Source organism: Pinus tabuliformis, chromosome 9, assembly GCF_031772625.1.
Source record: "Pinus tabuliformis cultivar Carrire ecotype Pingquan chromosome 9, CPIR1, whole genome shotgun sequence".
NCBI lineage: Eukaryota > Viridiplantae > Streptophyta > Pinopsida > Pinales > Pinaceae > Pinus > Pinus tabuliformis.
The window spans coordinates 1066131215-1066203303 of record NC_142307.1 but is presented as its reverse complement, the minus strand read 5'-3'; positions in this window follow the sequence as shown (position 1 = coordinate 1066203303).

The window sequence follows — 72089 nt, the reverse complement described above, 5'->3', positions numbered from 1 at the left end:
TAAAATAACCCAGTGGAACTTGGCATGATGATGAAAACCCTCTAAATGATGGTACACTCCATCGAATGGTGACATGAAGGTCTTGGGACAACCATTAGGGTTTGGGAATTTTTAACTAGGGTTTGGGATAATTAGGACTAGGGATTTGGGAAAATGGGAATTGGGGATAGGTATGACTAAATATGGGAGTTAGGAAAAGGGTGATAAGCTGAAAAAATAAATGGGGGAATGAAAAGTGAAGGAGTGCTAGTAGGTAGTAAAATGAAAAGTACAAAACCCTAGGCAATGGCTTTGAGAGATTGCAAGATATCAGGGTTTGGATTTTCTTTTACAAAACCATCATAAACTTTAAGAAAAACTCCTTCACTAGCAAGGAAAAGAGCTTAGCTTACTTGCACATTAGAAGGTTTGAGAAATTTTGGAAATCTGAGGAAGTTTTGACAGTTTTGGGACCCTTTGGCTGTATGCGCCGCGCAGCTCGCCTAATGCACCGTGCCTGTGTAAAAATTCACTGAATGGTCGCGCCCAGTGCGTCGCGCCTCCTGCTCAGTTCACCGCGCCTACAACTTGCAACGATTTTTTGCCCAAGATTCTCACTTGCTCACCAAATTTGCTCAATCTTGTTTCTCCTTTGCAAATGAGCTTATGACATGAAGGAATAGCTTATAGACCAAGAGCTTTTGAAATCTTGGCTCATGAAACCCACTTTTGTAATGTTGCAGACTTTGGCACTTTCACATAACTCTGTTTTTGCTTCCACTTTGATTTTTGGCTGAATGATGAAACTCTGTCTATTTTTGCAGGGATGATTGGCATGTAATTTGAACAAAGGATGACCAGGGCTGCGGCTGAAGCACCTCATGACTGAAAAACTTTAGAAATTACATATTTATTACAAACCATAAATTTGATGATTTCTTCTTCAAAACAGAGTTTTGAATAAGAATCATGATCAAACATATAGACGATGAAATTTTGCAATGAAAACTGATTTTGAAACTCCCTCATGTGCCTGTGGACATTATTAGACCTTTTGAAGATGAAACCCTAGACCTAATGACTAAAATGACCCTTTTGCTGACCAAGAGGCCAAATAGGACTGTGAATGACTTTAAAATTGATTTTGATGTATAGACACCGAGCAGCAGATATATGACATGAGGGAGATGAGTGACAAGACCTTTCCGTCAGAAAATCGATGCTCCTAATGGAATGCAAATGATTGGATTGAATGAGACACCTAAAAATGAAATGCAACAAAAGAGATTTTGATCATTGACGGAGGGCTGAACAGACCGACTCTAACATTGGCTCCAATGGGGATGGTAGCTCCTTGGAGGTGCCAAGAACTACAGATCTTTGGGTGAGCAGACAGTGCCTTCGTCCATTGGGATATGGAGTCGATGACTTGACAAAACCACACAAGATTTGTTAACTCATTTATTGACTGAAAATTGGACTCAAAACTAAAATTGAAAACCATAGTAAAACAAAACATGACTAAAACATAACTAACAAACCTAATCTAAGTGTTCCTTTCACCCTTGATCAAGTGAAATGGAACAACCAATGCAACCATGTAAGCATGCTGGCTGCTATTCGAATTCTTCGCAAGTGCTCGCTTAGGAACAAGAAGAGAAAACTACTGAACGACAACTCCCATGGAAATCGGAATCAAGTTGACTGCTGATAAACTTGCAAAGCATGAATTGACTGGATGACTTCAAGAATACTGTGAAAGGATCTTCATAAGCATCGCTATTGATTTCCATTAACACATTACTGTTCTTGTCCAAGTAATCTTCATAGCTGGATATTAAAATTTTCCTCACCTTTGTGCTGTCTTTCTTTGATGATTGCAACAAGCTGTCAAAAGGATCCTGAATTTCATGAATAGCCAAACTCTGTTGCTGATTCCAAACAAAACAAAAATATCCTATATCAATCTCCTCATATGATTGCAAACTTTGATCTGAGCTTTGTAATGAAAAATCTATTAAACAAGACAATGAAGGTGACTTTTGAATAAAATTATTATCAACATTCTTATCTGGCACATGGTTAGCAGATGGGGAAGCACTTTTACAACAAACATCATCCAACACACGAGCAATAGGATCATCAAAAATTTGTGAAGACTGCTGCGATGTATCTATTGAAATTGTATGACATCATACTGGCTGTTCATCTTTTTCTTTAGAGATATTACGAAGATTCTGCCTTATAAACTGAAATGCTTCGAAACAAAAGGGTACAGAATCCTCTTGCATCATTAAATCATGTATTTTGGCTGCCAAACCTTCATCTGTAATCTGACCTTCATCCTCAACATTAAAACTGAGAGATTGTTGATTTCCTATAGGCCGCTCATTTGAAGATTTACTATGCAATTTACCCTTCAAAAACTGAAATGATTCAAAACAGAAAGGTAGGGAATCATCCTGTATCGTTTGATCATATGTGCCAGCTTCCATGTCTTCATGTGCAACTTGACAAGCAATGGATTTCGGGGACTGCAAACCTGAATATGAGAATTCTGGAACAAGGTTTTCATTGCCCTCAAGATGGTCCAAATCAGGATTTGTTGACAGCTGATTTCTGATTGCATGAATGTTGCCTCTGATGAATTGAAACGAGGCAAAACAAAAAGGCAAAGATCCTTCACTTACTTCAAAATTTGCTTCACTTTCCTCCTCACTGTCATCGCTGATATGCATCATTTGATCATTGTACTCGAGCTGCTGTAAGTGAACTTCCTCCTCCCACAAACTAGCTGCTGATTTGTCTGCAAGATTAGCTTCTGTTTGGAGAACATAATCATAAACTTACTGATCAAACTGAGGCAAATCATCAGTATACAACATATAATCAAGCATACATGTCATATCAATAGATCTCTCTTCTCCAAGATGATCTACAAAACAATCATTATGACAACTAGGATAAGAAAAAAAATGTTTTGGAGCAGCCATTTGTTCTTCTTCAGTCAGCGAACCATGGTCTTGAACATCATAATCATTCCTTGCGGTGATATTTTGCATCATCTCTTCCACTGCACTTACCAAAATGTCAATTTTTACATCTAGAGATGTCGATTTCTCTGGATCTATGTTTTTCGTCTCTTCTTCTTTTAACCTTGCCCTTCGGATCAACATATGAACCTCTACATTTACTACACCGTTCTGCATCTCTTCAAGTGTTGGAACATTCCTTTCTCTCAGCTGAAACTCCATTTCTGGATCAAAGGCACCCAGATAGTGCAAGAGAGCAGATCTAGGAGGAGGCCTTATATCAACCGGCATTGAATAATAAACTTGATTAAATCTGGCAGAAAATTGTTGTACTATCTCCCCTGGCAATCTTTTCAGCTGGTTATACTCTTCTATAATCAAGAAAGGGTTTTGTCTGATCACCCACCTGTCGAGGAAAACTTTGACGAATTGCTGGAAACCTGAGATGTTTGCATCAAGCAGGGTTTTGAACCAACTCTTGACTTTGCCTTGCAAAGAAAGAGCAAAAAGCCTTATACTGACATCCTCTTCATCAACTTCAAAAAGGTCAATAAAAGTCTCAACATTCTGCACATGTTGCTGAGCATTGACATTCTTACAATCACCATCAAATCTCGGCGAATATAGGTAATAATTTGCAGGGAAAGCATGGAGAACAGGAGGTAAAACAAGAGGTTTATACCTATCCGGGACTATAAAAGGTGTAGGAGTATATACAAGAGCTACAGGATCAGGTTTGTTTTCTTTAGGCTCATCACTTTGAAGAGAGTCATCATAAGATGTGGGAAAAGTAAGGAGGCCAGGATCAAAGGGAAACTCAGTATTTACACTTTTTGAATAGGTCGATTGAAGATTTTGATCACCTTCATCATACAAAAAATTCTTAAAAACTTTCAGGACAACTTCAAGAATAGCAAAGAAGTAATTTACAAGAAAGTAGACTAGATCCTGTTTACCATTCCACTTTGGATACCCGAACTTTGTGTAAGATCCTTCCATTTTCTCAGAGAAAGAGTTAGTCCTCCAGTTGAGTCTCTACATTGAGTTGGAGTCACCAGGTGAATGATTTCAGCCTTCTTATGTCTGATTGTTGTCCACCATCAACCATCACATCTAACTTGATACATGTACTAGGGTGATCGTTTAGATCAGATGTTCAGTTTATAAACTAGACCAGAGATTGACTGAAGCAGCTTTTATCTACTTGCGCTAATGCAAAGCAAGAGTGTTTCGAAGGCTACCTGGCTAACTTCAGGCACCGTCTGTAGTCTACAAAGCCAAAAAATGAAAATAAACTTTCTTCCCCAGCAGAGTCGCCACTATGTTAGAGCCTAGATTTGCCTCAGGCTGAAAAGGCAAGGTTCTAGGTCCACATCAAACCACGCTCAACCTCGTAGCTAGACCTACGAGGACAGGAGAGGGCTCTCTCCAGGTCAATCTCAGCGAAAGATAATCGAAGGGGTTTGAGATGACTGAAATATAAACTAATTTTAGGCTAGGTATGAAGTACAAGGATTTGTTTTGAGTTTTTTGGGGGTTTTGTTGGAAAAGGGAAAGGCAAATTTTGGGTCCGGGGATGAGGCCAGATTTTTGCAGAGGTAAGATAGGGGCAAGATAGGTAGTAGTTTTGATGCTTTGGATTGAATGACTGGGTGGATCAGACTGGTGAGGAGCTAAGGAGGGCAAGAGGGTCTCAAGAGTCCTCCTCAAACAGATGAAAGCATGTAGAATTAAACAAAATTTCAAGGCAGAGCATAACAGTCTGAATTCTACCTTAATCACTCATTTGTTTAATTGGAGAAAAACACTATCAAAACACAGAGCCACATGGATCCCAACAAGTGCTGCAAAACCCTGGTCTTTCCTTAGCCAAAAATGCAGAAATCAAATGTACAATGGAGTGCCAAGCAATCCCAAGTATCCAACCATGAAAATGACTGAGAAATTACATAACATAGACAAGGCAAATCCATTCCCTTGCCTATAGTGGTCGAGATCATCATTCTAGGAGCTATTTCAACCATATCTAAACAAGGAACTGAAAAATAGGCAATGAAACAATTTGCCTCTATATGTTAGGAAACTAATTCATTCACTCACATTTCACCTTTTGGTGAATGAATCTTCTAGAACAAGTAAAAATGTGCCAATATTACATCATGGTCATCAAATTACATCATGGTAGATCAATAGTTACATCAAAAAGTAAAACTAGTCAAAACTGGGCGAATTTCTGAGCTAAAGAGTGAAAATGAGGCCAAAATTCTCTATGCGCCGCGCCTGATTCTCTTGTGTTGCGCCACTTTGGAGCTGATTTTGAGGCACTTCCTGACGTCCAAATTGAGCCCAAGTGTTCTTGTTGGAAATTTCTGCTTGTCTACTTTCCAATCCAAGTGGAATTTTTCAATTTGGCCTCCATTTTCTCATCCAAAAGTTAGTCTCCCAACACTGCTTCCTGTGTGTCAAAATAGGGGCAGTGAGGTCATTTTTTGAGTGTTTTTGAGCTCTTGAGGGCCAAAAACCTGCCCAAATTTCTTGGCCATGCACAAGAAACCATAATGTTTCATGAAAAATCCAAAAATGTAAATTTTTTGAGATTTTGAGCCCTCTAGCAAAAGCGAGCGCCACATGGCGCGACGCATAGGGAGGAAAACTCCGTGTTAAAAATTTCTGTGCGTAGTGCCTTTCTGCAGACCCGTTTTGAGTTCCTTCCCGGTGTCCAAATTGGGTTCAGGAAATCTCGTTGGAAATCTATTTGAGTCTAATTTACTTACCAACTTTAATTTTTCAGTTTGGAGTTCATTTTCCCTGTCAAAAGTCAAATCTCCCAAGACTGGTCAAAATGTGCCAAATGAGGCTGCCTCAGGGCAGAGTGCTATTGCAGTCAATGTTTGAAGGTCTTCCTCAACTCCAAATTGATCTCATGATATCCCATTTGAAATATATTTGTGTCTAGTTATTATTTGACTCATCAAGCAAGTAATTTGGCTAACCAAGCTAGGAGAAAACTTGATTTTCCCAAGGTCACTTTAGAGGTGCATCAATTCTCCCGAGGCAACTATATTTTTGACATTTCTCTAAAAACATGACACCTGTGTAAAATGTGAAGGAGGTTTTTCTTCCTTGGAATATTTCAGACAAAAAAATCTCTCATTTTTTCCAAATTCACCTTTTCTTGCTCAAAAACATCATTTGAGAAAAACCTACCCCGATGTGTGGAACAAGGGATTTGTCGAAATGAATCGAAATGAAGGGGATAAGGGGCTTCTAAATTCTTGAGAAAATTTTTGGAAGTAGGGAGGGATGTTAGGAAGTAGGGGAAGGTGGAATTTCAGAGATTGATTGAGGGGAAGGGGTCAAAAAGGGCTAAACACAAGCCCAACCTAGGAAATTGTCAAGTTGTAGCAAGAAACTAGGGTTTGAGTAAAAATGAGTTATTTGAGGGATATTAGTGATGGGAAGTGTTTAATAAGGTACATTATGGATAGGGAAAGGTATATGAACATAAGGATACAAGCTTTACCGGTGATTTGACCATCCAAGAGAAATTGCCTTCAAAACCCTAGGAGAGGGAAATGACCTTACCTAGGCGCAATTGAAGCATGAAAAAGGCATAAAATAACCCAGTGGAACTTGGCATGATGATGACAACCCTCTGAATGATGGTACACTCCGTCAAATGGTGACATGAAGCTCTTGGGACAACCATTAGGGTTTGGGAATTTTTAACTAGGGTTTGGGATAATTAGGACTAGGGATTTGGGAAAATGGGAATTGGGGATAGGTATGACTAAATATGGGAGTTAGGAAATGGGTGATAAGGTGAAAAAATAAATGGAGGAATGAAAAGTGAAGGAGTGGTAGAAGGAAGCAAAATGACAAGTACAAAACCCTAGGCAATGGATTTTGAGAGATTGCAAGATATTAGGGTTTGGATTTTCTTTTACACAACCATCATAAACTTTAAGAAAAACTCCTTCACTAGTAAGGAAAAGTGCTTAGCTTACTTGCACATTAGAAGGTTTGAGAAATTTTGGAAATTTGAGGAAGTTTTGACAGTTTTGGGACCATCTAGCTGTATGCGCCGCGACTGTGTAAAAATGCACTGAATGGTCGCGCCCAGTGCTCCGCGCCTCCTGCTCAGTGCGCCGTGCCTACAAATTGCAACGATTTTTTGCCCAAGATTCTCACTTTCTCACCAAATTTTCTCAATCTTGTTTCTCCTTTGCAAATGAGCTTATGACATGAAGGAATAGCTTATAGACGAAGAGCTTTTGAGATCTTGGCTCATGAAACCCACTTTTGTAATGTTGCAGACTTTGGCACTTTCACATAACTCTGTTTTTGCTTCCACTTTGATTTTTGGCTGAATGATGAAACTATTTCTATTTTTGCAGGGATGATTGGCATGTAATTTCGGTAAAGGATGACCAGGGCTGCGCCTGAAGCACCTCATGACTGAAAAACTTTAAAAATTACATATTTATTACAAACCATAAATTTGATGATTTCTTCTTCAAAACAGAGTTTTGAAGAAGAATCATGATCAAACATATGGACGATGAAATTTTGCAATGAAAACTGATTTTGAACCTCCCTCATGTGCCTGTGGACATTATTAGACCTTTTGAAGACGAAACCGTAGACCTAATGACTTAAATGACCCTTTTACTGACCAAGAGACCAAATAGGACTGTGAATGACTTTAAAATTGATTTTGATGTATAGAGACGGAGCAACAGATATATGACATGAGGGAGATGAGTGACAAGACCATTCCGTCAGAAAATTGATTCTCCTAATGGAATGCAAATGACTGGACTGAATGAGACACCTAAAAATGAGATGCAACAAAAGAGATTTTGATCACTGATGGAGGGCTGAACAGACCGACTCTAACATTGGCTCCAATGGTGATGGTAGCTCCTTGGAGGTGCCAAGAACTACAGATCTTTGGGTGAGTAGACAGTGCCTTCGTCCATTGGGCTATGGAGTCGATGACTTGACAAAACCACACAAGATTTGTTAACTCATTTATTGACTGAAAATTGGACTCAAAACTAAAATTGAAAACCATAATAAAACCAAACATGACTAAAACATAACTAACAAACCTACTCTAAGTGTTCTTTCACCCTCGATCAAGTGAAATGGAACAACCAATGCAACCATGTAAGCATCCTGGCTGCTATTCGAATTCTCCGCAAGTGCTCGCTTAGGAACAATAAGAGAAAACTACTAAACGACAACTCCCATGGAAAATCAGAATCAAGTTGACTGCTGATAAGCTTGCAAAGCATGAATTGACTGGATGACTTCAAGAATACTGTGAAAGGATCTTCATAAGCATCGCTATTGATTTCCATTAACACATTATTTCTCTTGTCCAAGTAATCTTCATAGCTGGATATTAAAATTTTCCTCACATCTGTGCTGTCTTTCTTTGATGATTGCAGCAAGCTGTCAAAAGGATCCTGAATTTTGTGAATAGCCAAACTCTGTTGCTGATTCCAAATAGAACAAAAATATTCTATATCAATCTCCTCATATGACTGCAAACTTTGATATGAGCTTTGTAATGCAAATTCTATTAAACAAGACAATGAAGGCAACTTTTGAATAAGATTATTATCAACATTCTTATCTGGAACATGGTTAGCAGATGGGGAAGCACTTTTACAACAAACATCATCCAACACACGAGCAATAGGATCATCAAAAATTTGTGAATACTTCTGCGATGTATCTAGAAACTGTATGACATCCTACTGGCTGTTCATCTTTTTCTTCAGAGATATTACGAAGATTCTGCCTTATAAACTGAAATGCTTAAAAAAAAAAGGGTACAAAATCCTCTTGCATCATTAAATCATGTATTTCGGCTGCCACACCTTCCTCTATAATCTGACCTTCATCCTCAAAATTAAAACTAAGAGATTGTTGATTTCCTACAGGCTGCTCACTTGAAGATTTACTATGCAATTTACCCTTCAAAAATTGAAATGATTCAAAACAGAAAGGTAGGGAATCATCCTGTATCGTTTGATCATATGTGCCATCTTCCATGTGTTCATGTGCAACTTGACAAGCAATGGATTTCGGGGACTACAAAGCTGAATATGAGAAGTCTGGAACAAGGTTTTCATTGCCCTCAAGATGGTCCAAATCAGGACTTGTTGACAACTGATTTCCGATTGCATGAACGTTGTCTTTGATGAATTGAAACAAAGCAAAACAAAAAGGCGAAGATCCTTCACTTACTTAAAAATTTGCTTCACTTTCCTCCACACTGTCATCGCTGATATGCATCATTTGATCATTGTACTCGAGCTGCTGTAAGTGAACTTCCTCCTCCCACAAACTAGCTGCTGATTTGTCTGCAAGATTAGCTTCTGTTTGGAGAACATAATCATCAGCATACTGATCAAACTGAGGCAAATCATCAGTATACAACACATCATCAAGCATACATGTCATATCAATAGATCTCTCTTCTCCAAGATGATCTACAAAACAATCATTATGACAACTAGGATAAGAAAGAAATTTTTTTGGAGCAGCCATTTGTTCTTCTTCAGTCAGCGAGCCATGGTCTTGAACATCATAATCATTCCTTACGGTGATCTTTTGCATCATCTCTTCCACTGCACTTACCAAAATGTCAAGTTTTACTTCTAGAGATGTCGATTTCTGCGGATCTATGTTTTTCGTCTCTTCTTCTTTCAACCTTGCCCTTCGGATCAGCAGATGAGCCTCTACATTTACTGCACTGTTCTGCATCTCTTCAACTGTTGCAACATTCCTTTCTCTCAGTTGAAACTCCATTTCTGGATCAAAGGCACCCGGATAGTGCAAGAGAGCAGATCTAGGAGGAGGCCTTATATCAACCGACATTGAATAATAAACTTGATTAAATCTGGCAGAAAATTGTTGTACTATCTCCCCTGGCAATCTTTTCTGCTGGTTATACTCTTCTATAATCAAGAAAGGGTTTTGTCTGATCACCCACCTGTCGAGGAAAACTTTGACGAACTGCTGGAAACCTGAGATGCTTGCATCAGGCAGGGTTTTGAACCAACTCTTGACTTTGCCTTGCAAAGAAAGAGCAAAAAGCCTTATACTGACATGCTCTTCATCAACTTTAAAAAGGTTAAGAAAAGTCTCAACATTCTGCACATGTTGCTCAACGTTGACATTCTTACATTCACCGTCAAATCTCGGCAAATATAGGTAATAATTTGCAGGGAAAGCATGGAGAACAGAAGGTAAAACAAGAGGTTTATACCTATCCGGGACTATAAAAGGTGTAGGAGTATATACAAGAGCTACAGGATCAGGTTTGTTTTCTTTAGGCTCATCACTCTGAAGAGAGTCATCATAAGATGTGGGAAAAGTAAGGAGGCCAGGATCAAAGGGAAACTCAGTATTTACACTTTTTGAATAGGTCGATTGAAGATTTTGATCACCTTCATCATACAACAAATTCTGAAAAACTTTCAGGACAACTTCAAGAACAACAAAGAAGTAATTTACAAGAAAGCAGACTAGATCCTGAATACCATTCCACTTTGGATACTTGAACTTTGTGTAAGATCCTTCCAATTTCTCAGAGAAAGAGTTAGTCCTCCAGTGGAGTCTCCACATTGAGTTGGAGTCACTAGGTGAATGATTTTAGCCTTCTTATGTCTGATTGTTGTCCACCATAAACCATCAGATCTAAATTGATACATGTACTAGGGTGATCGTTTAGATCAGATGTTCAGTTTATAAACTAGACCGGAGATTGACTGAAGCAACTTTTATCTACTTGTGCTAATGCAAAGCAAGAGCGTTTCGAAGGCTACTTGGCTAAATTCAGGCTCCGTCTGTAGTCTACAAAGCCAAACAATGAAAATAAACTTTCTTCCCCAGCGGAGTCGCCACTATGTAAGAGCCTAGATTTGCCTCGGGCTGAAAAGGAAAGTTTCTAGGTCCACATCAAACCACTCTCAGCCTCATAGCTAGCCCTACGAGGATAGGAGAGGGCTCTCTCTGGGTCAATCTCAACGAAAGATAATCGATGGGGCTTGAGATGACTGAAATATAAACTAATTTTAGGCTAGGTATGAAGTACAAGGATTTGTTTTGAGTTTTTTGGGGGTTTTGTTGGAAAAAGGGAAAGGCAAAATTTGGGTTCATGGATGAGGTTAGATTTTTGCAGAGGTCAGGTAGGGGCAAGATAGGTAGTAGTTTTGATGCTTTGGATTGAATGAATGGGTGGATCAAACTGTTGAGGAGCTAAGGAGGGCAAGAGGATCTCAAGAGTCCTCCTCAAACAAATGAAAACATGTAGAATTAAACAAAATTTCAAGGCAGAGCATAGCAGTCCAATGAATTCTACCTTAATCACTCATTTGTTTAATTGCAGAAGACAAGAGAAGGGAAAATGATACACATAAACATCAGTGAACTTAAAATTACTTAGAGAAAAACACCATCAAAACACAGAGCCACATGGATCCCAACAAGTGCTGCAAAACCCTAATCTTTCCTTAGCCAAAAATGCAGAAATCAAATGTACAATGGAGTGCCAAGCAATCCCAAGTATCAAACCATGAAAATGACTGAGAAATTACATAATATAGACAAGCCAAACCCATTCCCTTTCCTCTAGGGGTCGAGCTCATCATTCTAGGAGCTGTTTCAACCATATCTAAAAAAGGAACTGAAAAATAGGCAATGAAACAACTTGCCTCTATATGTTAGGAAACTGATTCATTCACTCACATTTCACCTTTTGGTGAATGAATATTCTAGAACAAGTAAAAATGTGACAATATTACATCATGGTAGATCAATAGTTACATCAAAAAGTAAAACTAGTCAAAACTGGGCGAATTTCTGAGCTGAAGAGTGAAAATGAGGACAAAATTCTCTATGCGCCGCGCCTGATTCTCTATCCATTGTGCCACTTTGGAGCTGATTTTGAGGCACTTCCCGAAGTCTAAATTGAGCCCAAGTGTCCTTTTTGGAAAGGTATACCTGTATAATTTCCAATACAAATGGAATTTTTCAATTTTGCCTCCATTTTCCCCTCGAAAAGTTAGTTCTCCCAACACTGCTTCCTATGTGTCAAAATAGGGGCAGTGAGGTCATTTTTTAGTGTTTTTGACCTCTTGAGGGCTCAAAACCTGCCCAAATTTCTGGCCATGCACAAGAAACCATAATGTTTCATGAAAAATCCAAAAATGTAATTTTTTGAGATTTTGAGCCCCCCAGCAAAAGCGAGCGCCACGTGGTGCGATGCATAGGGAGGAAAACCTTGTGTTAAAAATTTCTGTGTGTAGCGCCTTTTTTCAGACCCGTTTTGAGGGCCTTACCGGTGTCCAAATTGGGTGAAAGATGGCTTGTTGGAAAGGTATTTGAGTATAATTTCCAAAACAACTTTAATTTTTCAATTTTGAGTTCATTTTCCCTGTCAAAAGTCAAATCGACCAAGACTGGTTAAAATGTGCCAAATGAGGTTGCCTTAGGGCAGAGTGCTGTTGTAGTCAATTTTTGAAGGTCTTTCTCAACTAAAAATTGAGCTCATGATAGCTCATTGGAAAGATATTTGTGTCTAGTTATCGTTTGACTCATCAATCAAGTCATTTGGCCAACTAGGCTAGGAGAAAACGTTATTTTTCCAAGGTCACTTCAAAGGTGCATCAATTCTCCTGAGGCAACTGTATTTTTGACATTTATCTAAAACCATGACACCTGTGTAAAAAGTGAAGGATTTTTTCCTTCCTTGGCATATTGGGGACAAAAAACTCTCTCATTTTTTCCACGTTCATCTTTTCTTGCTCAGAAACATCATTTGAGAAAAACCTACCCCGATGTGTGGAACATGGGATTTGTCGAAATGAATCGAAATGAAGGGGATAAGGGGCTTCTAAATTCTTGAGAAAATTTTTGAAAGTAGGAGGGATGTTAGGAAGTAGGGGAAAGTGGAATTTCAGAGATTGAGTGAGGGGAAGGGGTCCAAAAGGGCTAAACACAGGCCTAACCTAGGAAATGTCAAGTTGTAGCAAGAAACTAGGGTTTGTGCAAAAATGAGGAATTTGAGGGATCTCCGTGATGGGAAGTGTTTAATAAGGTACATTATGGATATGGGAAGGTATATGAACATCAGGATACAAGTTTTACCGGTGATTTTACCATCCAAGAGAAATTGCCTTCAAAACCCTAGGAGAGGGGAATGACCTTACCTAGGCGCAATTGAAGCATGAAAAAGGCATAAAATAACCCAGTGGAACTTGGCATGATGATGAAAACCCTTTGAATTATGGTAAACTCCGTCGAATGGTGACATGAAGCTCTTGGGACAACCATTAGGGTTTGGGAATTTTTAACAAGGGTTTGCGATAATTAGGACTAGGGATTTGGGAAAATGGGAATTGGGGATAGGTATGACTAAATATGGGAGTTAGGAAATGGGTGATAAGCTAAAAAAATAAATGGAGGAATGAAAAGTGAAGGAGTGGTAGAAGGCAGCAAAATGACAAGTACAAAACCCTAGGCAATGGATTTTGAGAGATTGCAAGATATTAGGGTTTGGATTTTCTTTTACACAACCATCATAAACTTTAAGAAAAACTCCTTCACTAGCAAGGAAAAGAGATTAGCTTACTTTCACATTAGAAGATTTGAGCAATTTTTGAAATTTGAGGAAGTTTTGACAGTTTTGGGACCCTCTGGCTGTATGCGCTGCGCAGCTCGCCCAATGTGCCGTGCCTCACCAATGTGCCGCCTGTGTAAAAATGCACTGAATGGCCGTGCCCAGTGCACCGTGCCTCCTGCTCAGTGCGCCATGCCTCACCAGTGCGCCGCGCCTCCTGCTCAGTGCGCCGCGCCTACAACTTGCAACGATTTTTAGCCCAATATTCTCACTTGCTCACCAAATTTGCTCAATCTTGGTTCTCCTTTGAAAATGAGCTTATGACATGAAGGAATAGCTTATAGACCAAGATCTTTTGAAATCTTGGCTCATGAAACCCACTTTTTTAATGTTGCAGACTTTGGCACTTTCAAATAACTCTGTTTTTGCTTCCACTTTGATTTTTGGCTGAATGATGAAACTTTGTCTATTTTTGCAGGGATGATTGGCATGTAATTTCGGCAAAGGATGACTAGGGCTACGCCTGAAGCACCTCATGACTGAAAAACTTTAAAAATTACATATTTATTACAAACCATAAATTCTGTTTTGAAGAAGAATCATGATCAAACATATGGACGATGAAATTTTGCAATGAAAACTGATTTTGAACCTCCCTCATGTTCCTGTGGACATTATTAGACCTTTTGAAGACGAAACCCTAGACCTAATGACTAAAATGACCCTTTTGCTGACCAAGAGACCAAATAGGACTGTGAATGACTTTAAAATTGATTTTGATGTATAGACACAGAGCAACAGATACATGACATGAGGGAGATGAGTGACAAGACCGTTCCATCGGAAAATCGATGCTCCTAATGGAATACAAATGACTGGACTGAATGAGACACCTAAAAATGAAATGCAACCAAAGAGATTTTGATCACTAACGGAGGGTTGAACAGACCGAATCTAACAGGTTGCATTTATGATTTCCTAGCTATTTTTGGCATGCATGGTATGTGCATGTGTGTATTTGGTTCTCTTGTTGTCATTGGCATGGGTTTTTATAGGTTTTGGCAGTGGTTTTTAGCAATGCCTTTCCATTTCCAGATAGCCATGGTGTGATGGGATTCTTTCTTGGTTGAGCTCTGGATTGTCGGAAAGTTTTGGATCTGGGTGAGGTGGTCTTAGGAAAATCCCAAGGGTTGGGGGAAGAAATGGTCTTCTCCGAGAAGCCCTCAACAGGTGGGTGGAGACAGGAAAATTCCTCAAGGGATGGTGAAGGAATTCTAATGCATCCAAGCTCGGTTTGGTTTTGTGATCTCAGAGCCAATTTAGGTGAGACCACAGTAGTGTGAGGGTGGAAGTGGTTTAAACTCTAGATTCCCTTTGTTTTTTATGGATTGGTTTATCCCATGAGATCCCACATTCATGCTTGGAATATGTTACAAGGTGATTAGCTGAAAGACATATTTGGTTTAGCCCAATCTATGGTTGGGTGGTGCATGGAAGTCCCTGACTTCGTTGGCCTTCACATATGTCAATAAGAGCTAAGTTCCTATTTTATTTCATGAGTAAATGTACTTGTTATTATGTGGCTTTAATGGTTGTTCTATCATTGTTATTTATTTGGTTATATGTTGGTTATAAGCATGGTTATATGAAAAATCTAAGTATGGATCTTATCACATTTCATTCAATGAATTTCTGGTTAATGAATGCATGACCTAATTGGTGTTATGACAACTATTGTGAGAAGGCATAAATCCTTCTTGTTAAACCTCAGATAATTTTTCAGATCCTTATGTTCAGATATGCACTCATGATCTGTAGGTTTCATGTTCCTCATGTGTTTGAAAAAATGTCAATCCTAATTGGGAGAGATCAGGTCAAGTCCTGGTTTAGGTTTTGGTTTGGAAGCCTTGTTTCTATGTGATTCATTATTTCTAGAAATTTCACTGAGTTCTAGGTAGGGGCCTGAGTCCTATCCCTAAAAAAGTGGCTCAGAATTTAGGGTTCCTAGCATAGAATTGACTGAAAAAGTCCATTGTCATTAGGAAGCAAGCCTATGGGAGTGATTGGAAGGTTACAGTCACTTGGAGGCCTTGGAAAGGGAGTGAATGAGGCTCTAGGTCAGTGAAAAAGAGATTTTGATTAGGGGTTGGACACCTAGAGGAGTTGGGTTGCTCCTAGAGGTCCTGTGGCACATGAGGGAGGTTAGTGAAGTCTTAAGTTATCGAATCCATTTCCTTAAGGTCATATAAGAGGTTGAGTCTTATCATAGTAACCCTAAGCTCATGTTTGCCCTGGGAAAATCGATGAAAGTGGGTAAATGTGGGAATAGGTGGTTACACGAAGGCTTTTCCTCTCTCTACGATTGGTCCTAATTTCAGATTGTCTTTTCCTTTGCCAATTTGAGAGATTTTGTAAGATGACTGCATTGATCTTAGCTTGCCTTTCCCAGGCTCTTACCAACCTCTCATTATCGGCCTTAAAGCTCCTCACCTCATCCTGAAGGCTTCTCAAGGTGTCCATCCAATCTGGGGACTGGTTCTCTTCCCCTTGCCCAACTGATCTCTCTTATTCGTTGGTTTTGACTCCATCACTACCATGTTGGGATTGATCGAAACTATACTTGATCATTCCGGTTCTCATCGCTGTAACTTTTCTCTGTTATTTTACTTGTGATGTGTCTTTAATCACACACATTGTTAGACATTTTAAAACAACATTAAGACACAAAATCAGGATCATGAGCTTGCATTCATGGATTTATCACGGGGAATCTTGTGGTAACAAAACAACCATGTTAATATAGAAGCAATTTACAAATCATATGAAACAGAAATTAAATCATGCAATTGTTAAATAATTAATAATAACAATGTATTCACAACCGTAATCTTGCTCCCATCGAAGTGTTAGTCATACGCAAACTTATCTTAGTACAATTTTATTAACAAGCAGTAGGTACAAAACTTCCATGTTGGAACTTTTCGGAACTATACTTGATCATTCCAGTTCTCATCACTGTAACTTTTCTATGTTATTCTTCTTGTGATGTGTCTTCAATCACACACATTGTTAGAGATTTTAAAATAACATTAAGACACAAAATCAGGATCATGAGCTTGCATTCATGGATTTGTCATGGGGATTCCGGTGGTAACAAAACAACCATGTTAATGTACAAATGATTTACAAATCATATGCAACAAACATTAAATCATACATTTGTTAAATAATTAATAATAAAAACGTATTCACATCTGTAATATTGCTCCCATCAAGGTGTTATCATCCACTAACTTATCTTAGCACAATTCTATTAAGAAGCAGCAGGTACAGACTAGACTGACTCAGTACCATAATTACTGACTAAAACTTCCTCTATTTCTCATGATGAATCCCATCTAGTCCAAGTAAAACCTGGATGCTCTAATACCACTTTGTAATGTACTTTATCCCTTCGTTTCACATTGAGGAATGGGGTAATAGGTTTTTTTTCCCGACTGTCCTATGAGCTGCGGTTTAGGACCCTCTAGACACCTCGACTCTTAACTTGAGACTCACCCACCTGAATCTGATTTCCTGGATGATGTTTCATGTTTTTGAGACCCTCAAAACATATTGAGATTTCAATTTAAGGTTCCCCCTATAATCCAATCTGCCTAGCTGACGCGTCACGACTCTGTGACAATGGACAACTCTCTCACTAATGGCCTGTCATGTTGGTGTGGTTCATTCCACCTATATTCCATCCATCCTGATACCTGGATCTCCCGATATTGCTTCTACTGTTGTTACGGGCTTTTGGTGTTCTGGGATGCCATGTAATCCTCCATGTGCTATCCAAAAGTGTCCCTATGGCCCCACCACCCCGACACCTGTATGTCACTATGATTGGGTAACAACCCAAGTGATAGAGACATTCTTCGTCAACCAGTGTACCATCAACTGACAATCCCTGGTGCCTGTGATTTCCCAAGTATTCAACTTGCTGATTTTATGGGGTTTTTGACCTCCAGGGTCTAACTGTTGCCCAAGTGATGGCATGCCAATGTCATCCAACCACATGTTGACCTACGAGAGGTTCATGTGTCATCCATATGTGGCTCTTGTAGTCACCCAAGTCTCTGAATTTCTTGCCACGTGCCCTTCAAGATGTCATGCTAACATCATCTCCACTCTAACGATGGGATGCCACGTATCCAGGCTATGAAGAATGAATGATCCCTTAGTGATAGGGCTCACATAATGAATGCGAACCCTCAAACCTAAAACTATTTAAAACATCATTTTCCCAATTCCCCGAGGTTTTGACCTACTGGGCTTCCAAGGTGGACACCTCTGGAAAGTTGCTCGCCCGACAGATTTGGGTGACGGAGAAATCATTGTCATCATCTCCCGAGAGAATCTCAACCCTAATTTTAAATTATCCTCTGGATTTAGACTCTACAACTTTTATGCCCCATCCATTTGACCAATCACGTGAGGGGAATATGGTTCCAACAATCAGAAGCCTCGCTTAACTAAGGTTTTAACTGTTCAAAGGATAAGGTTAGCCCAACTTCCCCTATAAGTTCATGGCATCACTCCTCTGTGTTGCAACAATGCTATCCTCCTAATTCCTGCCATGACTCGGTCAAAGGATATCGACTCTGCTTCATGAAGTGTCTTAGATGGGGAGCTCTACAGCCTTCCCAGTTACAAACTTAGACATCGCATTGGCTTCCTTGAACTAGCCTTACCGGTTATGGATCTTTCTCAGGGGTTTGGTAGACTCCAAGACATGCTTCATAGTTTCATAACAATGCCCTTGATTATGTAGGGTGATTTATGACATTATCCCTCTTGAGCTTGAGTAACATATTCTCTAGCGAGTTCCTAAACCACGACTATTCCCTTCCCACTGCGAGGGAATGCCACCCAGGATGGCATAGGTGCCCCTACATGGTCTGTGTACCATATGTTTGGTGTAGACTCCTGAGAGGTTCCTATCTCGCCTGCCATGCCTCAACAGTACCAGACCATATGCAGGGCATGCAGACAACTCCATGTTGATATATAGAGCCATCAGGTGCCTTAGTAGCCACCCTAAGACGCCAACAACAACTATCCAACCTACTAAAAATGCAAGGTTGAAGGACATTCATGTAAAGTTGGTGGCTCAATTGATACCAGGGAAAAACTCTCTTTGACATTAATTCAGTGCTTGTCATGCAACACAATAAATTGTAACTTAACAACAAAGGATGCACAACGAGTACAAACCCTACTATAAAAATGGTCTTCCGTGTAATATTCATATTAATAAAAAAAAGTCTTAGAACCAACTATTCTTCAAGTGTTAATATAAGTTCTCATGGCTCAGTCGTGATTTGTAAAGAGTTCTGTCTCTTTCTTAATATGTTATTTATATACTATTTACATACCATTAAACATGTATGTAGATCCATGCTCATCATATAATTATGGCTTAATATTTTATTACCATGCAATATGTTATGCTTCTCATACATTAGATGTTCTATGTCTATCATTAGCACTCATTACACACATGTCAGCCTTCAACTTTCACACACATGCATCTGTATATTTATTGCACACACACACGCGCGCGCACACGCACATGCACACACACACACACACACGCACACAAGCGTGCGCGCACACACACACACACATATATCACATTAACATATCCCCATAGGGATGAAACACATAGGCAAGTAAAACCGACACAATGCAGTTCCTGAATCTAGAAAACAACACCATGATTCATCAAAAGATAAAAAACATACACAAATACTTATCTTTATTAACATATCTCCACAGGGATGAAACACATATCCAAGTAAAATCAACACAATGTAGTTCCTAAATCTAGAACACAACAATATGATTCATCAAAAGATAAAAAACATACACAAATACTTATCTTTAAGCGTACATGGAAACTAAGTATGGGACAAGGAATCTTCACCCAACCGTAGACAATTGCAGCCACACTTACTTGCAGTTGTCACCCCTATGTTAGATTCCAAAGTCTGGGGTGAATGCTTGCTTTTGGGACTAGCACACCAACTATCACTGATTTCCAGGACCCCAGAGGACTTCCTTCCTCAATCCCACCAACTGAAAACTACTTGCTTGGTCAACACCGGGAATCTAGAGGTGCCCAACCTCACCTCCAAGTGCTCACATAGTGATTCACCCCCTTTTAGGGAGTCCAAAATCCACTGTACCATTAGGGAAGTAACCACATGCCTTCATTCTTGTCTTCCTCAACTTTTGCTTCAGGATGGTCTCTACCAAAGCTATTACAGGGCTCCAAAGTTTTCTATCTCAACCCACAACCTCAAGGGGACCCAAAATATTACAGGGCTCTAGAGACCTCTGTCTCAACCCACAACCTCAAGGGACCCAAGTTGTTACAGGGCTCCAGGGATTCTATCTCAGCCCACATCCTCTAAAGTCCCCAAGCTGCTATTAGGCTCCAAAGTCTAGAAAATCAACCCATAGCCTCCAAGGATCAAGATTCAATCCCCTTCTCTTCTCTTCTCTTCAGCGCTGCCTGCTGGAAGCTTGGGCTGAATCCTCCTTTTGTTACCACTCTTCATCTTTCTCCCTATCTTATTCTATCCTCTTATGTGTCTCTTTTTTCTTCTGAACCTCCCTTTTGATCCCGTGTCTCCAAATTTTCTTGGCCTTTCCCTCGGTCACCATTACTGCTATGTCCTTTCTGGTCTATAGTGAGCAGTCCCTCCATATAAGTCTTGTCCTTTTTTCTTATGGTTACTTCTCAAGCAATATGGCCCTGCATACTTCCTATTGCAGTTCATTTAATTTTAGGATCTCCTTCAATAATTCATGCTCCAACCAACCTTTAATGGCTTTCCTTCATTTCAGGTTTCTTCTTTGGACAATAAACCACAACGTCCTAAGTGAGATTCCTCCTCCCCAGCTTTAGAATATGTGTTCCTTGAATGAGTATCCCCCTTCTTTTATTATAATTGTTGCAAAATATTTTATGATATATTTAAAATGCAGCGTGTACGAGGAATTTAGGTGGGGGCTTTATCAGTCCCCTCCCCCTTGAGGGAACACCACCCTTAGTGTTCAATTTCCCATATACAACATTGGATCACAATGCAACACATATTGTTTTATGGAGCTTTATACCCACAACTCTATATAGTATTTACAATTATACATACTTGCTTTAACCGTCAAACAAGAAAGGATAATCAACTTTCATGGCATCAACCATTTCTGACATGGCCTCCTCTGGCCCAAATTTTTTCCACTACACCTTGACTTGCTCTATGGCTCCAGTCTAGAAGGCACATTGGATCTGGTTGGAACCCTCCTTTTGGTTCCATATGTAGCACAAACCAAAAAAATCACATTATTAGAATCATGTACATAACTTTTAAATAAATAAACATGAAAAACATAACGAATTCTAATTGATGGAGGTAAGGCCAGTTTATATGCTACTGGTCCTATCCTTTCAAGGATTTAAAATGGCCCACAATATCATGGTGCGAGCTTGGCACATGCCCCCATCCTTAGGGAACTATTTTTGGGTTTAATTCTTACATAAATGTGTTCTCCAACTTGGAACTCCCTGTGAACCTTATTCTTATCTACATATATTTTATGTATATCCTATACCACTTTTAGATTTTGCCTTATGATCCAAACTTGTTGCTCCATATCTTTAAGCATATCAGGTCCTACATGGACCCTAATAATTGGATCACTCTAGGTAATAGGAGTATTACATCTCTTTCCATGTAATGCTTCAAAGGCGATCGTCTTTATGGATTCTCAGTACCCATTGTTGTATTCAAATTCGACAATTGGAAGATAGTCTTCCCATTTATTGGGTTGATGCATCATGTACATCCTCAACATGTCCTCAAGGATCCGACTGGTCCTCTTTGTTTGCCCTGCCTATTTTTGGATGATAGGCAGTACTGGATGCTAACTACGTTCCCAAACTTGTAAACAGTTCCTTACAAAACATGGAAGTAAATATAGCATATTTGTATAACACCACCTTCTTGGGGATGCCATGTAGCCTTACAACCTCTTTTATGAAAATTTGTGCTATATCACTAACAAAATTGGTGGATTTGATGCCACAAAATGAGCTACCTTGCTAAGCTTTTCAAACACTACCATGATTGCGTCATGCTACTTTGCTGTTTTGGGCAATCCCGTAATAAAATCCATAGAGATCACCTCCTACTCCCATTCTAGAATAGAGATAGGTTATAACAACCCCACTGGGTGCTTGCATTCGACCTTTACTTGTTGGCATTCCATGCATTTTTTCACGAAGTATGCTTTTTCGTTCTTCAACTTCGGCCAGTAATAATATCTTTTGATGGATGTAAGGGTATTTTGATACCCTGATATCCTAAATAGGGTTTTGCATGTAATTCTCTCATTATCCATCTTTTTACCTCATCATTGTTAGGCACATAGATTATGCCTTTAAATATGACTAAGTCATCCTTAGCGAGGTGGTATTCCCCTTCCTCACCACCTTGTTGCAACCTTTCCTTGATTCATTTGTAGGTTTCATCCTACTGTCTAGTGATTTTGTTCCTTTCTTCCATATTTGTTGCATATGAGCTTATTGTTTCCAACTGATTCACTTGGATTCTCCTTCTCAAGGCATAAAAAAAATTGTTTTCCTTGCCTTTTATGTACCAATTTGGCTTGCCTATCATTCAACTTCGAACGTCCAAATAAATATTTGAGCCCACTATGGTTTGACATGAATGTGATCTTTCAACCAAGGAGATAGTGCCTCCGCATTTTTAAATCGTGAATGATGGAAGCCAATTCCAAATCACGCGTCACATTATTTTCCTCATGTTTATTTAATTTTTTGGACTCATAGCACACAACTTTCCCTTCCTGCATTAATTCTCCACCAAGTCCCTCCTTGTAGGCATCGATAGTTACCACAAAATCCTTGCCAGGATCCAAGATTCTCAACACTAGTGTTGGCGAGAATTTGCTTTAACTGCTCAAAGCTTTTCGTACATTGTGCAGTCACTTAAATCTTTTACCTTTTCGCTGTAAGGCTATAATGGGGTGTCCTATTTTGGATAAGTTCTGAATGAACCTCCTATATTATCCTGCAAATCCCATGAAGGATATCATTTCATCGACGTTCTTTGGAGTTGGTCACTCCCTTATGGATTTGACCTTATTAGGATCAACTAATACACCTTCCTTGGAGATGATGTGCCCTAAGTAGTGTACCTATGGATGGAAGAAGTCACACTTACCAAGCTTTGCATAGAGATTATTTTCTCTCAACAGTTACAACACAACCACCAAGTGTTGTTCACGTTCTTCTTCCATTTTTTAATAAACCATTTGTCATCCACAAATACAATGAAAAACTTGTCCAAGTACAGTCATAACACCCTGTTCATCAGGCACATGAATGTGGTAGAGGCGTTACTAAGCCCAAAGAGTACCACTACGAATTCATAGTGCCCATGTATTGTTCTAAAAGAATTATGAATTTCCTCCTCCTTGATTCTTACTTGATGGTAGCGTGAACTCAAGTCAATTTTGGAGAATATTTATGCTCCCCTTAACTGGTCAAAGAGATCATCAATTCTTGGTAATGTGTAATTTCTCTTGATGGTGTTGTGGCCAGCAACAACCCCCCTTTTTATTTAGTATTAGTAATAACACCAAATAAATGGGGACCCTTCTAAAAATAAAAAACTAGCACTTAGAATTCCATTTTAATAAAACACACTATCATAAACTTAAGATTCTTATCTTTCCTCGCTTTTTGCGCATTTAAATTTAAGTATTAAAGCTTCCCTATAAAGAATTGCAATGTTACCATAAAATCTAGGAAAAACATCTGCAAACGTAAAGTCTTAAGTATTATGAAAAGTCTCAAATAAAATCGTTCTCTTAATGATGAACATCGCATCGCAAAAGGGTAATGGAGGGCATCATATATAAAGAAATTGTCAGAATTGCGAAAACGAGATGATGCGAGATCGCGAGCCACACAGATTCATCGCATATCGCAGATCCATATATCGCAGCGCCACCTGAGATAAAACGTCCCGATATTGCAAAATGCGATAAAGCATCTCGCAAATCGCATCTCGCAGTCGCATAATGGAACAAATGATTGTTAACGAAAAAGGATTAGCGATATTGCGAAGCAAATCGCAAAATCACTTTATCGCAAATGAAAAGGGCTCATAGTTCGATGAAATATTTCTCGTCATCAGATATTGAGTTATGGGCATTAATGTCAACTTAGTGGTTTATTGATGGTTATTTATGAGAAATGATTTAGATCTGACCAAAAGGGTTATTTCACGCAATGTGATATATTTGATGTGATTTTAAAATTAAGAGCTTTCCCGTCACCTTATTGTTTACCATCATTCATTATCTTTCTTATTGTATCTTAGTTCTCTACTTGTGAACTTACAGGAGCGGTACGCAGAACAATACACAAAGCAGTGCAGAGAACGTGATGGGGAAGAAAGGAAAAGCTGCGGTATCTGAAAAATCAGAGATGACTCCATTATTCACGGACACCACCTGTACCAGTGAAGCAGGGATATCTACTTGGTAAGGCATGTATAGACTACTGGAGGAAGAAAACCCAAGAGTCATGGAGGTTACAGCTACGGTAGATGGACGCGGGTCATCCGAAGCATCACTTACAGAGCTTGCATGCTCATTCCTGCACCGTATCGCAGCAAGGCCAAAATTAATTCCCTATACAGATATGGTTAAATGGGTGATATACCATTCTGAGATAATAGATAGGAAATTCAAGGCGCGAAACCAAAAGTTATAGGGTCATTTACCCCACAGAATTTAAGATGCATGTATCATTTGCCAGAGCCACAGGATAGCTATAACAAACAGTTCGTGGAGTAATTCGCCAAAGAGAACGAAGATTTGGTGGTATGCACCTAAAGCTGGTCAGTGAAGGAAGAGTCGTTAAAGAAGGACAAAAATGGTATGTATAGCACTAGTTCCCTCTCTTCTCCGTATTGTTTCGCTGCTGCAATGTTATGTAGGCTATTCGGAAAACCTGATATCAATAAGTTTTCATCCGAGTGGCTACCCCTACTGGATGCGGCCACCAACGCCACTATAATGGACTAGGACCAAATATTGTCTGATAACTTAGCCTCTGCTATTTGGAAATATCAGACTAAAAGGAGTTTTTCTCAGAGGTTTTATCCTCCCTTCTTTCTAGCTTCCTATGTCATGGATGCTATTTGTTTTGTTTCTAAATTTCCTCTCATGGGTTGGAAATGGAGGGTAAAAATTCTCTTACCCATTCAAGTCTACCATAAGGAACTGTGGGATTCTAAGTTCACCCCATATTTTTATAAAATCTGCCATGGAGTTATGCTACCCATTCACAAGATGTTGTATAATACAGAAGCCCCAAGATTTTCTCCTGAAGCCGAAGTTGATATTCTCCCTGTGGGAAGATGGTTCAAAGAAGAAATTTTCACTTATATCAGGGTATTCAGAAGCATTGCCTCTCCTCATATGCTTCCCTTGTATGTTTTTGACAAATTGATGGCCCGGGAAATAGCCTACCAAACCTGTGGGGTTGGGGGAATGAGCAGAGAACTTAAGGACAAGAAAAAGAACATCTGGTCGAAAGTCCCTGTAGTCTATGGAGCTTTTGCATTGTTTGATCTAGGTCATGCTTTCAGGGAAGTAGACAACATGTTGAGTCTACGATTGCCTAAGTTCCCAGGGAGACAGTTTGATCCCTTTGATGTGACAAAGAATTTTACCACGACGGTTAAAATAAAGGTGTTCACTAAGGAAGATGATCTCTTCGACGACATTTTCTAGAAGAAGAGCACACTCAAAGACATCTTACACATGGCCCAAATCCAGTTTGGCCCAATAGAACTCCAAGAGTTTAAACTCTCTAGAGAACGAAGATTGATAAATGTCCCATTGGACTAATTGCGTGTAGAACCAATGAGGGAACCCACTCCCAGCATTAGCATGAGTGGAAGCTCGTGGCAAGACAAGTCTAAATATAAGTCTGAAAGAGAATTGCCAGAAAGGTCTAGATGGTCATAGAGTGATCACAACAAGAGTGAAGGATCAGTCAGGGATACTGCCCAATCCAAGGATAATCCTAAGCAGCAAGTGCTGTCACCAAAATAGGTGGAAATTCCTGCTCCCCTCATCCAGCCAACAAATCCATTAAGAACAGAGCTGGAGAAAGAATGGGAAAAAGTTCATGAATTGATCAACATGGAGGAGGAAAACATAGAGACACCAAAGAATCCAACACATACAACCACAAAAATGGTGATTGAAATAGTTGTTAATGCTCAAGAAACTGAGCACATTCCCATAGCTCCGTCATTTGAAATTATACTAAAGATAGAGGAAATCCCTCCTCTAGATGTGTTTTATAGTCCGCAGCACAAAGCTGTGGTCAGGAGACAGAGAAAGAAGTGAAAACTAGACAACATGCTCTCACCTGAAGCAGAGCCGCTGGATGTCCTTTGGAAAGACCCTACCACTAATCCGACAGAGAATCTCACTAGATTATCCCAAACCGCAGGAGGTTATTCTTCTGCTACTATTGACAAAGTATCCGAAGTTCAACTATTGCTTAAAGATAAAGAGGATAAAATCCTATTTTTGCAGCAACAGTTACAACAGGCCAACGTTAGCCGGGAAGCAGAAGAAAAATTGGTGAAGTTACAACAAGACTTCCAGCAAATGCAGCTGGGTTATCAAAGCAATCTGGTCGAAAAAGAACAACATTTACAGGCCACGTTAGAAATTCACAAAGATGACCCTAAAGTCGCAAAATTTGTCACAAAAGCCCTTGTCCTGAATGATCAACTCTTGCAACAACAGGAAATGCTTTGCCAAAGAATATCGCAATGAAACTCTCACTGCGAAATGAGTGACAAAATCACAAGTCAAGTCGTAGATTTGCGACTTGATTATGATTTAATTTATAAGAAAGTTTTTGACTATTTGAATTGGCAGGAATCAGAGGAAGAAATAGGGTTGCCCAAGATCAATGAATCCCACAAAGAAATGTTGTTTAATAAATGGGATGCACAGATCAAAAAAGCAGAACAGGCAGTGAAAGAAGCAGTGACAGCAGAAAGCAATATCATTGACTGTGTCAATGAAAATATGCACAAAGTCAACCTAATATCGGAAACCACTCCAGGATTTCTCCCAAAAACACAGTGACTACAAACGAGTTGGAGACATAAAGCTGAAGAAAAGGCAAAGTCAATCAACAAGTTAACTAAGTTAAAATGGGACACTTACTGGCAATATTTGGTGAAACCACACAGTCAGTATATGACTCTGAAGTTCCTTGCAAATTCCGCCAAGAAGATACCGCCAATGCTTGCTGATTACGTTTTCATAGGACAATTAAAATCGGAGGTCGTCCAATCGACACTCCTGAAGCTGATGCTGGATGCTTGCGACTTAAGAGAACAGATGCATAGTTGATCTTTAGATATAGTTTTAGTTTAATTTCAATTTATTTTTTCTTTAGATGAGGATGGTCATTTAAACCTCCTCCTATATTTTTGTAATAACTATTTTTAGTCTTTATTTAGTAGTATTTAAACCCCTCTCATGTATTTAGAGAAGGGTCCAAAAATTGATCAAAAATAGTTCTTCAGAACATGCACTTTTGCCCTGCTGAGGAGGTTTTGATAAATAAACAGAACGAGATTTATTTATATCCGTGTTTAATGTCTGCTAATGAAATGCACTTCTGTACTCTTAGTAGATATTGAATTATGAGAAGATAAATCTATATCGCTGAAGCTCATGAGTAGGACTTATTATCAATGGTACTTTTATCTCTTAATGATTTCTGCTTATGCGTCAAGTGATATGTTATTTTCAGTTATTTATATATAAAGGCCTGAATGTTTAGTTATCATTTTTGCACTATTGTACGGTGGTAACTATTCTTTTTATGCTGAGTGTATGAATAAATTATTATTCGATATGCTTATCATAATTGTTTCAGATAATTTGTTATACGAAACAATTTACTTTTAATGGATTCTTTTCTCGTAGCAATTGAATAATCTTTATTACCGATTTTTGTTGGAAACTATTTTAGATCGCATAAGTGAAGATTTAATCCCGGGATAGTTTTTTAGAATTAGATGTTTCTGTTCATTAGAATAAAATTTCAAGTGTTAGATTAGATTTAGATTAAAATCATTCTCTTTAGAAACTTTTAGGAAGGAAAACATCATCCCTTAGCATCATCACAAACAAATTGAGAAATTGGTCCCATTACCCCTAATTGGAGCCACTATCCCAAACGGAAAAGGAGTTGCTTTCAAGGTCCGGACTGGGTGGTTATCCCCCTTGTTGTAGACCTGATTTTCGGGGCTTCAACATATTTGGCGCTAGAAGGAGGGCCCGAACTGTGAATGGCTAGTAAATCTAAATCCAAAACCCATTCTAAGAGTAAATCACCCTCAACATCTCCCCCGACTTCTCCATCGCATTCTGAGTCTTTAAACCTTAAGTGAGAATTTGAGAAAACAACAATCACTGCCGCAAACCTGAACATTTCAGATAAATCTACTATCAAACCCCCTGAAGTTCAGTCTTTGATCCATAAACTTCAAGGATTTTCCATATCACTGCAAAAATATTAATTATCTCAAGGTAGTGTGACTTCGCAATATATTCCTTCTCATCCTCTTACCGGATTACAGATTGAAAAGATTGGTATTGAACCAATCGAATTACCTCTGCCTAAAAGGAAAAGAGCAAGGAATACACCTCAAGGGTCTGATAGTGAGACTCTTTCATCTTATCCATTGCAAAGTCAACCATCCACTCCTCCACTTCATATTGTTGTTCAACGGAGTGCTGGAACTTCGACATCTTTGTCCCAACCACAAGGAACTTCATCTGTGCTTTCCTCTGTCAGTTAGTTCAACAATGGCTCAAAACCCATGGAACAATCCAGGGGCAGTCGCAATGCCTGCGCCCTTGAGTCAATTACTGGCCCATCCTGAGAAATGGCTGCCCAAGTTTAATCCTGAAACATGAATGCTAGCAGAAGAACACATAAATAACTTTATGTTATCAATAAATTTAAATGGAGTTACAAATGAAGACGTTGTTGTTAGACTTTTTCCATATACTTTACAAGGAGCGGTTGGGTCCTAGTATTTTTCATTACCATCAGGATCCATTACTAGTTGGAACATTTTCTAAGAGCAATTCTTGATAAAGTTCGGCAATGATAGGTCTACGACAACATTGATCAATGATATATCAAATCTTAAGACCAAATCGAGAGAACCTATCAAATATTTCAACTCGCGTTTCAACAAACTCTTGAATAAAATCCCTGCTACTTCCAAGCCTAGTGAAGAAGTTCTAAGTGAATGGTACATATCTGCTTTACCATCGAATATAGCAATCTTTGTTGATAGGGCCGCCAAGCCAACATTGGCTGAAAACATGAAGGAAGCGATAGCGGTAGAAAAGCATATCTTAGCTTTAGAAAAGAAAAATGCTATTGATGAAAGAAAATCTAAGAAGGTTGCCTTTAGAGATGATCCTAAGAAAAAGAAATTAAAGGACCCATTTGATTTGGAAGGATTATAGAAAGTTTTAAAAACCATGTCTAACGAAATGGTTGACATTAAAAAACAAGTAGCAGAGACTTCTTCTAAGAAACCCTACAAGCCTTTTAGGAGAAACCCTTCAACTGATCCAAAGACTCCCAGTGCTATAAAAAATGTAGAATCTGAAGGAGAAGAAGAAGAAGTTTCCAATGAAGAACCTTTTGATGAAGATGAGGTTGTAGAACTAGAGGGAATGCGGGACTTCATTATTCCAAATGAAGAGGATCAAGGGGCATCACTAGTCAGTACCAGAAGTAGAAATCAACTCGATCCTCCACAACCCAGTTCTAAACAAAAGAACGCAAGCTCGGTTCCCAAGGATAAAGTCGCAGGTAAGAAATCATCACCAAAAGCGACTCAAACAAACCCAGTCCAATCCGAGTCATCAAATCCATCTAAAACACTGATCTTTTCCAATGAGATTGAGTATAATATTGTTGAAGACATGAAGAAGACTAGGGCCAACATTACTTTTCATGAATTGAGTAAATTAAAGCATGAACAGAAACTACTTTTGAAAGAGCTGCATGCAGTACTCGTTGCACCTCTTCCTGCCACTGTAATTTCGCAAGCTTCTCATGAAATGGGAAGACCTCCAACTAGTATGGAAAATAAAGTTGACTCGAATGATATTGCTTTAATTGTAGGTAGGTCAAAATCCCATACTCCTCCATTCCTCCTTACTTTTGAAATTTTCAATAAAAATTTGCATAATTGTTTGGTAGATTCAGGTGCTTCATCTAATATTTTGCCTAAAACAATTTGTGCAAAGTTAATTGTCCAACCTCAAAAATATGCAGTACGCATAGTTTAGCTGGACCGATCACAAGTTGAAGTAATTGGTGAACTAAATCAAGTGACCATAAGGCTCTCATTGAATCCAAAGGTATGTCAAGTCATTGATATTTTAGTTGCAGACATTCCTGAATTTTATGGTTTAATTCTTAGCAAAGATTGGTCTGAAAAGCTTCATGGATACTTTGCGACCGACTAGTCACATATGTGGCTCCCTTACAATGGTAAAACAAATCAGATAAAGGTTGAGCGAGAAAGACACCAAAAATACATAGTGACAAAACTGGAAGGAGAAAATGAACCTATAGCGTACAAAAACAATATAATTGGGAACTATTCTATTGACTATTTCTTAGGAAATTTTAATGCTCATAATTCGCCTTATTTAGAACATTATGTTTTGTCTCAAGTAGAAAACTTTTCTCAAATAGACAGTTCTAAATGTGTTAATTTTGTAGATAGTCATGTAAATAACTCTTTGTTTTGGAAATTATTTTTTGACGGTTCTAAGTCTAATGATGGAGAATGAGCAGGATGTGTATTAATTAGTCTAGAAGAGAATAAAACCATGCTAACATGTAGACTCGAGTTCGATTGCACAAACAACACTGCAGAATACGAACTTTTAGTGAAAGGGATGTACAAAGAAATCAGACTGGACATCAAGTATCTACAAGTCTTTGGAGATTCTGAGATTGTTATTAAACAGGTACGAAATACTATACATTGTCTATCAGGTCATTTAAAGCATTATCAATCTTTAGTACAAGATCTCACTGCACATTTTATAACATTCAATATTTCATCCATCCCCAGACTCCAAAATGCTAGTGCTGACCTCCTGGCTAATGTAGCTTCCAAGCTCATTCCCTTAGAAGACTATAGCCCAGACAGATTCTCAATCGAATTGATCTTAGGCCCTCCATCCCTGATAATGTTACTAACTGGAGAATTTCTAACGATGACCCTGATATTGTAAGTTTCCTGACTTCAGAAGGATCTTACAGTAATAAGATAATTAACGAGGACCAATATGACAAGCAGTTACAACAAGAGAGCACCAATAATGCCATACCAAAATCTGTAGTCAAGTTAGAAGACCCATACGATTTAAAAGACAAATTCAAAAGGTCTACCAATTCAAAACTTCAAAGTTCAACTCTGAAATATGAATTAGTAAATCTAGGAATGGATACTAAGCCGCAAAATATCAACTTAGGTCTTGGTCTAGCCCCAGAAGAAAAATTAGCCTTTGTTCGACTCTTGAAGCAGTATAAAAATGTCTTTGCCTGGAATTACGATGACCTTAAGACTTATGACACTTCAATCATTCAACATACTATCCCGATGATAGCTGATGAAAGACTAGTCCAGCAAAAGCTGAGGAAGATCCATCCTAATCTGGAAAGTCAGATTAAGTCTGAGCTCAATAAATTGTTGAAAGCCAAAATTATTTTTCCCGTTCGACATTCTAGATGGGTTTCCAATATGGTTCCAGTCAGAAAGAAAAACGGAGACATTCGAATTTGTATTGAATTTCGAAATCTTAACAAAGCCTACCAAAAGGATAATTTTCCCCTGCCTCCTATGGAACAAATATTACAAGTAGTTGCGGGATCAGAATTGATGTCCTTTTTAGATGGTTTCTCCGGCTACAACCAAGTCTTAGTCCATCTGGATGATCAGCTAAAAACCACATTTAGAACCAAATGGGGTACATATGCATATCAAAAGATGCCTTTTGGACTGATTAACACTGTCGCCACATTTCAAAGAGCCATGGATATTGCGTTTAAGGGATTAGTAAACAAATCAGTGGTGATTTACTTAGATGACATAACAATATATTCTAAAAAACGTAGTAATCGCCTCAGATATTTAAAGCAGATCTTTCAACGTTGTCAAAGGTATGGGATTTCACTTAATCCAAAAAAGTCCTTTTTTGCATTAAGTGAAGGAAAACTTCTTGAATTTATAGTGTTTAAATCTGGAATCCATATTGATCCAGATATGATTAAGGAAATTTCTGAAATATCCTTACCACATAATAAGAAAGCAATCCAATCCTTCCTTGGTAAAATTAATTTTGTTAAAAGATTTGTCCCAGACTTCTCAAGAATTGTGTCACCATTACAAGCAATGATCAAGAAAAATTCACTCTTTAAATGGGGTCAGGCAGAATATGAAGCGTTCAATCTGATTAAACAAGCGATTGTTAATGCCCCATCCCTAGCGACTCCAAACTTCTCCGATCCTTTAATTTTGTATACATTTGCCTCTGAGAAGTCATATGCTCTAATACTCACATAAGCCAATCAAGACAAAGCAGAAGCCCCAATTGCCTTCCTTAGTTCAAATTTGCAAGGGGCTGAATTAAATTATTCTAACATTGAGAAACAAGCTTATGTTGTTTTCAAAGCAATCAAACGCTTTAGACCCTTTCTTCTTAAGACCCATACAAAGATAATAGTGCCATTTCCAGCAGTAAGAAATCTCTTGGTACAGAAAGACGTGGGTGAAAAGAGAGCAAATTGGGTCACTGCCCTACAAGAATACGACGCTGAGATCAAGCCAACAAATATTGTAAAAGGTCAAGGCTTTTGTAGAATGTTGGCTGGAGCATCACTTATATCAGAAATACCATCTCCTAATCAAGAGGTACAAATGTATGAGGTAAGCCTAAACGATATTGAATCAAGATATGCTGATATCATGTTTTATTTAAAAAATGGATATGCTCCTTCAAATCTGAATCATACAAAGAAAAGAGCCCTAAGATTGAAAGCTAAGCAATATCAACTTGTAAATGATGTACTTTTTAGGATGAATTATGATTCTGTTCTTCTTCGATGTCTTGAGAAATCTGAAGCTGAAAAAGTGTTGCAGGAACTCCATGATGGACCAGCAGGTGGACATTACGCAGGAGATGCAACAACACACAAAATTTTGCGTGCAGGATACTATTGGCCTACTTTATTTAAAGATGCACATAGCTATGTAAGGAAATGTCAAGTTTGTCAAACTGCTGCTGGAAGACAGAAGAAACCATCATTGCCATTGCAACCAGTTAATATTGACCAACCATTTGAGCAATGGGGATTGGATATAATAGGTGAGATCGTTCCTCACTCCTCTAAACAACATAGGTACATCCTTATAGCTACAGATTATTTAACTAAATGGGTAGAATTTGTTCCTCTCAAGACAACTAATGCTAAATATATCATCGATTTCATAGATCAGTTCATAGTTACCAGGTTTGGCTTACCTTCTGCTTTAATGTTTGATAATGCATCATATTTTTCTGTCAATGCTATGACTGAATTTGCACTTAAAAGAGGTTTTAAACTTAAGTATTCTGCCAATTATTACCCACAAGGGAATGGGTTGGCTGAATCAACAAATAAAAACCTAATCACAATCATTAAGTGAACTATTGATTAGAATCATAGAAATTGGCACAAATCTTTGATGTATGCTCTTTGGGCAGATCGAATAACTCAAAAGGCTTCCATTGGCACTTCTCCCTTTAATTTAGTTTATGGGAAAGAAGTAGTTCTCCCAACTCATCTAGCAATTCCTTCTTTAGCCTTAGTTCAATTTATTGAAGAAACACCTTCTTCATCTTTGCAACTAAGACAATTATAGATCCTTAAGCTAGAAGAGCAACGAGAACAGGCCAAAATTACCCATGCACATCATCAAGCATTAGTAAAGGCTTCTTTTGATTCAAACATGGTATCTAGGAAGGATTTTCAAATTGGAGATTTAGTATTGAAATGGGATAAGGCTCATGAAGAAAAAGGCAAACATTCTAAATTCCAATGGATGTGGCTTGGACCATTTCAAATTGTTGAAATCATAGGTCCATCGACTTTCATGTTGCAAGATTTAGCAGGGAAAATAGAATCTTTACATGTTAATGGGCAGATCTTTAAAAAATACTTTCCATAGAAGATGACCTCTTCTATTTTTGTAAATTATTATTTATAGCTTTATTTTGATAATAAAACAGGTTGTAAATGGTTACTTTTGGATTTCACGAAAAAGATTAGTGTCTCTTGTATTTTTTTTTTTTTTTTGTATAAATGGAACTGATTTGGAAAACTAATCATTATTATTGAAAAATATAGTCAAGTGCTACAAGCCTGAAAATTTTACTAGTTTCAACCTTACAAATTTTGATTAAAAACAACCTTTCGTGGGAATTTGTTTTATATCGGTCATAAAAAGCATCAATAAAAAAATGAAGGTTCTCTGTAGAAAAGTTGTCTTCAAAAACTCTATAATTGTCGTCCAGAGCTGTTCTTAAGGACCAATGACTTCCTCCCCACTTAGGGGATTACAAGTTTCAGAGAGTAATCCACCTATGCACTATAAACTTAAAGAATAAGAGGTCTCATCAAGAGCTGGCTTATCATGATCATAAAGATTATAACTAGCTGACATTGCCAAGTTGCATACCAAAATAGGGCAATGACTCAAGATTGTTGCAATCAAAAGACAAGAGGTCTCATTACGAGCCAGATTGTTCAATAAAATTATAAATCAAGTGAATGGCACTGTTAAAATTTGGCCACCAAACCAAGACATTGTTCTTTAAGAATTAAAAGAAAATGAAAACAATAAGTGTGAATGTGGATTTATCTTTGAAAATTGTATACTTCTTGAAGTAGGATACTGGATCATTACTAGGTAACAGGTAACCCTATCGAGGCTATAAACGCCTGCTGGTAGAAGAGGCTCTACCTACGACAAAAGAGCATAGTTAAAACTGATCTATAGAGATGCCTTCGTTTTTATCCTTATAAACCAAGTAGTGACTGATGTAAATGCAATGGCTAGCTTTGGGAAGAAAATAATCAGAATTAGCATAGAAGGAACAAACTATTGTTAATGGCAAAGAGAATTATGCACTTTATATTTCTGTAATAAAGTTTGATTTTCCAGAAAACTTTTTTGCTTTGGAAGTTTTAGAAAATTCAAAAGATAATCGGAGATAACTGGTTCTTTCTAGTGAATCACCAATTGTTGTGGCCAACAACAACCCCCCTTTTTATTTAGTATTAGTAATAACACTAAATAAATGGGGAGCCTTCTAAAAATAAAAAACTAGCACTTAGAATTCCCTTTTAATAAAATAAACTATCATAAACTTAAGATTATTATCTTTCCTCGCTTTGTGCACATTTAAATTCAAGTATTAAAGCTTCCCTATAAAGAATTGTAACGTTACCATAAAAGCTAGGAAAAACATTCGCAAACACAAAGTCTTAAGTATTATGAAAAGTCTCAAATAAAATCGTTCTCTTAATGATGAACATTGCATCACAAAAGGGTAATGAGGGCATCATAGATAAAGAAACTGTCAGAATTGCAAAAATGCGATGATGCGAGATCGTGAGCCACACAGATTCATCGCATATCGCAGATCCCATATATCGCAACGCCACCTAAGATAAAACGTCCCGATATTGTGAAATGCAATAAAGCATCTCGCAAATCGCATCTCGCAGTCGCATAATGAAACAAATGATTGTTAATGAAAAAGGATTAGCGATATTGCGATTTGTGATATTGCGAAGAAAATTGCAAAATCTCTTTATCGCAGATCAAAATGGCTCACAGTTCGATGAAATATTTCTCATCATCCAATACTGATTTATGGGCATTAATGTCAACTTAGTGGTTTACTGATGGTTATTTATGAGAAATGATTTAGATCTGACCAAAAGGGTTATTTCACGCAAGGTGATATATTTGATGTGATTTTAAAATTAAGAGCTTTCCCGTCACCTTATTATTTACCATCATTCGTTATCTTTCTTATTGTATCTTAGTTCTCTACTTGTGAAATTACAGGAGCGGTACGCAGAACAATACACAAAGCAGTGCACAGAACGTGATGGTGAAGAAAGGGAAAGCTCCGGTATCTGAAAAATCAGAGATGACTCCATTATTCACGGACACCACCTGTACTAGAGAAGTAGGGATATCTACTTGGGAAGGCATGTATAGACTACTGGAGGAAGAAAACCCAAGAGTCATGGAGGTTACAGCTACAGTAGATGGACGCGGGTCATTTGAAGCGTCACTTACAAAGCTTGCATGCTCATTCCTGCACCGTATCGCAGCAAGGCCAAAATTACTTCCCTATACAGATATGGTCAAATGGGTGATAGACCATGCTAAGATAATGGACAGGCAATTCAAGACGTGGAACCAGGAAGTTAAAGGGTCATTTACCCCATAGAATTTAAGACACATGTATCATTTTCCAGAGCCACGGGCTAGCTATAACAAACAGTTCATGGAGAAATTTGCCAAGGAGAACGAAGATTTGGCGGAATGCACCAAAAGTTGGTCAGCGAAGGAAGAGCCGTTAAAGAAGGACAAAAATGGTATGTAAAAAACTGGTTCCCTCCTCTGTATTGTTTTGATGTTGCAATGTTATGTAGGCTATTCGGAAAACCTGATATCAATAAGTTTTCATCCGAGTGGCTACCCCTATTGGATGCGGCCACCAATGCCACTATAATGGACTGGGCCCAAATATTGTCTGATAACTTAGCCTCTGCTATTTGGAATTATTGGACTAAAAGGAGTTTTTCTTAGAGGTTTTATCCTCCTTTCTTTCTAGCTGCCTATGTCATGGATGCTATCTGTTTTGTTTCTAAATTTCCTCTCATGGGTTGGAAATGGATGGTACAGAATCCATTACCCATTCAAGTCTACCATAAGGAACTGTGGAATTCTAAGTTCACCCCATATTTTTATAAAATCCCCCATGGAGTTATGCTACCCATTCACAAGATGTTTTATAATACAGACGCCCCAAGATTTTCTCCTGAAGCTGAAATTGATATTCTCCCTGGGGAAGATGGTTCAGAAAATAATTTTTCACTTATATCAGAGTATTCAGAAGCATTGCCTCTCCTCATATACTTCCCTTGTATGTTCCTGACAAATTGATGGCTCGGGAAATAGCCTACCAAACCTGTGGGGTTGGGGGAATGAGTAGAGAACTTAAGGACAAGAAAAAGGAAATCTGGCCGCAATTCCCTGTGGTCTGTGGAGCTTTTGCATTGTTTGATCTAGGTCACACTTTCAGGGAAGTAGACAACATGTTGAGTCTACGATTGCCTAAGTTCCCAGGGAGACAGTTTGATCCCTTTGATGTGATAAAGAATTTTACCACGACAGTTAAAATAAAGGTGTTCACTAAGGAAGATTATCTCTTTGACGACGTTTTCCAGCAGAAGAGTACACTCAGAGATAACTTACACATGGCCCAAATCTAGTTTGGCCCAGCAGAACTCCAAGAGTTTAAACTCTACAAAGAACGAAGATTGACAAATGTCCCATTGGAAAAATTGCGTGTAGAACCAATGAGGGAACCCACTCCCAGCATTAGCATGAGTGGAATCTTGGGGCAAGACAAGTCTAAATCTAAGTCTGAAAGAGAATTGCCAGAAAGGTCTAGATGGTTAGAGAGTGGTCACAACAAAAGTGAAGGATCAGTTAGGGATACTGTCCAATCCAAGGAGAATCCTGAGAAGCAAGTGTTGTTGCCAAAACAGGTGGAAATTCCCGCTCCCCTCATCCAGCCAACAAAGCCATTAAGAATAGAGTTGGAGAAAGAATGGGAAAAATTTAATGAATTGATCAACACGGAGGAGCAAAAAGTAGAGACACCAAAGAATCTAGCACAGAAACCATAGAAATGGTGATTGAAACAGTTGTCAATGCTCCAGAAACTGAGCACATTCCCATAGCTCCGTCATCTGAAATTATACTAAAGATAGAGGAAATCCCTCCCCTAGATGTGTTTTACAGTCCGCAGCATAAAGCTGTGGTCTGGAGATAGAGAAAGAAGTGAAAACTAGACAAAATGCTCTCACCTGAAGCAGAGCCGCTGGATGCCCTTTGGCAAGACCCTACCACTAATCTGACAGAGAACTTGACTAGATTATCCCAAATCGCAAGAGCTTATGCTTCTGCTACTATTGACAAAGCATCCGAAGTTCAACTATTGCTTAAAGATAAAGAGGATAAAATCTTATTTTTGCAGCAACAGTTACAGCAGGCCAGCGTTAGCTGGGAAGCAGAAGAAAAATTGGTGAAGTTACAACAGGACTTCCAACAAATGTAGCTAGGTTGTCAAAGAAGTCTGGCCAAAGAAGCAACATTTATAGGCCACGTTAGAAATGCACAAAGATGACCCTAAAGTCGCAGAATTTGTCACAGAAGCCCTTGCCCTGAATGATCAACTCTTGTAACAGCAGGAAACGCTTTGCCAAAGAATATTGCAATGGAACTCTCACTGCGAAATGAGTGACAAAATCACAAGTAAAGTTGTAGATTTGCGACTTGATTATGATTTCATTTATAAGAAAGTTTTTGACTATTTGAATTGGCAGGAATCAGAGGAAGGCAACAAAACAGGGTTGCCCAAGATCAGTGAATCCCACAAAGAAATGTTGTTTAATAAATGGGATGCATAGATCAAAAAACCAGAACAGGCAGCGGAAGAAGCAACGATAACAGCAAGCAATATCATTGATTGTGCCAATGAAAATCTGCACAGAGCCAACCTAATATCGGAAACCGCTCCAAGATTTCCCCCAAAAACGCTGGAACTGCAAACAAGTTGGAGACAGAAAGCTGAAGAAAAGGCAGAGTCAATCAAAAAGTTAACTAAGTTAAAATGGGACACTTGCTAGCAATATTTAGTGAAATACACAGTCAGTGTATGACTCTCAAGTGCTTTACAAATTCCGCCTAGAAGATAGCGCCAATGCTTGTTGATTCCGTTTTCGTAGGACAATTAAAATTGGAGGTCGGCCAACTGACACTTCTGAAGCCGATGCTGGATGCTTGCGACTTAAGAGAATAGATGCATAGTTGATCTTTAGATACAGTTTCAGTTTAGTTTCAATTTATTTTTGCTTTAGATGAGGATGGTCATTTAAACCTCCTCCTATATTTTTGTAATAACTATTTTTAGTCTTTAGTTAGTAGTATTTAAACCCCTCTCATGTATTTAGAGAAGGGTCCAGAAATTTATCAAAAACAATTCTTCAGAACATGCACTTTTGCCCCGCTGAGGAGGTTTTGATAAATGAATGGAACAAGATTTATTTATATCTGTGTTTAATGTCTGCTACTGAAATGCACTTCTGTACTCTTAGTAGATATTGAATTATGAGAAGATAAATCTATATCGCTGAAGCTCATGAGTATGACTTATTATCAATGGTACTTTTATCTCTTAATGATTTCTGCTTATGCATCAAGCGATATGTTATTTTCAATTGTTTATATATGAAGGCCTGAATGTTCAGTTATCATTTTTGCACTTTTGTACAGTGGTAACTATTCTTTTTATGCTGAGTGTATGAATAACTTATTATGCAATATTCTTATCATAATTGTTTCGGCTAATTTGTTATACAAAACAATTTACTTTTAATGGATTCTTTTCTCGTAGCAATTGAATAATATTTATTACTGATTGCTATTGGAAACTATTTTAGATCGCATAAGTGAAGAGTTAATCCCAGGATAGTTTTTTAGAATTAGATGTTTCCGTTCATTAGAATAAAATTGCATGTGTTAGATTAGATTTAGATTAAAAGCATTCTCTTTAGAAACTTTTAGGAAGGAAAACATCATCCCTTAGCATCATCACAAACAAATTGGGAAACTGGTCCCATTACCCCCAGTCGGAGCCACTATCCCAAACGGAAAAGGAGCTGCTTTCAAGGTCCGGACCGGGTGGTTATCCCCCTTGTTGTAGACCCGATTTTCGGGGCTTCAACAGATGGTTACCTTGTTCGTCTATTTGTAATCAATGCATAATTTTAGTGTCCCATATTTTTTCTTTACAAGAAATAGCGATGATCCCCAATGAGACACACTTGGCCTTATCTGTCCCTTGTAAAGCATTTCCTTCAGTTGTAGTTTTAGCTCAACCAACTTTGGGGTGCTCATTCTATATGGGGAGTTAGATGTTGGTGCCGCTCCAGGTACCAACTCGATAGAGAAATCTCTCTCTCTCTCTCTATGAGGAGGAAATCTAGGAACCTCTACTTGAAATACATCCACATAATGTTGCAAAAAAAGGCTATTTTTGAAGCAATTTAGCTTCCTCATCTCCTAATGCCCTATAGGCTCTCTCATTCTTGAAATATTGCACCACAAATAATGTACATCCCTTCCCTCTACTGCATTTGGCTTGCATAGAAGTGATCAACCTCATTGATATGGGATTTTTCTTTCCATGTAACACTCTTTTCGTTCCTTTCTCATCTAAGAATTCTATTGCCCTTTTGTAGAAATCTACTTTGGTCCTATGTATGTACAACAAGTCCATGCCCAGTAATATGCCATACCCACCCAATGGTAGCACATTTAAGTGGGCTACTGCGGGCATGCTATTGAGTTCAAATCCACATGAATTCAGCACAATGGTTGACTCTTCTCCTAGTCCCCATTTCCAATCGAACCAACCAAGGTTCTCTATGCAATTCCTTGTCCAATACACACTTTTCGACAAGCTCTGGGCTGACATAAATATAGTTAGAACCTAGATGAATCAAAATGGAAACAACTTGCTCTTATATATTATCTTCCATCTCAATAATGGATGCCTAGTGATCTACTTGGTGGTTTTCTGGTGCTGTGTAAACCCTTGGCATATTCCAAGCTACTTTTCCCACCATGATTTCCTTTTGAGCATTGTAGACCTTGGATCTGACCTCCTACTGATGTGGATAGTGCCTTCTCCCGTGGTTCCTACCATAGGTCCAACATTCGAGTGGTTCCCGACCTTTGATGTTGGGTTGTGTTGATGTTTGTTATTGTATATTTCCTTTAATGGAAACACTCGCCTTCTATTGAGACTGTCTAGTCTGAGTTGGGTGTTTCCCTTCATTTCTTTCTGGGTTCTTCCTGGACCAATTCATATTTCATCCGACAATGCTTTTGGCTAGCCAATTACTCATAGTCTTAGGCCTGTACCTTGCTTGCTTATAGCAATATTCTAACTTCTTGATTGCATCCTTCAGGGTTCGGGGTTCCAAAAATTCAATTTTATTTCTAAATATCATAGGCAACCCATTAATGAACCTCTAAATTTTAAATTTCTCATCCTTGAGATATGGTACATACCTCAATAGCCCTAAAAACTTGGTGACGTATTCATCACTGGTCATCTAGCCCATTTTGAGTTCATAGAACTCTTTTGCCTTATTGTCGTAGTAGCATTCAGACAAGTATTTCTCTCTAAAAAGCTTCTCAAACTCTTCCCGTGTCAAATCCTTGTTGGTAATGGCTCTAGTATTCTTCAGGTCCTCCCACTATATGTTAGATATTCTATTTAAGCTGTAAGAGATGACTCTAGATTTCATATTCTCAAAATAGTCATGTATTCTAAAGAACTTATTTATTTCTAGCAGCCATGCTTCAACATCTTCTACCTTCTTCACATCTCCATCAAACATGGGAAAATTTGCCTTTTTTAATTCTTCAGGCATATGCTCATTTTCCTTGCTTTTTTAGCGATGGTGATGGCGAGAGTGGTGGTGCCTTCGGGTAGAAAAACTAGATGGTTTGCTTGAGCAAGGCACCTACATTCTAGTTCTTCCTCCTAGAGTACTGAAGGGTTCTGCCCCTCGCATAATGTCCTCACTTGCTTGGCTATTCCTCTTACTGGATCTGCTACCATATGCTCTGTTGGTGTTTTCTTCTGAGTCATGAAGTATTTTCCTATCTCTATGTCTGGTCCTCATTTCAGATTATCTTTGCCTCTGCCAGTTCGAGAGACTTTGTAGGATGACTAGGTTGATCTTAGCTTTCCTTTCCTAGGTTATTTCCAACCTCTCATTATTTGCCTTAAAGTCGCTCACCTCATATCGAAGGCTTCTCATGGTGTCGATCCAATTCGGGGAGTGATTCCCTTCCCCTTACCCAACTGATCTCTCTTCTTCATTGGTTTTGACTCCACCACTTCCATGTTGGGACTGATCAGAACTATGATCGACCATTTCAGTTATCGTCACTATATTTTTTCTATGTTATGTTCCTTGTGACGTGTTGTCAATCACAAATATTGTCACACATTTTAAAACAACATTAAGACACAAAGTCAGGATCATGAGCTTGCATTCATGGATTCGTCATGGGGGTTCCTGTGGTAACAAAAGAATCATGTTAACATACAAGCCATTTACCAATCATATGCAACAATCATTTAATCGTGCAATTTCTACATAATTAATAATAACAACATATTCATAGTCGTAATCCTGCTCCCATCGAGTTGTTAGTCATTTTCTAAGTTATCTTAGCACAGTTTTATTAACAAGTAACAGGTCTCATTCAGTGCCTTATAATTACTTACTAAAACTTACACTCTTTCATGTGGAAAATCCCATCTAGTCCAAGTATTGAACTTGGATGCTCTGATACCACTTTGTAATGTACCTGACCCCTTTGTTTCACATTGAGTAATAAGATTTCCTTTTTTTATTGATTTATTTTTTAATATTTTCGTTGTCCAATGAGGTGTAGCTATGGGAGCCTCTCAATGCCTCGACTCTTAACTTGAGACTCCCCCTCCAAATCTGATCGCTAGCTGATGTGTCCTATTTCCAGGACCCTCAGATTGTATTGAGCTTTCAAGTTGAGGTTCTACTCGAATCCAATTCGCTCGACTGACACGTCGCCACTCCGCGACAATGGCCAAATCTCTTTCTAACAACTTGTCATGTTGGTGTGGGTCCTGCCACCCATATTTCATCTATCTTGATACTGGGATCTCTCGATATTACTTCCGTAGTGGTTAAGGGCTTCGGTGTTCCGAGGTGCCACTTAATCCCCCACGTGCTATCCATAGGTGTCCCCGTAGCCCCACCACCCCATCACCTGTACTCGACTATGTCTGGGTAATGGCCCAAGTGACACAAACATTCTCCGTCAACTAGCGCATCATCAATTGATGATCTCTAGTGCCTGTGATTCCTAGAGTGTTCAACCTTCTGCTTTAATGGGGTTTTTGACTTCTGGGGTCTAACCGTTGCCCGGGTGATGGCATGCTTTCATCATCCAACCATGTCCCAAATCGTGAGAGGTCACATTTCAACCATATGTGGATTTTGTAGTCACCCAAGACTCCCAATTTCTTTCCACGTGCCCTTCAAGACGTCATGATGATGTCATCTCCACTCTAACAATGGGACACCACATGTTAAGGTTGTAGAGAGCAAAGGATCCCTTGGCAATTGGGCTCACACTAGGCCTCATGTAGTGAATAGGAACCTCAAAACCGAAACCATTTAAGACATCATTTGCACAATTCCCCAGGGTTTCGACCTTCCCAACTTTCCGGGTGGCCACCTCCGATAGCTTCCTCGCCTGACAAATCTGGGTAATAGAGAAATATTCGTCGCTGTCTCTTGACAAAAATCTAGCCCTAATTTTAAATTTTCCTCTAGCTTTAAATTGTATGGCTTTTCTACCCCATCCTTATGAGGAATCTGGTTCCACCAATCAGAAGCCTCCCTAAACTAGGTTTTTGACCATTCAAAGGATAAGGTTAGCTCAACTCTCCTATAAGTTCATGGCCTCACTCCTATATGCTGCAACAAGGCTATCCTCCTCATTTCCACCACGTCATAGTCAGAGGACCTTGACTCTTCTTAGCACAGTGTCTTAGACGAGGAGCTCTGCAGCCTTCTCAGCTACAAACTCAGTTGTCGTACGGACTTCCTTGATCTAGCCTTGCCAACTATGGCTCTTTATTAGGGGCTTGGTAGACTCCCAAACATGCTTCACGGTTTCATAATAATACCCTTGGTTTCCTAGGGCGATTTATGACATTATCCCTCTTGAGTTTGAGTGGTAGATTCTCCAACGCATTCCTGGCTCACGATTATTCTGTTTCCACGGGGAGGGAATGCCATCCAGGATGGCATAGGCACCCCTGCATGGTTTTCCTACCATGGGTTTGGTGTAGACTCCTGAGAGGTTCCTACCTCACCTGCCACGTGCCGACAATACTAGACCCTATGTTGGGCCTGCAAAAAACTCCATGCCGATACATAGAGCCATCATGTGCCTCAGAAACCACCCTAAGATGCCAAAAACAACTATCTAGAATGTTGAAAATGCAAGGCTGAAGGACATTTAGTTAAAGTTGGCGGCTCAGCTATACCAGGGAAAATATCCCTTTGACATTAATTTAGTGCTTTCCATGCAACACAACAACTTGTAACTTAATGATAAAGGATGCACAATGAGTATAGACCCTACTATATAGAGAGTCTTCCATGTAATCTTCATATTAATAAAAAAGGTATGAAAACCCACTATTCTTCAAGTGTTAATCCGAGCTCTCATGACTCAGCTGTGATTTGTAACAAGTTCTATCTCTTTCTTAATAAGTTTTTTATATGTTATTTATGCACCATTAAACATGTATGTAGATCCATGCTCAACATATCTTTGTGGCTTAGTATTTTGCTACCATGCGGTTTGTTATGCCTCTCATACATTAGATTTTCTATGTTTATCATTAGCACTCATTACACACACGTCATCCTTAAACTTTCACACACATGCATATTTATATTCAACACACACATATATAAATCAAATTAACATATCCCCATGGGGATGTACAACTAAAATCAACACAATGTAGTGCCTAAATCCAGAAAACAGCAACATGATTCATCAGAAGATAAACAACATACACAGATACTTATCTTTATGCGTACATGGAAACTGTGTCTGGGAAAAGGACTCTCCACCCAACCATAGACAACTGCAATGACACTTATGTACAACTCTCACCCCTGAGCTAGATTCTAGAGTATGGGGGAATGCTTGCTTCTGGAACTCCAAATGAATTCCTTCCTAAATCCCACAAACTGATAGCTAATTTCTTGGTTGACACTAAGAGTCTATAGGTTCCCAACCTCACCCCCAAGTGCTCACACAATGATTCACCCTCTTCTAGGGAGTCCGCTATACACTATACCACCAGGGTGGTAACCATAAGTATTCATTCTTGTCTTCCTCAACTTCTACTTCAGGATGGTCTATATATAAGATATTATAAGGCTCTAGAGTCTGCTATCTCAACCCACAGCCTACAGGGGACCCAAAACTTTACAGGGCTCCATATATTCCATCCCAACCCACAGTCTCTAGGGACCTGTTGTAGTGGCTACAACCACCCTCCAAAATTTTTCCTTAGCTTCGTTTTGGAGCCTCCCTACCAACCTTCCTTAGCAGCATGTATTGCTTTGTTAAGTACACAAGCTTAAGTGATTTTCTAGCAGATTTCTAGCCTGTGTATTAGACCTTGTTGCATCCCCCTCACAGGATGTTTCTCCGGACTTGTTCCAACTGTAAGCTAAGAAACTACCTCAAGAAATTGCATGATTCTGGAGGGGAACCAACCTTCCCTCCAGAAATTGCACAATTTTGTCTGGCAGCGTGCTAAGCTCCAGATTTGCACAAATCTACCAGTCAAGCTTCATTGAGAAAATTGCGCAATTCTTCCCAGCAGGGCTGATCAGCCTAGAAATTACGCAATTCTGGGTAGCAGTCAGCTGCTCTGCCCAGAAATTATACAATACCTTTGGGCAGTGAGCCCAACTCCCTCCTAGAAATGCACATTTTTCCCCATTAGCTGAGCAGACTGTTGCATGTGCCATTGAGTTGACTGGTTCCACCCGGGACTAGGAAAACTTGACTTGCATGAATGGGCTACTTTTCCTGGAATAGAAAAAATCAACATGCAAAAATGCATCCCTAGATTTTAGGGATCTATTTTTAGTAGTTGGAGGTTACGTGCAAAGATCATTTTAGAATCTTCCCTCCAAGTGTCACTTTTTCCTAGATTTTTGGCATGCGCGTCATGAGCCTCAAAATTATTTATTCGATGCTTCAGAGCTCACTTATTCACATCGATCTCGGAGCTTTGACATCCCACGTCACATCTAGGAGTCTTCGACACATCCAACTCAACTATTCATGGGTAAGTCGTCTTAACTTGTCTTTTGCAGCATTTATTTATTTATTTTTTTTCGCTTTTTGTGTTTTGGCTTGTGTGAGTGTTGTTTGCTTTATTTTTGTGAATGCTTGTTATCATTTACATGCATACTAGCTTGTACTAGCATCGTTTCAGTTTTCGTTAGCATCTCACTGCTATCGCATGCATGAAACTGTTTTGCACGAATGGTCGCCAATTCGGCAACTCGCTTCACCCACATGCATGTTGTTCCATTTTCTCAATCATTCATTCACTATTTTCATGCATGATCATTCACTCCTTGCTTACACTCAATATCGCCATGCATTCACATTCACATTTACTTTCAATTGCCCGTCAGCGGGTCTGGGCAGCCTTGGTTCGGACTCTACCTCACCAAGACAACATTGCGAAATCTTGAGAAGGAAGGCTCTGTCTTCCTCTCAGGAAATGCACATTTATGTCCAGTGACTGTCCTCCAGTCTTGCATTACACAGTTATGAGGGACAGTGACTGCTGGCACAAAAAATTGCGCAATGCAGTCACTGGGCCTGCAACCATTGCCAGTTGAAATTGCGCATTGCGCAGTTCCAGCAGCTAGAAGGCCAGCCTGGATTGCGCATTATGCAATTCAAACAACTATCAGGCCTCCCCAGACATCCAAGACTACCTTTTGCGTAGTTATGGCATCCATTCTCCCAGCTTCCCAGGAAAAATTGCCTTGCTAGTCAATCCCCAGGTATGTTGCATGTCATTCCTCAAGTTTTCTTTGGTTTTCGCTGACATATTTCTTGCCAAGCATGTCGCTTTGTCTCTAGATCTAGCAGGTGTTAGTCCACCTCTTAGTAGTTCAGGATCAACAGATTTTGAGAGAGCAGGATCAAAGGACACTGACGGAAGTGAAACTGGAGCAACAGTTGAGCAAGTGTCTACAAGTCTACCTATATATGAAGATACCAAGATGATTGTAGACAAGGACATCAAGCTAAAATTGCAAGAGGTCAATGATACATTTGCAGGCACATTTAGGGAAGACCTCGAAGACCACCAATTCAATGTGAACATCCACAAGTTTGGCTTGTACTGGATTGCATGCAGGTATCTCGTGCTCCCATGCGCGAACATGATACATTGGATCGTCTCGCACACTGATCCTGAGACGATGACATTGAGCAGTGTCAGCGAGATGAAGTTTGCTGCCTTCATGGCACAGGATTGTGATGAGATGTATCAGATGTAGAAGCCCGTGATCATCATGGAGACTCCCTTCATCATACCTAGCAACAATGCCAACTCTAGAGATATCTTGAAGAACTGGGTGAAGGAGCCGGCCAAATTCAGGATGACACACAACCAAGTCTATAAGACAAAGATACTATGGAAGGCGTATCAATACTTGGTCATATTTTCATGTCAACTATATGGCAAAGAAAGCACGGAAACCTTCCCACAGAGTTGGGTGATCAGATTGGACCAACCGGCCAAAGAAGGCAAAGCATGCAACTGGTTCGACATGTTGGCTCACTAGCTGAAGGAATAGGTAACAAGGGCTCAACAACCACCCAAAGGTATGCAAGCAGAAATCTACATGTCCGCTTACATCTTGGATGCAATCTGTGCCCGTCAAGAGTTCCCGGGCTTGAAGTGGACATGGACACTGGCAGAGATTGTTGTGAATGCTTATTGTAAGATGTTGTCTGAATGAAGCTTCAGAGGAGTTATCACACAGTTGTCCGATCATTTTGTCACCTCAGTTTACAAGATGATATTCGAACGGGACCCACCTTGCATGTCGAAGGCAATAATGGAGGCACTGATCAACATAGCTAATTGGTATGCCTTACCTTCTGACACCTTCATACAGATGTACATCACAGAGAACCCTCCACATGTTCTACCAAAGTTTTCCTTAGACAAGCTGGTCATGCAGGAAGTATTGTATCACATCTCGACAGGATTGACAGCTACGTTGCAAGAGAAGAAGAAGGCACCTTGGCTCGCTCTTCCATTACGGATCGGGTTATACGAGATACAAATTTTCAAGCATGCGGATGTCGAAGCAGAGCAGATGAAGAAATATCCATTCAACCTCTAAAGTTACAATTCGTATGATTTGCATTGTCTTGTGAAATATCACTGTGCAAGAGTACAGTTCAACTGGATCCACGGGGCATGTCATTGGGCAGAGGGAGACCCATAGAGATATTGTTACAACTCCTCCAGACTCAATGAACCACTCAACCTCACTATGGAATGGATAGCGAAGTAGCATCCCAGAGAGAACCAGAAGCAACAACAACAACAGAGGTGAACATACCAGTGCATGACAAGGGCAAGAGGAAGATTGTCAACTACATGGAGGAAGAGCAAAGCTACAAGTTTCAAGCAGAACTGCTTGTGCAGAAAGCGACTTTGGAAATAGAGGCAAAGAGTCAATAGCGCAACAAGAGAAACATGCAAAGGCAGAGAGAGAAGCAAAGAATGGAGGAAGTAGAGAAGGAGTTACATGAGTTGAAGGAGCAGCTCTGGAAGGAACAAGAGTTGTGCAGATAGGAGTAGGAAGCGCAACAAGAATAGGTACAACAGGGGGCACAACTTGTGCAGGTAGATGAAACTGCTCCCGTACAGATAGTAAACTCATCAGAACAGTTGACATCAAGCAGACAAGGTGAACCATCGTAGGAGTAGGACTTCACTCAGGAGATAGAACAAGCACTTGAACAGATGGATACAGATATTGAGCAACAAGGGTTAGAGAAAGATATCAACCTCATGCCTCACCACCAAGAGGTCAGCCCACTAGCTTCACCGCATCCAGAATAAGAGGAAGTCCTAAGCGACCAAGGAGACATTGAAATACTTGGAGACAATCCAGAGGAGGAGATACACAACATCTCATTTGATGGGTCCCAACATAGAGTTGAGCAATCTCGCAAAGTGTTGACTCCAGATGATCATACATCTCTTGCGTAGTTCGAGGAACAAATGACCGTGTCTGACGAGAGCAAACATCCAACAGCATTGGCCGATGCTACCAGAGAATATGCCAAAGCCACTAGCTCGAGTGTTCGCTTCTTGATAGTTGAGAATGAGTGAATGGCGAAGGAGCTGGAGACGACCAATCAAGGAGGAGAATTGGTTACAGCATCTGCCCAACCAGAATTGAAGAAGGAAATAATGGATGAAGTATTGTCTCTTGACACAGTCATGTGGGCATTATATTCCAAGTTTGGTACCGTGCATAAGGCAGTCCTCCATCTCAATGGGTAGCAGCAGCGATGTGCTAGAAGAACATGTATCCTGTCGAATGTGCATGCTTCTATTGATTACATGCAAACATGGACGATGAAATACAAGGGAGCCCCACTTCACTTGCCTAAGATGATGAAGACTAGAGCGGTCGAGCTGAAGGCACACATCCAGAGTTAGATATAGAACTATGAAGAGCTCCTACAACTCATCACTAGTCTACAGGCTTCCCATGCACGTGTATTCAAGAGTATGGATGTTATTGTGCGCGCACCTGTGATCCCATCTATTGGGACACTCACCTAGGTGAAGAAAAAGGCACAAGTTCAACTAGAGCTTGACTCGTACTTTGACAAGTTGATGCGCATAACCACTAGCCCAGACCTGTCCATCAGTGTAGACACCATGCACAAGTCTGTTGCTGGTTTGACCGCACTAAAGACAATGATGTACATGCTATGAGATGAGTTGGACAGAGGAGCCAAAGCAGTGTACCCGGATGCTATGGAGGCAAGAGTTCGTTTCCATAAAGATGTCACCTTAGAGTACATAGACACCATCGCAGACTACTGATCTTGGCATCAGTTCGCTACTGTTGACCATCGTGAGGATGTCAAAGAGTTGGTCTTCCAATAGTTATCTGAGTCATAGTGATGTCTTGCATGGCTTGCTCAAGCCATTTCGTTTCACATGGGTACATGTGCATTGTAATGTAACATCTTGTCAAGTGTAAGTTCAAGTGTCGAAAGTTGGATGTAACAGTCATAGAGTAGATGAAGAGTCATGAGGGTAGATGAACTGTCACAAAAGGGAATGTCAAGGGCCACCCCACCCTTTGCTATAAATAGTCCCTCCTAACTCATTGTATGGCCTTTTGGTCAGCCAAGCTTTTGATAGGAGTATCTTAGAGAAAGCTTGGACAATATTGTAATGAGCCTTGGCTTCTCCACTGCACAGAGCTAGTATATCTCTTTGGAGGAGCAGGTGGTTGTGACTGTAACGTTCCGCCGTTAGAACTAGTGGTTGGACATGGATGTATTGTATGACTGGAACTTACACTTCTTAATATAACGGAGGCAACACATTTCATGCATATGTTGTATTGTATTTCGGCTATCTTGAGTACTCTAAATGATATATGTATCTGTTTTCTTACATATGCATGTGTAGCTATATCTGTATATGTATGTATGAATCTTTCTGAAATGTATTGTTGGTTTAACCATCACTTTGGATTGCTAGCTAAATTTCCTTCCATGTTGTGATGCATCTTTGCTCATGTGTTCCCTTCTTAACTCCGTGCTATCACAGGTTTCCAAGGCGAACACTAACCTCACCCTCTGTGTGTTAGAACCGCTCATGCACCTTCCTTGACTTACTATAGATGTCACACCCTTGCTACCAACAGGGACATCTTACTTGCCTCTGTGCGAAACCGCGGTTAAGGCATTACCGTACGACCCAATGCTAGGAATCCTACACCAAATGGTCTGAGGTCTAATTAGGACTTCTTACCAGGGAAATCCCTTGACATGTTGGTGAGTCCAACACCGTCAACAGGACCCAAGTTGTTACATGGCTCCAGAGACCTCTATCTCAACCCACAACCTCCAGGGAGCCAAATTGTTACAAGCTTCTAGGGATTCTATCACAACCCAAAGCCCCCAGGGACTTCAAGCTGTTACAGAGCTCCATAGACTAGAAAATCAACCCACAACTTCCAAGAATCAAGAGCCAATGCCCTTCTCTTCTGTTTAACGCTGCCTATTGGAAGCTCGTGCTAAATCCTCCTCTTGTTACCACTCTTTGTTTGTCTCCCTATCTTCTTATCTCTTCTTTTGTGTCTCTTTTTCTTCTAAACCTCCCTTTCGATCATGTGTCTCCATATTTTCTTGGCCTCTCCCTTGACCACCATTACTGTTGTGTCCTTGCTGGCTTGTAGTGCATAGTCCCTCCATAAAGTTCTTGTCCATTTTTCTTGTGGTTGCTTCTCAAGCAACAAGTGCCTGCATACTTCCTCTTGCAGTTAATTTAATTTCAGGAGCTCCTTCATCAATTCATGCACCAACCAAACTTTAATAGATTTCCTTCATTTTAGGTTTCTTCTTTGAATAAGAAACCACAACGTCCCAAGTGAGCAACCTCCTCCCCAACTCTAAAATATGTTTCCCTTGACTCAATCCACTTTTTTATTTTTATTTTGTTTCAAATGTTGCAAAATATTCTACAATATATTTATGATGCAACATGTATGAGGAATTTGCATGGGGGTTGTCACAATATCATTGCACATAGATTCCATGAAATCGTATAAAAAATGGCAAGCCCAATAATTAGGAGTACCTTAATTTTTTTTCCTTGCCTTGAAAGAAAAATGATTGTGCCTAGAGGCGCTCAGCAACTAATTATGGTAGAAATGTTGTAATGTAATGTCCTATGTAACATTTTGACTTTGTCAAATCACATAAAAATAAAAATAAAAATTAAATTAAATTTAAAATATAAATAATAATTATACTTATATTTATAATTATAATTTATTATAAATAATAATTAAACCAAACTTGATCCATCTTAACTTTGTATTTACCAAGTATAGCGAGAGATAAAATTTATTTTCACTCTAAAAAAAGTATGAATCTTAAGAGATTTTATTCCTCTCCATACTTGGTAGACCAACAATTATGATATATCTAGAGTGCTTACTAAATTTGAATTTAAAATGGATAATGAAAATGTGTATAAATGGACTTTTTATATTCAAATATGTGGTATTGTTAAAATAAATGGACTCTTATATTTAAATATGGGGTATTGTTAAAATGGTATGTGTATGTAGACGTAAACATGCTTATTACGTCTTTATGGGATTGACTACAGAAACCAACTATGCATTGCATGTGAATATATGTGAGTTAAAGTAGACATGGATTAAGCATGTTAAGGTCAACCTGTTGTGGCCACAACCACCACCCTATTAAAACTTGCCTTGATAGCAATTTTGAATGGGCCCCCTATAAGTTGATCTTGCACTCCTCTGAATGATCTATCCTATCCCAAGGTTTTTAGCTCTTTTCCAAGCCAAATCTTTAATTTCTAAATGGTCAAGGTCCCCTTTGATAAATCTCTGCTGCATAGTTCATTCTTGACCCAGCTTAGCCCTTCATTCATTCCCTTCATCAGACTTTTCAATCTTCATATGCATTCATGGTATTTCTATGCCCACACGCATAATCACCCCCACCCTCACTACAGTCGTTTGTGCACTTAATACACAAAACCTTCTATCACCCCTTTATTTTCATTATAACCCTTTATAATGAAAATCCTTTGCAAAGCATGCATAAATCCATTTTGAGGACCTATCGCAACTAACATAATGCATTCATGACTGTTGGACCCGACGACGTTGTTAACCGCATTTTATACATCATCGGGTCCGGAAGCCAGTCGCATATCGCAATCGGCTTGGGTATGAGGCCTTTAAATAAATCACTCTGCTGTCTTTCAGACCCGACGGAGATATTAATTGTAATATATGCGTTATTAGGTCCGGTTTCCAATCGCTCATCGCATATCGGCGGAGTGCGGGGGCATACAGTTAGCAGGGAGATGGAAGTCGGACCCACTGATGATTATAAAACTAGGCATATTTATTTTCAAGTCCATCCCAACGGCCATACGCGGATTTTTCCCATTATCCATGTGTTGTGCGATAAAACATTAACGTCGGGGTTTTACAAAGGGAAGGGTAACGGTTGCGAATCCGAAGGGATTTATGAACCTTAACACATATGTGTTTTAGGTCCGGGATCCATCGCTTATCGCTATCGGTGGGATCCAGAATATATATATATATATATATATATATATATACATATAGCGCACCATAACCTCCCGAAGCCATCGATGATTTCAAAGCCAAGCATAGAATTTTTCAAGTTCGCAATTTGATTTCAGTTGTGTTTTGTGACAATTTTCAGTGTAAACCGAGTTTGGATTGCGAGGCCTAATTTATGCATAAATCTAAAAACCGGGGGCCGATTCTCTCGCGATTGTCATTCTTTATGTTATGAATGTTTCATGGATGCGAAATATGTGTTTTTAAAGCTTTGCAGCATATCTATATATGTGTAACTGATGTTGGCCATCTCTACAGGTGAGGACCAAGAGAAGGCAAGCGAAACCTTAGGATGGATGCATAAGCTTCAAGTTTGACTCCAAATAAAAGATGCATTTGCCGATTCGAAGAGCTTGCCCCTGTGGATATGTGTATTTGAAGATCGGGTTCTATGGTGTGGCAGTCATATGTCCAGGTGTTGCCCATGTATTCCCAAAAGACAAAACCGCTCCAGATTGCATCATGAAGAGATGAAAAATAGTCATCCTCTCTAATCAATAACCATTCAGTGCCCAGGAAATGAAGCGCCCTAATGACAAGAAATGGCCCTTACGTGTCAGCAGTAACACTGACTGTTTTCACCTGTTTCTTCTGATCAGCATAATGAAGGAGAGGGAAGGGAAGAGGCAGGGAAGACCGAGAGCGAGAGGCTTTGAGCATAAATATTACCTCCGAAGAGGAGAAGGGGCTTTTTGATTTTGGAGAAGAACAATGTTGCTTTATTGTGAATGAGGAGGACTGTTTTTGAGGGAAGAAGGAGCCTTTAGTTTCAGACTCATTGTATTGTTTTGGATCATAGTGTTGTTATTGGCATGAATGTAAATGTGATTTATATTTATGTATATTGATGACTTACAGTTCACTATAGTCTTGTTAAATTGAACGTGATTCAGTTTCATGGTTAACTTATGAATGGTCTCTGATTTTAAACTAAATTAAACATCAGTTGCAATTTTAATTCCATAGAAGAATGTGGATTCCTATATGAGTGGTTGGATTGCAATTTAGCTTTAATACAATCTTGTCCAGCTGTGAATTCAGCTATTGATTCATTTGGACTTGAATCTATGCATGATGATTAACCTTCCTTATCACGCTCCTGCTGAACATATATATGATGTTTAAGCCTCTGTATCATGCTCTTGTAGGATAGATTAGAGTAGTCAGAAGTAGTATAGATAGGATTTAATACATAGAGGTTAGTTGTTTCATTTTTTTGATTTAATTGAAGTCTTCCTCCTGGAAGCAATCTTTTGACATGTTCAAGCAGTTTACTGGGTCCCTTAAAACCCGTCGGAGCTAGCCAATTCAAACGAAAGCAGGTCTAATTGGGGCTTGCGACTGGGTTAGTTCCCCTTGTTGGTATAGTGTACATTATCCATGTAAACAAATTGGCGCTAGAAGGAGGGCCTGAACCACCCTCTCCAACTTTTCAAGATTTCATCTATAAGTGCCACGCATGGATTCAAAAGGATTAATGTATGGATCATAAAGGTCGAAGAGATCCTGCCACACATTTGAAAGAACCCCATTTTGAAGAAACAGAGACCCATCTAAGTCCTGTTTCTGGGTCACCCAAGGAAGAGAGACTGTGGGAGTATCCTGTCACTCAGGAACAACTAGTTAGAGCACTTACTCGGGCTTACATTCGTTCCCTCTCTCAACTTCCCATTTTTCACTCTTTACCTCAGACAACTAAGAGAAATCCAAGGATCTTTACCCTGAGCAAAGATACATCAGCAACCACTTCTCTCAAATACATTGTGCTAGAATCGTTGCAAAGTATTGACACCCCTTGGGAAGAAATTCCTGAGGATTCCCCTTCTAAAGGTAACTCCTCGCTTGATTTTGAGAATCCTAACGGAGAAGCCTCCAACCAAAACTTCCCTGTCCATAGTATGGCCAACATTCCTCCTCTAGGTGGGAATCAGCCTCCACCTCCTCCTCTGGGTGGGAATCAACCTCCACCTCCTCTAGGAGCACTCCCTCCCTGGCTTGCACAGGATGTTGTAGTGGTACCCGGGTAGCAACATCCCTTACCCAAAAATACAGAAAGAGTGTTACCCAATTTCAACCCTGAGCGGGGAGATACCACTGATAACCATATTCGCTCTTTCTTCCTAGCCTTGCGTAGGTTGGGGGTCGCTGATGAAGATGTGGTGTGCCGCCTATTCTCTTTTACTTTGACTGGTGCAGCCTCCACATGGTATTTCAGCTTGAGAATAGGGTCAATCACCTCTTGGGATGCTTTTCAGCAGGCCTTTTTGGACAAGTTTGGTGATGACAAAACGCCTGTGGCCTTAGTCTTAGAATTATCCCATCTGAAAATGGAAAGCAAGGAGAAAGTTAAGGATTTTAACAACACCTTGTTCAACAGAATCCCATTCACTGCTAGACCTACTGAAGAGGTGCTATTGGAATTCTATATCTTTGCTCTCCCTGTCCCTACAGTGATGTGGGTTAAAAGGAGTAATGTGAAAACCTTACAAGGTGTTATCGATGAAGCGGTGAAAGTTGAAAATGAAATGATTAGCCTCACAGCATGCCACCCTACAACTAGAGAAAAGAAAGCCTCTCAGACATCCAAGAAGAATAATGGAAATGATAACAAAGGGGCTGAAACTAAAGACAAGGACGCCACAGATGTGGAAGGGTTGCATCGGATCATTAAAAAACTTACGAACACAGTCATTGATATGAGAAGGAATCATGGAGAGAGTACTAGTGGCAAGGGAGGAGATTATAATAACAAAAAACCCTTCAAACGTTTCTACCGTAAGAAAATAGAAGGTGGTCATGGTTAGCTCGCATTGCCCGCTCCACCTAATGAAGGGGCTTTAAACATAGAAGAATTGGCTCTGATTGGATCACTCCTCAACAAAGAAGAACCTATATTGGAGATCGAACCAGAACAAGGAGACGAGAAGGAACACCAAGTAGAAGAACCCTCGGATGAGGAAACCCAAATTAATGTGCTGTGGGATTTCCATAGTGATGAGAATGACGACGATGGAGAAAACACTGTAGAAATCAACGCTAATGAAATCCACACGTGTAGTAAAGGGCCGCTTCCAAGTGTGACAAATCCTTTAGACCAAAAAAAGCAAGATGTTTTCCCTGTGAAAGCATCCGCCCCCAGAGTTCCTGTGGAGAAGAGTGGGCCTGGAGGTCAATCCAAGAATACCCCTATTGCAAGTCACCCAGAGAAAGAAAATGCATCTCCCACTGCAACGAAGGCTACTCAACATGGTAAACTCCCACTTAAAAATGGAAAAATAGGTATGTTTACTTTGATTATAATATTGTGGATGATCTCAAGAAGTCTAGGGCAATATCACATATTTTGACTTGTTAAAATTAACGCAGCAAAGAGATTTGTTGCTGAAAGCTATGAATGAGTAGAACTGCAAAACCCCCACCACCTCAAGCACCCAAACCAAGAAGCCAATGTCCAAACCTGTTAGTACCACTAGTGCAGCCCAAATACCATCAGCTATGGAGGCCATGTTATCTAAAATGAATCGAAAACCCCAAGATGTCAGCGCAACCATGATAGGGAGGAAATCAAAATCTATGACCCACCGTTCCTCATTATGTTTGAAATTTTCAACATGAATGTCCATAACTTCTTGGTAGACTCTGGTGCCTCATACACTGTTATGCCTTACGCTATTGCTAAAATACTTCAGGCCATACCTGAAAAAACTGGAACTCGAATCATGCAATTAGATAGGACAAATGTGACAGTAATTGGAGAATTAAAGGATGTGTTGATTCGGATGGCTGCTAAACCACAATACACATAGATCATTGATATAATGGTAGTCGATATACCTGAGGTCTATGGAATTCTGCTTAGCAGGGACTGGTCAGGAAAATTGAACGAATACTTCTCGACTGATTGGTCCCATCTCTTGTTGCCTTAGAAGGGAAAGGGTGATATGTTGAGAGTTGATAGGGAGAGATACATGAAGTATGTGGTAACGAAACTAAATGGTCCTAATGAACCTGTAATGTTTACCAACTCCATCCTTGGGAACTATAGTTTCAATGTTTACAATACAGAAACCTGTTTTGGAGAGTTTCATGCAGAAACCGTTGAAAAAAATTTGACACGCACACAGTTGGAAATTCCCTCCTATAATCCAACTGATGAGCTATCCTATATTATAGTAGATGATAGGACCAATTTCTTAGATAGTAGTTCAATTGATGTAACATTAGATGTAATATTCTGGGCACTCTATTTTGACGGCTCTAATTGCCTTGAAGGTGCATGTGCTGGAAGTATTCTCATTGACCCGCAAGGGAACCAACATCTAATGGCCAGCCGGTTGGAGTTTGCATGCACCAACAACACAGCGGAATATGAGGGCTTGCTGCAAGGCCTGAAGAAAGCCATTGGTATGAATGTGAAAAATCTTAAGGTTTTTGGTGACTCATAGATAATCGTAGATCAGGTAAGGAAAAGGATACATTGCAATTCTCCACACTTGGTGAGGTACCAGCATGAGGTATGGGATTTAATTGACAGTTTTGATTCCTTTAATATTACATACATACCTCGAGGCCAAAACCAAGATGCTGATCTGATGGCTAATATGGCTGCTAAACTTTTTCTTGATTTTAGATTGAAGAAAAATAAATGTTCTGTTGAATTTATTTTCAGATCGTCCGTGCCTGATAACACCTCGAATTGGCAGGTTTTCAAAGATGATGAGCAAATCCTTGAGTTCCTACACTACGAGAAGACATTCAAGAGTGCAGTCATCGATGAAAGGGAGCATGGCAAGCCTATGAATGAAAGGGAAGATGAGGAAAAGGATTAGCCCAATGTGATTCCAAAATTAGTGGTTAGGATGGAGCACTTGTATGACTTACATGATAAATTCAAGAAACCTACTAATTGCAAAAGACACAGCTCATCCATGAAGTATGAAATGGTCAACCTTGGGACCAAAAAAGACCAAAAAAATGTCAATCTGGGCATGGGATGCTCTCCACAAGAAGAGGCTGCATTTGTCAAACTATTTAAAGAATACAAGGATGTCTTTGCATGGACGTATGAAGACCTAAAGAGCTTTGATACCAGTATTATGCAGCATGTGATCGCTTTGGAAAATGAGGCCAAGCCCTACCGACAAAAGCTGTGTAAGATGCATCCAAGCCTAGAACCATTGGTGAAGAAAGAAATGAACAAGATGCTGGATGCTAAAATCATATTCCCGGTCAGACACACCCGCTGGGTGGCCAATCTCGTGCCAGTGAGAAAGAAAAATGGAGACATCAGGCTGTGTATTGATTTCAAAAACCTAAACATAGCGTCTCAAAAGGACAACTGTCCGGTCCCTTCTATGGAACACAACCTTCAGTGCGTTTTTGGGTCTAAAATGTTGTCCCTATTAGATGGGTTTTAAGGATATAATCAGGTACTGGTATCACATGGGGATCAACTTAAGACAACCTTCAACACCAAATGGGGCACCTACGCATACTGAAAAATGCCTTTTGGGCTCATTAACGTGGGTGCCACATTCCAGAGAGCTATGGATATAGCCTTCCGAGGGTTGATGAATAGATTGGTAGTGGTGTACATGGATGACATCATTGTGTATTAATATCGCAGGAGGGATCATGTTTATCACCTGAGGCATATTTTCGAAATATGCCAAAGGTATGGAATTCCTTTGAATCCCAAGAAGAGTATATTTGCAGCCACAGACGGGAAACTACTGGGTCATATCCTTTCTAAAGATGGGATTGTGATTGATCCTGAAAGAATATAGAACATCATGAGAATACAACCCCCTACTAACACAAAATCCATGCAATCTTTCTTCGGGAGGATTAATTTCTTTAGAAAGTTCATCTCAGGCTTTGCCAAAATAATACGCCCCTTGCAGCTGATGATGAAGAAATGTGTTGCGTATAAATGGAGCGATGAAGCCAAGGAAGTGTTTCTGTGAATCAAGGAAGCCATTCCTGAAGCTCCTGCACTGGTCAACCCTGATTTCGATAAAGGATTCTTCTTATACACCTTTGCTATTGACCTTTCATATGCCGCAATTCTCACTCAAAAAAAGATGACGGTAATGAAGTCCCCATTTCCTACATGAGTTCAAATATCCAAGGAGCGGAATTGAATTACCCAGACGTGGAGAAACAAGGCTATGCAGTTTTCAAGGCCATTAAACATTTCTGCCCTTACTTACTAAACACTAAGACCAAAGTCATCGTGCCCCATCATGCTGTAAGAGCTCTCTTCGTGCAAAAAGAAATGGGTGAACGAAAGGGAATTGGATAACTGCCCTTCAAGAGTTCGACTTGGAGATAAAGACATCGCTGATAGTTCGAGGGCAGGGACTTTGCAGGCTAGCGACAGAAGCCTTAGCAGACCAAAAGGAGGCATCTGAAAAATTAGGAACGTTGAGCTTGCAATATGCACAAAGGGAACTCAGGGAGGAGCTCTTATGGAGTAACGAAGCGTTGATGTATGAGCAAGAAGCTTCAGAAACCTTTTTGGACCTCGAGTCGTGGTACCACGACATATGCTTCTATCTACTGCGAGGTTTGTGTCCTGAAAACATGGATGCATCACAAAGGAGAGCTCTCAAATTAAAATCCAATCTGTATTATTTGGCCGACAACATCCTGTACAAAAAAAATCACAATGGAATCTGGCTAAGTTATTTAGAGAAAGATGATTCCAACCATGTATTGAAAGAAATGCATGACGGCCTAGTAGGTGGTCACTATGGCGGAGAGACCACTGCCCACAAAATATTGAGAGTCGGATATTATTGGCCAATAGTGTTCAGAGACTCACATGCCTATGCTCGCAAATGCAAGGCATGCCAAATTGCCACAGGACGAGAAAGAAAGCCCGTTGTTCCCCTCAGGCCTGCCATGATTTACTGACCGTTCCAACAATGGGGCCTTGATCCTTAATCACCCGTAAATTACCTCAGTGAATTAATGAAGGTATTACAGACTCATGTGCTGGGGTGTGCCTATGTTATTTTATGCAACAGATCGATAATATTGCGAAATACATAGACACTGAAACAGTAAGAGAAACACAGTAAGCAAACACATAAAACACAATAAGCTTAATAAGGAGTTCACCCAATCCTCCTGGGCTACCTCTCCTGGTCCAGCCTTCAGTGGTGGCCTTTCTATTGTGTCTTAAAGCAGAGTTTTTACAATAAGGATCTCAATTTGAGTCTCACTTTAACAGATGATGATCGATAGGATTGTACTTGGATTCCCCAAGTCTCTAGAGTACACAGACTCCCCTTACTGAATCTTGACCTCAACTAGTCTTAGTGGTATGAGTCCAATTTGGTACTCAATACCTGACAGGTATACACAGAAGAGTTGCTTGAACCTCTCAAGCCTTCTCTAGAGTTCACAGACTCTTGGACTCTCTCTGTCTTTATCTGCTCGATGCTGCCTTTGATTTGTAGGTCAGCTCAGCTTCTCTGTTCTCTGCAATTCACTTCTTTCTTGCCTCTCGGCTTTCTGCTTCTCTTTCTTTGCCTCTTGTCTTTACTCTTTTTCTGTTCGTGGCTTAAAGACAATCTGCTCCCTGATTGTTTGTTTCCACTTCCCGGCTCTCTGGATCTCCTGCCTCTGCCCGCTAGAATTCCCCTGCTCTACGTCATCACCACTATGTAACGCTTCACAGAGAGGTGGCCACTTGTTTCCTCATGAACTGAGTGTCAGTTCTCTTTGAACGATCGTTATTTTTGTTGCTCCAAGATTGCCTACAAAACCAATTCCTCTGCTAGCTCAGCGGTCATGCTGGACCTCAAATCTCATATGAATCAACCTATTTCCCCATTGAATCCGGTCATCCATCAGATCATTTCTTTGCCGTTGATATAGAGCCTCCAGATCCTACGGTCTCCGTCCATATCGCGTGGGTAAGTAGCCCGACCTTTACCCATGTGATGTGAGCTATTTTCTCTCTCATTCGCTGGATGCATGTCACCCAGTGTATGGCATCGGGTGGGACTTAGTCAAACCCACTTAGCGGCTTGAAGCCCTTCCGATATCCTTCCGGTTTTAGTGCGGGACCCGCCTTCTGACGGAATCGGTGATTCCCATACGAATTATGCTTTTCCTCGTGATCGAGCACTTGGGGGCTTTCCTTCACTGAGGGGGATGCCTTGTGATATGCAATTAGCGCTAATCACGTATCAGAAATTGCCTCTGTTTTTGGATTTGACCTCCCATTTGCCAATTTGTGCCTGTGCACGGTCACCATGGGCCAACGGTCTGTGTGCTTTGACCAAGGGTCCTCGTTGTTCCGTGCTGACCACAAATTGCCATTGTTCAGAGGTTATTTCTGATAAGCTCAATATCCATAAGATTTTGAAGCTTGACATAATTTGAAAAAATCATGAAAACTTAGAGAATGTTTAAGGATCCAATTCGAATCATGGCCTTCCCATTGAAAAAGCTTTTGGACCACCAAAAGTTGGTTTTCAAGCATCAAATAAGTGAGGGTATAACTGTCTCACTTGTCCAATCTCTATCCACTTTGCACTGCTTGGTTTTGAACCCTTAAGTCCAATCCTGAGGTACTCAACATCTCCCCTGCTCGTAGTCCTCACCTTTTTGTCCAGAACCGTATCTTCCTGCAATTCATTGAGATATTCAGGTAACAGATCATCAATAGAAGGCAATTGACTCTACTCTTCGGGATCTTCAATTAATGAAGGTTCAAATAGTCTCAATCTGTCTGCATTAACGACTGAGTAGATGTGCATGTAAGCTGGTAAATCAAGGAAAAAAGCATTCTCACCAATTTTCTCAAGTATCTTGAAAGGTCCATACCTTATTGGCTTTAGCTTTTTACCTTCACCTTGCATTATGTCTTTGCTAATATAGAGCCAGACTTGATCACCAACTTGGAAACTATGCTCCATCTGATGCTTTTCATACCTTGCCTTGTACTTGGCTTGGCCCTTTTCCAACTGTTCCTGTATTTCTTGGTGAATCTCTTGGATTTGTTCAATGAACTTGGTTGCCTTGTCCACATCATTGTGTCCATCAACTGCTATGTCTTTACCAAAGACAAAATCCAAGGGAGACCTTGGTGTGAAACCAAAACATGTCTCAAAAGGAGATCTCTTTGTAGAATAATGTTTTGCTCGGTTGTAAGAATGCAACACATAACACAAATGTTCATCCCAAAGTTTGGGATGCTTGCTGTAATAACCTCCGAGAAACTGGATCACTGTCCTGTTGACCACTTCTGTCTGGCCATCTGTCTGTGGATGAAAGGCTGTGATTTTCTCCAGTTTGATGTCCATTAGTTCCCACATACTTGACCAAAACTCCCCAACAAATCGGGTGTCTCGATCAGATACAATGGAAGTGGGTAATCCAAAATGAAACCATACATGTTGAAAGAATAAATTTGCAGTTTGTTCAGCTGTAATCTGTTTATTACAAGGTATCAAAATACACATTTTACTGAACCTATCCACAACAACATATAAATAGTCATGAACTTTCCTAGATTTAGGCAGTCCTCCAACAAAGTCCATGGAAACACTTTCCCAAGGATGAGAAGGAACTGGTAGTGGAGTGTACAAGCCTAGTTTTCTATTGCTGGGCTTGCTTTTAGCACACATGGTACACCCTCTTACATATCTAGAAACTGTCTCATTCATTTTTGGCCAATAACAAAATCTTTGCAGCTGTGCAACCATTTTACTTACCCCAAAGTGACTTGATATTAGGGAATTGTGTGCTTCTCGAATTATCTTTACTCTTTCAGTTTGTGGAATGCATAGCTTCCCACAATGATACAAGAGTTGGTCCTTAATGTGATAATCCAATTCTTCTACTCATTTGCCTTGACTTAAAGTTGCATATACATCTTTAAAATCTATATCTTGAGCATATTGTTCAATGTAGCTCTCATGCAATACTAAGTTATGCTTAAGTATAGTAGATGCGTTTATAATTGGTCTAGATAACATATCTGCAACTTTATTGTGTATGCCCTTTTTATATCTGATGAATAAATGAAACTGTTGTAGAAAACCCATCCATCTATAGTGTCTTGATTGCTGCAACTTAGTTTGGGAGTGTAGATATTTGAGTGGTTGATGATCAATATGTATAACTTTCTCTTTTCCCATTAAATAATGTTTCCACTTTTTCACACTCTGTACTAATGCATACAATTCTTTATCATATGTGGGATAGTTAACTACTGCATAATTAAATGCCTCAGAATGATAACATATGGTTTTACCGTGCTGTATCAACACTGCTCCCATGGCATAGTCACTGGCATTCGTTTGATCTCAAATGGTCTTTGAAGATCGGGCAGTGCTAGTACTGGTGCTGTACTAATCTTTTCTTTCAAGGTGTCGAAGGCTTTCTGCTGTTTGCCTCCCCACTGAAACACCTTGTTCAATCCTGTTAAAGCATGTAAGGGAGATACAATTAAGGAAAAGTAAGAAATTAACTTTCTCCAATATTGTGCTGCTCCTAAGAAGCTTCTAAATTCTATAGCAGATTTGGGTTTAGGCCAGTTTACAATGACTGCCACCTTAGAGGGATCTATATTCAATTCACCAACCCCTACTATATGTCCCAAATAATTCAAAGATGTTTTTCCAAATTCACATTTTGAGAGTTTAACATAAAGTTTGTCTCTTTTCAAAACATATAGTGTCTGCTTAACATGCTTTAAATGTTCTTCCCACATTTTGCTAAATATAAGAATGTCATCCAGATATACAATAACAAAATCATAAAGAAAAGGTTTGAGTACATCATTCATTACTCTCATGAAAGTAGCAGGAGCATTAGTTAAGCCAAAAGGCATAACCAACCACTCATACAATCCCTGCTTTGTTTTGAAATAAGTCTTCCATGCATCTTGTTCTGCAACTCTGACTTGACGATATCCACTATGCAAGTCTAACTTGGAAAAATAAACAACTTCCTTTAACTGATCTAATAGATCATCTATGTGAGGAAGGGGACAACGATTTTTGATTGTTATCTTATTTAGTACTCGGTAATCAATGCACATTCTCCATGAGGCATCTTTCTTTTTCACCAAAACGATTGGAGACCCACATGGTGATGTGCTAGGTCTGATGAGCCCCTTCTCGAGCAACTCCTGCACCTGCTTCTTGATTTCTGCATTCTCTAAAGCGGACAACCTGTACATTCTGATGTTAGGCAATGGAGCATCTTGCTGCAAATTAATATCATGCACTATTTCATTTTTTGGTGGCAGACCTTTGGGTTCTTGAAACAAGATATCATATTCTGAAACAAATTTTTCTAAATTAGCTTGCTGTTTAGCATCAAAACCCTCAAATACATTGGTTTTATTAGGTTTCTTTTCCTTTACAACCATCAGTAAAAATTGTTTGCATGAATTTACAATTTGTTTCATCTGCCCTGTGTTTATGAGAGTATAATTATTCTTGAGCTTATGAGCTCTTACAATATATTCGATTCCATCTTTAACGAGGAGATACTTGTTCTCGACTCTGTAGAAAATAGCTTTTCTATATACAAGTAGGGACTTCCTAAAAAAATTCCACATATATCCAAAGGAACTATATCTAACTCAACCTCATCTACAAATGTTGACCCAAAAGAAAACTTAAGTTTACATTTTCTAGTCACTTGTAGTTGTGCTTTATCACTTAACCAACCTAATGGGTATGGTTTCTTATAAGGTGTAGTCAGTAATCCCAACTTCTTTACAATTGCTTCAGAAATTAAATTTACTTGTGAGCCACTATCAAACAAAGTATCAATCTTTTGATGCTTGGAAATAACTCAAATATGGAAAAGCTCATGTATTTTTCTCTCATTTTATTCATTATTAGTAGATTGTGCAGAATTACTAGTAGATGCTTAAGAATTTTTACCTTTTATACCTGTGGCTGCAATGGTTGTTTCATCTCCTGAGTTTGACCCCAAATATTTTTGAATAGCTGCAAAAAACTTCTTCTTCTTGCCCTTGAACTTCTTAGGTCTCAGCTTCGGATGCAGGATCCAACAGTGCTCATCATCATGCCCATCCTTCTTATAGCTAGTGCATGAAGACTTGATTTTCTATGCAGTGTTCGCCTTCCTCTCTTTCCATTTCTATTTTATTTTCTCCTTATTCTTGCTTGCAATGGGCTTGGAGGATCCCCAACTTCTGGGTTCCCATTGTTTCCTCTAGCTTCTAGATGCGTAGCTTGAATAGATACCTCATCTATACTAGTGGGATTAAACATGAGGATATTGTGCGTCATGTAGCTGTGTAGACCACCTATGTACTTCAACAGAGTCTCAGGTGAGTCTAATGTAATTCCTAGAATCAAATCTCTTTTCCTAAATTCTTGGGTGTAACCTTGTACACTTTTCCCTTTCAATTGGCGAAGATTTTTCCAGCTCATCATGGCTTGCTGCATGTAAGCTAGTGGATAGAACTGCTTTTTGATTGCAGAAACAAATTCACTCCAGACAGAAAGAATCTTACCATGTTTCTTCATGTCAGCTTGTGTCCTGCCTTCCCACCATACCAAGGCAGTGCCTCCGAGGCGTAGGCTGGCCAGTTGAATCTTACTCTTGTCTGAGTCGATACTCTGCACTCTGCAATAAACATTAATTTGTCTGATCCAATTATCCAACTTCTCTGCATTCAACTCTCCATCATATTTTGGTAAATCAAATTTAGCATCTAATTTAATCAAATATGTCTTATTTTTATGTTCAGGGCTATTAGGAGGTGTGAGAAAGTTTTCTTCTTTCCCTTTGACTTTTGAGTTGTCATGGAGGAGAGATTCTTCTTCTCCTTTATCTTGTTTGGAGCTTGATGAATCTTCATCTTTATGTTTCCTAAAGTCCCTATACATTTCCTCTACCATGGACCTCATGGACATGAAACTATCTATAAATTGGGGGTCTAGTCCCAAGGGACTTTCTTCTGACATTTTATTTTGAGGATAGGCTCTCCCAATTTTCGGGTTAGTTTCAACCAAATCTCCTTCTCCTAATTTAAGCTTTGATCTAGTTAGAATTCAACAACAAAATCCAACATAAGCTTTTCTAACCTTAACAACCTAGGAGCTCTGATACCACTTGATCTGAAATCACCTGTAAATGACCTCAATGAATTAATGAAGGTATTACAGACTCATGTGATGTGGTGTGACTATGTTATTTTATGCAATGGATCGATAAGATTTCAAAATACAAAGACATTGAAACAGTAAGAGAAACACACTAAGCAAACACATAAAACACAACAAGCTTAATAAGGAGTTCACCCAATCTTCCCGGGCTACGTCTCCTGGTCCACCCTTCAGTGGCGGCCTTTCTATTGTGTCTTAAAGCAGAGTTTTTACAATAAGGAGTTCAATTGGAGTCTCACTTTAATAGATGATGATTAGTAGGATTGTACTTGGATTCCCCAAGTCTCTAGAGCACACAGACTCCCCTTACTGAATCTCGAACTCAACTGGTATTAGTGGTATGAGTCTAATTTGGTACTCAATACCTGACAGGTATACACAAAAGAGTTGCATGAACCTCTCAAGCCTTCTCTGGAGTTCACAGACTCACGAACTCTCTCTGTCTATGTCTGCTCGATGATGCCTTTGGTCTGCAGGTCAGCTTGACTTCTCTGTTCTCTAATTCACTTCTTTCTTGCCTCTCGGCTTTCTGCTTCTCTTTCTCTGCCTCTTGTCTTTACTCTTTGTCTGTTCATGGCTTAAAGCCAATATGCTCCTTAATTGTTTGTTTCCACTTCTCGGCTCTCTGGATCTCCTACCTCTACCCACTGGAATTCCCCTGCTCTGCGTCATCATCACTGTGTAACGCTTCAAAGAGAGGTGGCCACTTGTTTCCTCACAAAATGAGTGTCAGTTCTCTTTTAACGGTTGTTATTTCCGTTGCTACAAGATTGCTCGCGAAACTGATTCCTTTGCCAGCTCAGAAGTCATGTGGGACCTCAAATCTCATATGACTCAGCCTATTTCCCCATTGAATCCAGTCATCCATCGGATCATTTCTCCGCCGTTGATCTGGAGCCTCCAGATCCTATGGTCTTCGTTCATATCGTGCGGGTAAGTAGCCTAACCTTTACCGGCGCGATGTGAGCGGTTTTCTCTCTCATCTGCTGGACATGTGTCACCCAGTGTATGGCATCAGGTGGGACTCGGTTGAACCTGCTTACCACTTGAAGCCCTTCCGATATCCTACCGGTTTTAGTGCGAGACCCGCCTTCTAACAGAATTGACGATTCTCGTATGATTTTATGCTTTTCCTTGTGATCGAGTGCTTGGGGGCTTTCCTTCACTGAGGGGGATGCCCTGCGATATGTGATTAGCACTTTAGCGCTAATCGAGTATCAGAAACTGCCTCTGTTTTTGGATTTGACCTCCTGTTTGCCAATTTGTGCCTATGCGCGATCACCATGGGCCAACAGTCTGCGTGCTTTGACCTAGGGTCCTCGTTGTTCCGTGCTGACCAGAAATTGCCATTGTTCAGAGGTTATTTTTGATGAGATCGATATCCATAAGATTTTGAAGCTTGACATAATTTGAAACTGTCATGAAAACTTAGAGAATGTTTAAGGATCCAATTCGGATCAGGCCTAGATGTCATAGGTGAAATCACTCCAAACTCCTCACAGCAGCACAATTATATACTCACAGCGACTGATTACTTCACCAGATGGACCGAAGCCATCCCGCTCCGGAAGGTGAACGAAGATGAGGTAATATCATTCATTGAGAAATTCATTATCAACAGGTATGACATCCCTGACGCTCTCATCTTCGATAAAGCTTCTTATTTATCATCTCTGAGATTGACTGAGTTTTCCATTGATAAGTCCATCCAAACAGAGTTTCATAGTCTTCCAATAAGAACCTTATCTACATAATCCACAAGACAGTCGCTGATAACCAAAGGAAATGACACAACGCCTTGAAAAATTCCCTTTGGGTCAATAGGGTCACCCCTAAAGTGGCCTTGGGAAACTCTCCATACTTCCTAGTCTATGGACAGGAAGCCATCTTGCCCCCAAACGTTGCCCTTCCATCCTTACAGCTCTCCCAAGCTTCAAGAGGAACCCCTTCAACCCTGATTTAAGAAAGGATCAACCAACTGATGAAGTTGGAGGAATTAAGGGATAGAGCCAGAATTAAATTCAAAAATCACCAAATGATTGTAAAAATATGGTTTGATCATCATCTAGCGGGAGATAAAGATTTCCAAGTGGGGGAACTAGTTCTGAAATTGGACAAGCTAAGTGAGCCAAAGGGTAAACACACAAAATTCCAACACCTATGGTTGGGCCCATTCCAAGTCGTTGAAAAGATTGGTCAAGGGGCTTACAGGTTGAAAACATTACAAGGGGAGACTGAAAAGGTCCCTATTAATGGCCAGCATTTGAAGAGATACTTCTAGTAGCCACCGCATTGGTGGTTGCCTCCTGAGTAGGTTAGAGTTCATTTCTTTTTGCTATTAGTTTAGTTGTATTTCTGTCCTTTCCTTTGTTTTTTGCCAAGTCTGTTCTCTCGCTGTTTTGAATTACATTCCTTTTCATCCAACTAATTGTAGTCCTCTGGTCTCATTCTACCTTTCAGATTTGCCCTCATTCGCTACTCTCAACCTTTCCCTGCCTCATTAGCTTGCTAATGATTCTGCTGTTCCAGAATCCATATTTTTCGCGCAAATCAAACAAACTTTCTATCAACCTATGAGCACTTGAGAATCAACATTGGAATGCAAACTAAAACCCCTCATTGGCATCTGCTGGGAACTGTGTGAGATCTGTTGATAACTTGGATATCTGGAGCCTGGGAGCATCTTTATAAAACAAAAAATGTGTAACTACAGTTGGGCTGGCATGGAGGAACGCTGCATTTAAATAAATCCCACTCATACCTAGCTGATACTTGTTTGTAAGGTTTACAGTCATTCTCCATTGGCCCCATCCACCACACCAAATTGTCCTCTACTTGTTGCCTGCAAGTAAACCTCCTTTCATGGGTTAAGGTCACTGTCATATACACTATGGTAAATCCAGCTGTTCTCTAGTCCTTGTGCCTGAAATTGGAAGGACTTATTTAAAAGAAAAGGAAATGTCAAGTCCTTGTGCCAATCTGGAAGGACAGGTTGTTTGGAAAGCTGATTTGAGTAGGGACTGTTGCTAGGCTCAGAGTATCCGTTGACACATCAAGCCCAACCGTGCTTAAGCGGTTTAAAAATATGGCATGATCCATGACTATGTCCCATTCAATCATATGAAAATATAGCACTGAAATTCTTATACAAAATGCAGATAAACACATCTACACAAAGAGCTGAGGTCCACACCTAAAACAGGTATTGGCAGACTAGTGATGGCCCTAAAAGGATTTTTAAAAGTTGGAAACAAGTAGAGGAAGGTTAATAAATCCCATAACACCGCCATTGGAGAATTCCTATCAAAATCCTATCAGTAAGTAGAAGCTATTTGTCTTTATCCCACCTGAAGCAATTAATGTTGAAGTGGAACCCATGCTTGTCCATCTGTATAGTGTGCATTTCAAGTTTATCTTAACACCTTGCTGTTCTATATGATCCAAGGTTTGTTTGGAAATAGAGATAACTGGTTCGCCCAGCGGTTCGCCATTTTTTGTGGCCACAACCACCACCCTTTAAAACTTGCCTTGATAGCAATTTTGAATGGGCCCCCTATAAGTTGACCTTGTACTCCTCCAAATGATCTATCCTATCCCAAGGATTTTAGCTCTTTGCCAAGCCAAATATTTAATTTCTAATTGGTCAAGGCCCCCTTTGATAAATCTCTGCTGCATAGTTCATTCTTGACCCAGCTTAGCCCTTCATTCATTCCCTTCATCGGACTTTTCAATCTTCATATGAATTCGTGGTATTTCTATGCCCGCACGCATAATCACCCCCACCCTCACTACAGTCATTTGTGCACTTAATACACAAAACCTTCTATCGCCCCTTTATTTTTATTATAACCCTTTATAACGAAAATCCTTCGCAAAGCATGCATAAATCCTTTTGGGGACTTATCGCAACTAACATAATGCATTCATCGCTTCCAGGCCCAACAGCATTGTTAAACACATTTTATAATCATCGGGTCCGAAGGCCCATCGCATATCGCAATCGGGTTGGGTATGAGGCCTTTACATAAAGCATTCTACTATCTTCCGGACCCGACGGAGTTATTAACCGGAATATATGCGCTATCGGGTCCGGTTCCCAATCGCTCATCGCATATCGGTGGAGCGCGGGGGCATTTAGTTAGTGGGAAGGCGGAAGCCGGACCCGCCGATGATTATAAAGCCATGCATATTTATTTTCAAGTCCACCCCAACGGCCATACACGACTTTTTCCCATTATCCATGTGTTGTGCGATAAAGCATTAACGTCGGGGTTTTCCAAAGGGAAGGGTAACATTGCGGATCTGAAGGGATTTATGAACCTTAACACATATGTGTTTTGGGTCCGGGATCCATCGCTTATCGCTATCGACGGGATCTAGAATATATATATATATATATATATATATATATATATATATATATATATATATATAGCGCACCATAACCTCCCAGACCCGCCGATGATTACAAAGCCGAGCATATAATTTTTCAAGTCCGCAATTTGATTTCGGCTGTGTTTTGCGACAATTTTTAGTGTAAACCGAGTTTGGCTTGCGAGGCTTAATTTATGCATAAAGCTAAAAAACAGGGGGCGATTCTCTCGTGATTGTCATTCTTTATGTTATAAATGTTTCATGGATGTGAAATTTGTGTTTTTTAAGCATTTTGCAGCATATCTATATATGTGTAACTGATGTTGGTCGTCTCTATAGGTGAGGACCGAGAGAAGGCAAGCGAAACCTCAAGATGGATGCATAAGCTTCAAGTTTGACTCCAAATAAAAGATGCATGCGCCGATCCGAAGAGCTTGCCCCCATGGATATGTGTATTTGAAGATCGGGTTCTATGGCATGGCGGTCATATGTCCAGGTGTTGCCCATGTATTCCCAAAAGACAAAACCGCTCTAGATTGCATCATGAAGAGATGACAAACAATCATCCTCTCTAATAAATAACCATTCAGTGCCCAGGAAATGAAGCACCCTAATGACAAGAAACGCCCTTTACGTGTCAGCAGTGACATTGACTGTTTTCACCTGTTTCTTCTGATCGACATAATGAAGGAAGGAGAGGGAAGGCGAAGAGGCAGGGAAGACCGAGAGTGAGAGGCTTTGAGCATAAATATTACCTCCGAAGAGGAGAAGGGGCTTTTTGATTCTGGAGAAGAACAGTGTTTCTTTATTGTGAATGAGGACTGTTTTTGAGGGAAGAAGGAGTCTTTAGTTTCATACTCATTGTATTGTTTGGATTAGAGTGTTGTTATTGGCATGAATGTAAATGTGATTTATATTTATGTATATTGATGACTTACAGTTCACTATTAGTCTTGTTAAATTGAACGTGATTCAGTTTCATGGTTAACTTGTGAATGGTCTCTGATTTGAAACTAAATTAAACATCATTTGCAGTTTTAATTCCATGGAAGAATGTGGATTCCTATATGAGCGATTGGATTGCAATTTAGCTTTAATACAGCCTTGTCCAGCTGTGAATTCAGTGATTGATTCATTTGGACTTGAATCTATGCATGATGTTTAACCTTCCTTATCATGCTCCTACTGAACATATATATGATGTTTAAACC